The sequence below is a fragment of the Citrus sinensis genome, chromosome 3, assembly GCF_022201045.2.
Source record: "Citrus sinensis cultivar Valencia sweet orange chromosome 3, DVS_A1.0, whole genome shotgun sequence".
NCBI lineage: Eukaryota > Viridiplantae > Streptophyta > Magnoliopsida > Sapindales > Rutaceae > Citrus > Citrus sinensis.
The window spans coordinates 51,289,234-51,358,730 of record NC_068558.1 but is presented as its reverse complement, the minus strand read 5'-3'; the positions used below and the strand labels follow the sequence as shown (position 1 = coordinate 51,358,730).

Here is a 69,497-nt window from a genome sequence, read left to right as displayed (position 1 = left end):
ACACCCTTTAATTATCTAACAAAATAAATATAAAAAATCTTTTAAAAAATATTAATATGTTATAAAACCACGCGCATTCAACATTTTTATTTATTTTATCGACAAAAAAAAACCATTTTAAGGGAGGGCAGTTTAGGAAGCATGGGGAGGGGGAATAAATACAGAAACGGGCAAGACTCGCATGTTACATGTCGTTCTTTCTCCCTTCATGCATACGCTTTAATTAAACTTAATATTTATTATTATTTTTCCGTTTTAAAAAGAAAATAAATAAGAAAAATTCATTTCTGATTTTTGATTTTTGATTTTTTTTTTCTGGTATCTTTGTATATATCTCTTGGTGGAGGAATGCTTGTCACCTACTCTTTTTTTAGTTCCCAATTCTCTCACATAGAAAAGAGAAACCACCAGAGCTCACAACTTTTAAGCTTCTGTTTATTATATATGTATATGTTTTTTTCAAGAAAAGAAAATCACTTTTTGTAATGGAGAAGCACAAGTGTAGGCTTTGCTTCAAGAACTTTTCAAACGGAAGAGCTTTGGGTGGTCACATGAGGTCTCATATGCTGAATCTTCCAATTCCTCAGAAAATTCAAGAAGAAGAAGAAGAAAGGGAACATCGTCCTCATCATCAACAACTCAGTTTTGAAATTGAAACTGAGTCAGCTTCGTCACCATCATCATCAACTTCTCCTTCAGAGGAGGATGATGAAGAAAAAAGTTTGTTTTATGGTTTAAGAGAGAACCCAAAAAGGAGCATTCGCTTGGTAGATCCTGAATTCTCTTTTGGTGTTGTTGATGCCTCTGCTGCTGCCGCTGCCGCTGCCTCTGCCTCTGTTGTTCTGCAAGACAGAGAAAGTGAGACTGAGTCATCCAAGAACCCAACTCGGAGACGATCCAAACGGACTCGGAAACTGGAGCAACAACATAGACAGGAACTTGATATAATAAAGAAGCTTAAATTGAACAAGAGCAAGAATACCATTGAGTCGTCGTTGTGGGGTCATGAGCCAGAACCGGTTAGTTCCATCTCCGACACTACAACAGAAGAAGATGTCGCTTACTGTCTTATGATGCTTTCGAGGGATAAATGGAAAAGAAAAGAAAAGCAACAACAACATCATCATGACTTAATAATGTTTCGACAACAAGATGATGATGAATATGAAGATGAAGAAGCTGAAAAGTCAATGGATGAAACTGATGAATCAGAGGAGTTCAAGTCTTTTAACAATAAGAATCGAAGTAGGGGAAAATACAAGTGCGAAACATGCAAGAAAGTGTTTAAATCTTATCAAGCTTTAGGCGGGCATCGAGCGAGTCATAAAAAGATCAAATTTTACACACCGGTTCAAGAAACTGAGCTTGACCAAGAAAATGCAGGTGCTTCAATCAATCTTGCTTCACCACCATTGTCAGTTAAAAAAGTTCATGAATGTCCAGTTTGTTTCCGAGTTTTTTCATCTGGGCAAGCACTTGGTGGGCATAAGAGAACTCATGTAACTGGTTTAGTGGCAAGCACCTCTGCTAGAAGTGCTTCTGCTTCCACGAAGTTAGGAGAAAATCTGATAGATCTTAATCTCCCAGCACCAATTGACGACGACGATATTAGCCAGATTGAGCTGTCTGCCGTTTCTGATGCTGAATTTGTAAACCACATCAAACGGTGAATTACAGAACAAAATATTTGATCTAAAGGTAAAGAATTTTGTCCTTTATTTTTTTCTCTTCCTTTTGGATCTAAAATTATGCCATTACTTACGGTCAACTGGTTTTTGTTTGGCTTCTTTTAATTATATATTTTTAGAACTGTTTGTTCTAAATGTTCTAACTGTAACTCGTCATCTCTTTCAAATTTTGTCATGTTCTGTTTCTGTAACAACTGATGATTCAGAAACCAAAATGATTTTCATTGTTCATCACCAATATTGGAGCATTGTAGTTGATGGGTTCAGGTCAAGTTCTTTTAGCTTGATTGTTTCACCAATCTTTTTCTTAATGTAAAAAAAAGGTCCATCTCAAAGTAAGTTGACATATTTGAAAAAAAAAAAAAGAAGCATATTTTTACTAATAGAAATAATACCTTCTACCTGTCGGTTACTGGCATTGTTTACAGTTCATGAGAAGAAGCTCATTCATTCTGCTACCTGACCGTTCACTGTTACCTCATCTGCCTCTGTTCCATATCAGTTCTTGTTTTTATCAAATACTCCATAATTTTATTTATTTATACATCTCTTTGCTCTGCTTCTCCCTCTGTCTCTCTCCGAAACTGTTTCATTCAAACTTTACTTACAGATCTGCTAACCAGTAACCAGTAAAAATTAAGTTTAGTAGACATGGAGCCTTATGTTATTTACATTAACTTTATTACCTCATTTGGGAATTCTGAAAAAGGGTGTAAATTTATCGTTTTAATGAGACCAAAAAAATCAAGAGTGTTTTGGATTGGCGTGACTAAAGTGTCAGCCGAGTCAGGTTCAGAGGGAAATATGTATGGAAGTTTCGGTCACAATTCATTTGCTTTTGAAATAAATGAATGTGTTGTGTGCGCAGTGTAAATGGGTGACTTTATTTCTTGCTTTTTCAACTTTTGCCCAGTCTTGAATTTTCCAGCAAATCTTTGTCCATATTTATGCTACAATTTTATTTATTTGTTAAATATTAATTGTTAAACCAGGTTGCTTAAATGGCTAAACAAATATAAGTAACTGCTTTGAAAGAAGGTAACATAACAGGTGGTTGTCTTTCTGACGCATGACGGTTCAATCAGAGTCATTAGTTTTGTCAGAAAGGATGTATCCTATTGTGATCACTTCGTCGTACACCAAACCAAAAAAACTGAAAAATCAATGCTTTTTTTTTTTTTTTTGCGGAATATCTTAAAAAATAAAATTTCTTGCATTATTTGAGGAGAATTGTTATAGTTTTCTCTAATAAAAGTTTGCTAATCAAATTTATTATTTATAGAAACACCCTTTTTAAAAAGAAAATTGTAGAAACACCGAGGCTCTGAAGCAATGGTCAATAAGATTATGCCCACTCCACTTGTGTAAAAGAAGGGTTGCGTGGAACGAATTAACCACTGGGTCAGATTACCCAACTGCATACATTAGAATTATTTAATTTCTTATGCCGGCATCACTTTGCATAGATGTTGTCCTTAGCTCGAAGGACCTACAAGAATTAAAAAAAAAAAAAAAAACCAAATAATGAGTAAGATTGATTGTGCATATTGATATGTATCACACTAACATTCTAGAAAAAATAGAGTTAGAAATACCTATTGTATTCTACTCAATTTGGCCGTGAATGAATGGGGTGCTAAGTCAAATTAACACACTATTATTCTTTGGAACGATGCTAAATTATATTCCCATCAAGAATCCATCTTTTTAAAATCCAAACAAAAATGCGCGTTACAAAACTGTAAAAGTGTCATATACAACAATCGTAGTTAATTTTTATAATGACTGTTTAGATTAGGCGGCTCGGCTGATATTTCTTTTATATTTGATGCAAAATTAGGCGTGTGTAAGAATTTTTCATAATTTTGATTGGATAATATTTTTAGAAGACCTTATTGAAACCAAAAGCATCAATAAATAATATAAGTCCAAGATATTGACAGATCCTTGATATTTACTTGGTGAATTTAAGCTTGTGATTGAGAACCACCACCTTGACATTTTTGCCCAATTAAAAAGGAATATATATGTCCAATTTGAAGGAGCTTGATATCTTCAAAACTAATAATGGAAACATGCTTACCTTATAAAGATGTTATAAAATCACTAATTAATGCTTTCACTATTAGATGACGCTTAACTTTGAAGCCGACCTAATTATCCATGAAAGCAAATTTATATTTTATAGCAACAGCAATGTGAAGAGAAGACAGCTTGCGCGTTTGGTTAGCTGCTACTTCAATTTCTACTTATAGTTGAGAAAATTGAGATGGGCATAATTCACATGAATCGGTGAATCGGTTCCTGTTTCCTTCAAATAAAAAAGATTAATAATAGTCAATAAAAAAAATGAAACAAGAACAAGAAAAAGAACAGCAAAAAGTGGCAGTAAATTAAAAAAAAAAAAGGGATAAAGATTAAAGTTAAGTGGAGAAAATTTAAAATACTAATGAGGTACTATGTTTATTATCTAATAAGTAAATAATATTATACTATTTATTTTTTTAAAAAAAACTAATATATAAGTACAATAGTAGTCATATAAAATTAAGTTATATTTATCGTACATACGTACATAAATTAATTATATTTCCTTTAATTTATTCTAAAATTTCTGAAACGGTACTTAATTTGTGACTTTGTGAGAGTGAGTGCTGGCTACTTCATAATCTCACGACTCGGTAGTGGTGGAGAGATGTGTGCAAGTTTGAATTAAGAAGAGACGCAATTAATACAATACAGTAGAAAACAAAACAAAAAGCACTCGCCTTAATTTGCCGGCTCATCTCATATATGACTTCAAAAAGAGAAAAAAGGATCCCACAAAGAACGAGTCAACAGTGGGATCACTTTTCGCCTCATCTTTTTTCCTCTTCAAAGTTCTAACAGACACTACATCATCGTCATCATTGAAAAAAATAACTTTTTGTTCACCATGAGTTTCTTCAGAGCGATTCCTGCTTCTTTTTTTTTTTTTTTTTTTTTTTGTGGATGAATTAATCCATTGGTAGTTTGTTTAAAAACTGTGAGCTTCGGATTGACTGAGAACCTGTTGGACTTAAGTGACGAGCATTTTGGTTGCATGATTAGCGCAAAAAGCACATTGTTGGTCTTGCATTTTAGGTCTGTGGCTGCTTCTAGCCTTGATGTACCCCATCGATTGAAATATTCGCTACCTGATAAGCGATAACTATTAAATGGACTACTTTTAATTAATGCTTCAGTTTGATATAATTTTACGGATTAAAAGCGACAACGCTTCATTGTCTAAAAGGGTGGCAGTAAAAGGAAATTGATGACTCTAATCTAAACTGAAATTGCGAGTTTTGATTTTCATTGTGTTGAAAAAAAATAATAAAATCTATCGTTCATTGTTGTTTGTTTTACTTTGTTGCTTACTTGTGATAATAATGTGTTTGGTCAATGATAAGAACAAAGTGAAAGAAATATGGGTAGCTATGAGAAAATATCAGAGAAATTTATTCATTCCATTAATAGTCTAATTACAACTATAAATGAATGATCCCAAATCCAATGACTATGTGTCTTATCCGTGGATATATGTTTAACTGATTTCATCAACATTCATTTACTATTATTAGTAAATTATATCAACACTCTCCATGAGTTATTTCAAGTTTCAACTATTACCTTTTGGTCTAGGCATTGTTAAAAGAGCCTATTCAACCTTGGTTCTTCCGCTCCCGCATTCGCACTCTACAGGTACGTATTCATGTAATTGTTTTTTAATTCATGGAGCATGCCGTATATTACGACGCAAAATCTTAAAAGACAACGTGGAGAATGCCATTGATAGTTACCCCCTATTGTTTCTTTGGCTCAAACCACATGTTAAATGACCCCTTCAATTTTTTGCTCCTGCGCGCATCACTCATATATATATATATATATATATGAATGGACCTATGCTAAACTATAATGATTCAGAAGCTTTACAAATGATACTTTATTATTAGTTCAGATTAAGTTTCTAGGAGAGATATCACCATTGCAGAGCTGAGAATCTCCGTTGGCATGATGGTTTTGAGGGAAATCAATGTAAGCTAAGGAACACTCATTAACGATTACATGTACCTAGCTTCAAGTTCACTGTCTTATCTTACGGCTTTTCCGTGAAGATTTCTCATTCGTTTCTCTGCTAGCAAAAGCAACCACGAAGCTTTAATTGACTCGCCCTGTCATGTGAACGGTTAGGAATTGGTGTTGTTGACGCAAAAAACTAAAAGAAATTTAATGGCAATACCCACAACAACTTGTGAAAGAAATTTTGAACATGGCAGTGACATATAGAACTCATTATTAGCGTTTGGCTGGTAAGATGGCCACTGTGTGCAAAATTCTATATGTTATCATGTTGTCTTATTTTTGACCACTAACATCGATCGTGCAGCGAGCAAAGTGAGAAAAAAAGTCAAATCGGCTTCATTTGCTAACTTTTGTGGTAGTGTATTTTTTTTTATCACGGCCTAACTACCATTAAATGAAGATCTTGATTTCCTGTGTGTTCTTAAAATCTAAATAATGAATAGGGTTAATAACATTTGGATCCCTGGAACTTTCATTGTTTTTCCAAATAAGAATATAGTTGGCATGCTTGTGCATAATCGTGGCTAATTCGTTCACAATATTCCTCACCATCCCTCATCATCATTGTTGATTCTTCCGATTGATAGGAATTACGATGACACATCATCCGATAGGGAAAAAATGAGGCCAAACGTTTTTGACAAAAAACTTTAAAAAAAAAAAAGTTTTGAGAGGCATAAGAAGAGAGATAGATGAAGTGAGAAACCTACTTGTATAAATAAATCAAATTTTACGTTCTTAGTCGCGTTGAAAAGATTAAAATAAGTATTTATATCTCAAAACTACAAGGATAATTTGGTCATTCAATAGAAAAGCATTGCAGCGACTTATTTGATACAAATGTACAAAGTATATCATTGTTTGAGGAAAAAAAAATTAATAAAAATGTTTGGATTGGATATTATATCCTAATCTTCGGTGAATCACGGTTAATGTGTGTGTGTGTGTGTGTAAATTGCTAAACTTGAATGATCGTTTAGAGAGATGCGTTGAATTCTGGATCATGGGTGTGTCCGAGTTGACATCATGGCTAATGACATTATCAATTCTGGCTTTAAACCATGTGGTCGCATCATGCGTGATCATAAAAACGCAAAAGAAACAAGGGCGGTGAAATAAAAGAGGCAAGCCCTCCTCCTATGCCGTAAATTCTTTTAGTAATTTTGCGTAATTGTTCTAAGCTCTCCCTAATTCTCCTTTTGTTTTTTTGGTCCATTGACTATTATGATTGCTAAAATTGACTTCAATTGAGGCTTTATCATGTGGTATGACCATTTTTGTTTTGAGAATTGGGACAAACAGACTAATTAGACAGGATTTTTTTTTTATTTCAACTCACAGGAGAAATTGAAATTAAAAGCAATAGTTTTTAAGGAATAGAGTAATTTTGGCATTCAGAAAAAGGGTCTGATGAGAGAAAACAACAAGATCGAATAATATTGGTCTATAATTCATGTCATTTGAGTTTAGGAGTGGGCATTCAATTCAGTTTTTGTCGAATCGAATTAAAATTTCTCAATTTGGTTCGGTTTGGTTCAGAAAGTAAAAACTAAATGATTTATAAATAGAAGACTCATTAGTTTATGTTCGGTTCGGCTCAAAATTAAATCGAACTAGCATCTCTGTGGGTTTGGTAAATTGAATTAAAAGATATCTCTTAATTAAAAAATATAAATAAATAAAATCAATTATTCAGTTTGTTTCTAAATTTGGAAAAAAATTCCCCTTCCTCAGTCCCTCATTGTCTGTCTCACACTCTCACTTCACTCAGCCACCATCCTTACTGGCACCACCGTCCCTCACTCAAGATTCAAATACCCATTACTCATCACTCATGATTCAAGCATCCACCACTGTCACTCATGATTGAACCAACAAGCCACCATCGTCCATCACTCACAATGCAAGTATCCACCACTGCTTATCTCCTGTCGTCATCTGTTGTTGCTGTCGTGCCGGTGAAGGTGAGTACTACTGAGTTGTGTTCAATTTTTTTTCTTTGCTATTGCTTTTTTTTTCCTTAATTTTTTTTTATTTGGGATCACAAGATTAGGATTAGTTGATCAAAACTTTGATTTTTAGAACTGATTCTGGGAATTTTTTTCCCCGAAGGGTTTCATTATTTGTTTTATGGGAATTTGGTAATCTCTTTAATTATTTAGTTGAAAAGTGTTGGCCTGCTGGGTTTTTGATGATTTGTGGCTTGTGATTACGTGTTAATGAAAGCAACGAATTTGCTGTGGGGTTAATGGAACCGAATTTTAAAAGTGAACCAAACCGAACCGAATTTCAAGATCGAATAGAACTAAATTATTTCGGTCCAGTTTTGAAGGTTTTGTTTGATTTCGGTTTTATTTCTTGAGAACTAAACTAGATATTGCCCGTCTCTATGTGGGCTGTCACACATAGGTGCATAATTTTGAGTAATAATATTTAAACCCCTCAGTCTATATCAACAGTCCACACTCCTCAATTATCTCTATTTATTTTCAAAACTACCCTAATTCATTTTTTATTCTTTCCTAAAACTCAACAGCTCCCAACCTCTAGTCACTGAAGCCCTAATCGCCAAAATTGATCGTGAGTAATTTTCACGAAACTAAAACTTAGATTTTCCCATCATTTTATTTTTCAACATCCCAGTAAAACTAAATAAAGATGAAGGAAAGTAGGGAGAATGAGGGAGAGGAGAGAGAGAAAACAGAAAAAGGATAAACTTATAAAATTTAAAATTCTCTATAGATTTATTGAACTGCTGCTTCTTAAGTTTGTATCTCTTGTGCTCATCAAGTAAAATTGGTCTTCAAAGGGAAGCCAACAAGTCAATCAACGAACTTCAAAGAAAGTGCTGAAGTGAACAAACCAAGTTACTGTTTGATTACAAGGTAAATGGCCCTTTACATTTAAGCATTTCAGTTTTATTGTTTGTTGGTGGTATTGACCCACTGAGAGATGTCTGTATCCGAATTTAAAATGCATTAATCCATCCTTTTGAACTCTTTCCTCTTTTACCAAAATAAAAAAGGGAAAAACCAAATGGAGCTGTTAAGGAAAAAGTGTTCAGAATCAAAACTCGAGCAAAATATAAGAGATTTGGCTCTTTGTGCAAAATGTACTCCTTCCTGTTTATCTGCTTTTTGCTTCAGTCTGCTTAGATATGAAATTTCTCGTATGGTTCTGACATCTTATTAAATCTGCAATTTCCTAGGTGTACTTCATTGACCCGGATCTGAAACATTTCAGAAAATGGTATAACCACGAATACTGACAAAAATACACATTAGTTATTGGCAATTTCCATTTCTTGTTCCCTCTCCTTCTCTGGGGCACTAGAAAAATTTGAAACATGAATCAGAGCTAAAAAAATGTTCCTAATTTTAGTTTGTTCGCTCTTAATATATCAGAGGTACCATGTCAGTTATATAATAAGTAAATAATATTATGATATGTATACGTTTATTTTGAAAAATCACTATACAAGTGGCGATTATATTAAATTTAATTATACATATTATGTACGTATCAATTGATTGTGTTACTTGTGATATATTGTAGAATTCCTCTTCCTTGCGGGGTTTGCATTGATTCTTGTTTTCAAGCATGATGCACGTTTATTTTCTTCCTTTGGTGCATACTTTGCAGACCGGGTTACTGTTTGAAGTAACTCTCTTTGTGCAAAATGAAGACGTTCACGCCACAATCGCCATGATTCATTCCATGCCATGCGCCCAGTCATACACGCACACTTAAATCAAAAAGCCTCCAACTAGTAAAATATATATGCTGTGTTTGCAGTGTGTCTCACTCGTGATCTTTAACGCGGGCACGGCAATACAGCAGCCCTTTTATTCATTGCACTTGAAAAAGAGTCATAAACCGCAAAATGCAATGCAAATAAAATCTTTATAATTGAATGAGCCATAGCATAGCATGTGTAGGCTGTTAGTCGTTACTGATATGGTATGACTGCGAAAGCCGAAAAGACTCGGGAGTTGGGCTTTGATTTTAATTGCCTATTCACGTTTTCTCACGGAGAAAAGGATATTAAAACCCATCAAAAACAAATTAATAATTAAAGCCTTCACTTGCCAGAAATTGGGCTACATCACATATAGGATATTTGGTTTGGGTTCAATATCTCATGGATTAGTCATTAGTTATGCAACAGCTCTATCTAGCATTCTTTGACGCGTAATTCAATTGAGAATTTTCCACTGATCTACAATTAATTTCAAATTTAACTAATTGCCTCCAATTTTCACTTTGTGGGGAATGAATCCAAGTGAAAGAGCTCATTATTTGGAGGTGAGTAAGACTCGTAAATTAAACTCTTAAAAAAGAGGGAATTATTGTGGGAAACTGACCAAGGTTCACTCTTCTATCTTCGAATGTATAATAAAATTAATTTGGGCACTTTTGCAAGAGCCAGAGCCGTAGTGTCTTCTCGAATATGGAAGAAGGCAGGCGGGCATTCAATAAGTCACAACTAAAAGAAAATATGGTCCCATTTGTACTCCAATAAAATAATAGTATACCGGGACCTCATTTGACATTTTCACTTTTTCAGGCATTTATATTATAGAGGAGATATGAAAGAAAAATCATAATGCAATCGGACATGGACTGGATCCTTTGCTTACTTATTAAGATAAGACTTTTCTATGCTTTATAGCCGTAGATCTATACAAGTAATCAGTTTATTTTATTCAATAAAACTTGTTTTGACATCTTATTCATAAATTAAAAAAAAATTAATTTGAGGAGTTTCTCTACAATCCTGTAATTTTTTTTGGGTATCAATAATATATAAGAAGTATGTACCGTTGAACTTAATTAATGGCATGCGTTGTTTTTATTAAATTATGTTTAATATAATATAACCTGTTAATAAACTGTTAAAAGGGTGGTTTTAATTTAGAAAAAATAAAAAGGCAGAAAGAGATATAAAATACAATATTTCATGTAACAAGAACAATAATAAAATAATTTATAAATATGTAAATTCTCTGATGTCTTATTTGCACAAAAAATAATATAAAAGATACAGATGGAAAACAAAATTATTCATTTACTAACCATGCCAGGTCATTGTGCTATCAAACACCATAATTAGTTATTCAGTCCTTTTGGTACTTGTACATCATCATTATAATTAATTAAACCGTATATCAAGTGTAACGCATTATAATTAATCAAACCATATTTCACGATGGTGTATTTAGTGTCAGCCTGAAAATCATTTGAAATAAAAGGATACAACAATTTGTAGTTGGAAAATTCTACCTTACAGATGTTGAAGGAACACCCCCCCCCCCCCCCCTCTCACACAGTGAATGAAAAGTTGGCCCAAGTGAGGTCTACAGTTTCGTTTCATTATTGGCAATAACATAGCTTTGGCCTGAGCCTAAAAAAAAATTCTATCGCCACTTCGGCCTTGGTCGAAGTGGTGGGCTGCTGCCCTCACAAGCATTGTGAGGGCAGCGGTTCTAGCCCCCACAAAAGCATTGTGGGGGCTAAATGTTCTTTATATCCTTCTCCCTTGCGAAATGCAAGTGGAGTATGGACATCCTCTCTTGTGAGGGGTTATTTGTATTGGGCATATACTTCATAGAATTCATTGTAATAATGTAAGTCCCAATCATGTTTATCTGATTGTAAATATCAGTGTAATACCTCTGCTACAATAAGCAGTTGTTGTAAATATCTGTGTAATGCAGTAATCTGATGATTAATCAGTTTAAAAAAAAAAATCTATCTTTTATGTGCGTTTATATAATTTGGAAAATGAGAAGAAGATTCTAATAAAAATATATTTTGGCTAAAAATATAAATGGTTCGTATCATTTCAAAATTAAGGGCTTTGTACAGAATGTTTGCATTGTCTATAGTTTTGGCTAGAGAATAATCAAAAGAAATAGTAGGAAAATTATGTTTAAGTGCAATAATATTGTTTAATTCTGACTAGCTGGGTCCAAATTCTAGTAAGAAGTTTAACTGGCTATCAAACAATTGGTTGGCTAAAGAAACAAAATTGGTTTTCTCTTTCCTTCTCTTTGGAATTAGAACACCTCTTTTGTCCTTATTTTAAATATTTTTTATATGAGTAGTTACAAGACAGACTTCATTTGTTATACAATATTTTTCCACGATTGCTAAATTAGACCAAACTCTTGAAAATTATTAAAAAAATCCATTTGCTGTTTTAGAAAAAGATTCTTATAGTCGGATAGAAAATAACCATTACATAGAAGTTTTAGAATGTACTTTAGAAATTGTAGAAACTGAATTAAATAGAATTAATATTGAACAAGTATATTTAGACACTTTAATAGAAGAAAGGCTTGGCAATTTAAAACTTCCCGTAGATTACACATCTCCTTTACCTTCTGAAATAGAAAGAAAAATAAATATTAAACATTACGCTTTTACAAATTTACCAATATTTAATTTTAGAAGACATAATTTGTAATATTATAATATTAGTAAAAAAAATAAATTATTAGACAAATACGAGAATTTAGTATTAAAAATTAAGAATAAATTAGAAGATCTAGCAAATTAGTTTATGAATTTTCAGCGATTAGATTATTTAGACTTAGAAATTAGCCATCATAAAAAGTAAAAATTAAATTTGACAAAAAGAATAAAAATTAGTTGTAATATTGAGCACTTAGAAAACCAATATAAACATATTCCACACACTAGCAATAGTCAACAAAACTTTATAGTAGATTTATTAATTAATTTAGAACAACATCTAGAAGTCAATATAGAAAGGCTAAAAGAGCTAGTACTAGGACTAGGCAAATTCTTCGAAACAAGTAATATTAATACATTAAGAAGAAATTTAGATTGTATTAAAGAATTATTAAAAGATTTTAATAGTCATGTTAAAAAATTTCATAGCAAGAAATAAATAATTGAATTAATCAATTATTAGACATAAAAACACCTAATCCAGTAGAATTATAAATTAAACATATTGTAGCAAGTTTAAAATTTGAAAGATAAAATATTAATTTTACCCAACGAGACTTACAAATTCAATTAGACACCATAAAAATAATTGTTAGTGAAAGAGTTCAGATAAAATATTAATAGAATCATTAGCAGAATTAAAACGAGAAATTCCACATTTAAATCTAGTAGGTTATAGTTATAAAGAATTTAGTCGAGTAATAATATTCAACAAGCACAAGCTAACCCTATAGTCAAATTATTAGTCAAAATCAATAATAGGCTATAAGACTTAAACAATAGACTTAATAGACTAGAGAACAATTTTCAAACCTTTAGAAAAAAATAAAGAATCCGTATCTCACCTATAACTTAGCAATTGTTTAGATAACTTAGACAAATTAATAAACCGAGTACAAAAATTAAATTTAAGTGGACTAGTCTTAACACATAGGATACTAGACATTAAAGATATTTGAGGACCAAAAGTAATATTAAAAAGTAATGGATCTAGTAAGAAATAATAGAGTAGATGTAAAGCAGAAAGAATCAAGAAGGCGGAATTCCCTTGGGGCTTGGTCCCAAGTCCATCAAGGATAAAGGGTAGATGGACATTTGATTTGGCATTGCAATTTCCGTCTAAATGGTAATACTTGATCACTTATTATATTTTCTCAGTCCCCATTTTTCAGTTAACCTCATTAAAAATTTTAAACTAATCTTTGTTTCTTAACACATTTGACCTAATCTTGAATTTATAGTTATTATGATTTTTTATCATTTCTCCAAGCACCCCCTATAACTTATAAATATTTAAAAAATCAAAATCACTATAATATCTCTCTTTCTTTTTAAATGTTTTATCCATAGCTGGCATAATCATTGAAAAATATTTGATACTTCTTCATCATTCTATATTAAGGACTGTAGATTAATTCTTTCATGATTAAAAGTACAATATATAATATTTGCAAAGAAGTAATAATTTAAAAGAAATTAAAGTTTAAAAAATTAGATCAATTAAATTAAATATTAATAGAAATTATTATCTGATACACTTAAAATTATTTACTCTTTTAAATTATTTTATATTATCTCTTTTAAACTATTTTATATAAAAATAATTAACGGAGAGTAAAGGAAAATAACGTGGGGTCAAATTTCCCAACTCATTTCCTTCGCGCAGGACAGTGGACATCGTATTGATCATAATATTATATTTATAAGTAACAATGGGGAATGCTAACCCATGACGATTGACGAAGACGATCTGAACTTTGAGTAGAAATTTTAGAAAACAGGCAATGGATTATTCGACGGAATATCAACAATACTATCAGCAGCAATATCAACAACAACAACCACCGCCAGCGGCAGCAGCTGAAATGCAGTCCTATTACGCATATGATCATCAACAGCAGCAATACCAATATTACCCTTCTCAAGATTACCCCACAGCGTCTTATCCACAACAATTTCACCAAGAATCCACCTCCACTCATCCTCCCGGTGTCCCAATCCCCCCCCACCCCACCCCCTTTCCTTATCCCCCTAATGCCCCTTTCCCCCCTGGAATTGGAATTGGAATTGAACAGCCATCCAATCTGACGCTGTTTTCTGGGACTGCCGCCGCGGCACAGAGGAGCGTGCGACCGCAGGTGAAGTATTCGAGTTTTGCAAGCAAAAGCAATGTTTGATTTATTTTTTCCATTTTGTTTTCTTATTTTTCCCTTTTCAATTGTTATTGCTTTCAAAGGAATTTGTAATCAAGTGCTCTTGATTTGTTCTTTCAAAATATAAAAAATAAATAAAATAACGAACTGCGGAGCAATTTCCCCCCCCCCCCCTGATTTCGTCATGATCTTCATCCGAGGCAGCCGTTATTCATAAACTACTAGTTTTTGGTATGATTACGTATTTGAGTATATTTTGTGTTTTTTTAAGTGGAGAAACAACTTTTGCTTGTGTTCCCGTGAGGGCTTTATGTGAAGGCTATAAAAGGGGAGCTGTTATAAATGAGCTCCTCATTTAAGGCCTTTATTTGATAGAAAAGAGAAGCGCTTGTTCTCCAATGTTCTAAGCTCAACTGAGCCCAGTTGAGGAAGCTCTAACTAGTCACTTGCTCTTCAAAGTGATCTTGAAGATGTCGATAAACAAGATGATGGACTTTAGAATTTGGCTTCTCAGCTTGGCTCGGCTTAGCTTTTTTGCTTCCTGGCTCGATATGTTATTTCCTTTCCTGGTCCCAAACTTTATACTGGGTTGAAGATTTTGCAATTGACATCTATTATTATGTTGAAGTAGATACTTCGCGTGCTCACTCAGGCATGTATGGGAATATCATCAGGAAAGCAAGCTGATAGGTATTGAATTCTTGGCACTTAAAATCCCATTTCTGGCTTAGCCACAAACCTCTAGAGTGACCAGGTGTGATTTACGCAGCAATTATGGCTAGGTCTTTTGTTCCTTTTTAGGCAGCAATGGATCTTTGCTTTTGAGCTCCCATGGGCATCTTGGCAACCTCTCTAGATGTGCCTAGTGTCTATTATTGCTAACTTGGCCACGATCCCTAGAGCGACCAGACATAGTTTATGCGGCAATTGTGGCCCTAAAGCTTAGGTTTATAGATGATGGATCTTTACTGGTTGCTTTAGAGCTCCTGTGGACATGTTGGCTTCCTTGCCAGAAGTGATCTCTCAGATCAAGTGCGTTACTGCTGCTTAAATGTCTGGCACTGTAGTTGTTTTATGTGGTGCATCATACAGTTAGATGCGGCAGAACTTTTGACAACCAGTGATCTAGGTTGTTAGATGACTAAATTTCAGCACATTGCTCTTTTCGGCTTTGTGGTCAGTTATGGTCTTATGAATCTCTTCTTTTTCTTGCAGGATAAGTCCACTACATTATGTGTTCCCACAAGCACATGTTTGTAGTATTCATGAAGAATACTGAACAACGTTTTCTGCCTTGTATGATATGATATGTAAACATGTTTTTATTATTATTATTATTATTATAATATTATCACATCTTTAGAGAAAAGAAGTTTGTAATTCATCTAATGCATGTCATTGGATCATACCTTTCGTTCCTGGTTCACTTTTGCTGGTTTGTAAATTATTGTAACAGTTTCATGATTTATTTATTGTAGCTCTATCATATGGTAGATTCTTATGCAGTAGTTGTTTGTTTTCCAAAAATGCAGTAGTTATTGGTGTTTGTAATTCAAGTTCTTGGTATCCCATATCACCACTACTTAAATAATTAACTTTTCATTCTCAATTTTGTTGAGAGTAAAAATGAATGTAAATAAATAATTAATCATCTCTTGTGTTGCTATCTTGTTAAACTTGTATCTTTTTGACTTAGCAGTTATATTATTGAATGTTGCACTTTATCTTGGAATGCTATGTTGCAGTTTGGCCAATCTGCATGTAGGGGTGGAGGTAGAAAGGGTGGCAAACCCTTTCGAAGAGGTGGCCGATTAGTTGGCCGGGGACGTGGCCATGGTGCAATATCAAATTCTACACCTTCAGCTGCTGTTCCTGGGCAGACATCATCATCTATACCAGGACAAGTGCCTGGTGCTCCAACCCGCCCACCTCCACCTATGGCATGGTGCGAACTTTGTAGGGTTGACTGCAACACACTGGAAATCTTGGAGCAGCACAAAAATGGAAAGAGACATAAAAGAAATTTGCGAACACATGCAGACTTGCAGAATCTCAATAAATGCATAGCTGGACAGCAGAATATTCAAATGCCTAATTCTGGAAGCCAGCCAGAAGTTAGTCAGCCTGAGAAAGTTGAGGAATGCAGGGAAAAACAACCCCTTGAGAGTTTACCCTCCCAAACTCTTCTTGGTAATGCTAGTAATGAGACTGAGATGCAGAAAAATACAGTGGATTCAGTTAAAGAGCCTCAAAGGAAGTCAAGGGATCAACCTGATTCTCGGGGCTGTGGCTCCAAGCGTAAGATGAGAGGGGGCCGAGGTGGTAAATACATGAGAACTAACGAAGGGGGCCCCAGGCGGCCTATCGAGCCACCCAAACCTAAAGGAGTGATTCCTTTAATATGTGAGTTGTGCAATGTTAAGTGTGAGTCACAGGTTGTTTTTGACAGTCATTTGGTCGGTAAAAAGCATCTAGCCAATGTTAAGCGGTTTCATGGCCACCGGGCTTTATATGGAGAAGCAGCGCTCCAATCACTTTACCCTGCAAGCTTTAACAGTCTCTCATCTTCTGTTATTACTCAAGTTCAGCAAGGTGTTAATGACCCTCAGGTTGTTCTGGCTCAGCTGCTGACATATGTACTTTCCCAAGCCCAAGCCCAAGCACAAGCACCTGGATTACTAGCTGAACAGTTACGTGGACTAGCTGCACAAATACCAGGATTAGTAGGTATGGTGGCTCCAGCTCCTGCTCCTGGGTCAAGTCAGGAAACTCAGTATCAGCATGACTTTCGGACTCAAAGATCAATGGCCACAACAGAAGAGGGGAGTAAAAATACTGTTATGGTCGAAGCTGAAGATCAGCAGCAATCTATTGCCACAGATTTAGAATCCCCAGAAACAGTAGGTATTGAAACCAAAGAGAAGAATGCAAGTCTTCCTCAGGATAAGAAGATCATATCATCATTGGAAAATCCAGATAATACTGCCTCTGCATCAAAATGTGAAGTTGCATCTGGAGGTGAAGCTGTCCAGCAACAACATGGTGATGATCTGGTTGATTCGGAGAATGAACAGGATCTGGAGCTGCATAATGAAGAGGATGCCAAAGAGGATACGGTTGAGGCTCTGCAGTTGCAGAACAATGAGTAAAGCGAGTAGAATATTGTTTGGATAGCTTATCCAATTACATAGATCTGTCTTTCATTTTGGATGGCTTAGCTGTTTTTTGGTAATACATATTTATGCTCAGATTTCCCAAATGTTGGTGAAAAATTGCAGCAGTGCTGAGATGTTAGATTCTTTAACATGTGACAGATGAGGAAGAGGAACTTAACAACACCCAATAAATTATAAATTATTGCATTGATGCTAAATTTGTCAATTTCATTCTTTTAAAAGACTTTTCAGAAAAAGAAAAAGGGAAAGAGAGAATGGCTATTACTGCTTGTTGTTTAATTGCTGGGACATTCTTTTTACGGTTGGACAATGGACACACAAATTGAAGTTAATAACCATTTTTCAACCGTTGGGCACAAGTATAAAAACAGAATAAATTCAGCTGCGACTTATAAAAAAGTTGGCTTAAATTTTATGAGTGTTGTTAAGTTATATTGTAATCTAATTTACAGCTATGAGTGAACAACGGGAATCTGCGCATGGTGGATTCATAATCTACTGCTTTGATTTTTTTACACAATTTTAATACAAAGATCTCAAATTTAAATATTGATCTATCAACCATCAAATTATAATTTTTATTTAAACCATTCTTAAATTTTAATGGTAACTTTAGGATTAATATATAAGTTACATCTTAGCGTAATTTTTTTTTTAAGTCTATTATACATCTTAGCGTAATTTTTTTTTTAAGTCTATTATACAGAGATGTTAACGACATTACATCAGATATTAAATCAGACATTACAATTAATATTTATATTTTAAACCCTTTCTAATATTGGAGAGGTACGTGCCTACTCCACTCACATTTCGTAAGGGAGAGACTGTCCCCACTCAATTATATTATTAATTGAAGGAGTACTGAAATTAACCCTCATAAAACTCTTATAGAGTCTCAAATCCTTGCATAAGTGTAAGGTTCTCCTATTAGACTAAATACCCATTGGTATCTTACAGTAACTTAATATTGTTTTTTTTTTATTTTTTTATTTTTAGAAGGTAACTTAACATAGTCCTAATTTGTATCAAAAGAAAAAAAAAAAAAGTCCTAAATTGGCGGGGGTGTTTTCGATATCCAATTCTTCCACCAACTCATCGATTCACTCACTTCCCACTTTCCCAGACCCCAATGGCCAAACCCTATCGCTAACGCTAACAAGCGAACTTCAATTTTAATTTGAAATGACTGTCATCTCTCACTGTTAATCAAGTCCCAGATTGTCTCACCACGTTCGATTCAAAACAGTTCACTTAAATTCCCTTGCCCAGTTGCCCTGTGCCTCTGAATTCTGGCACTTACTATCCGTCGTCTATCAAATGTGTTCACTGCAATCGCAACATTTTCTGAATTCACCACTTCTTATCTTTCCAAAGTTCAATGATAACCGTAAATTTCACCTAAACAGAACCCGTAATTTTGGGCAAAGAATAGGGGCGTTATCGTCCGTAGAAGAATTTCTGCCGAATGCCACTAGGCGGAAGAAAGACTCACTGTGGAGAGGAGGATTCAGTCTAGGGGTAGATTTGGGATTATCCCGCACTGGCCTTGCCCTTAGCAAAGGCTTCTGTGTCCGTCCACTGACGGTAATAAACAACATAATCATTTTTTAATTATCAATTAATTTGCAGTTAAATTCCTCTCATTTTCAATTTGAAATAATGTTGGTTTGTTTTTCTAGGTTTTAAAATTGAGAGGAGAGAAACTTGAGTTACAGCTTCTAGAGATTGCTCAACGAGAGGTAATTCTTGGTTCTTATGAGCCTCAATTGAATTTGCTTTCAAAAAAAAAATTACGTTGGTTTTATTATTGTGATGGAGGGATGTAGGAAACTGACGAATTTATAATTGGGCTACCGAAATCCTGGGATGGAAGTGAGACGCCTCAGTCCAACAAAGTTCGAAGTGTTGCTGGAAGACTTGCTGTTCGAGCTGCTGAGAGGTCATTCTCTGATATCCTAATCACAGCGATCTTTTCGTTCAGTTGCCATTTTGCAATCTTTTTCACAGTCTTAAACTCCACAAGTGTTGGAATTTGAAAGGTCATAGCTTGAGACAAATAAGAATTTAAGATATTCTGGTTGCTATTCTCTAGTATTATTATTTTGCCTTTAATTTGGTCCTGTGAAGTATCACTACATGTATGTAAATGTAACTTTGCTTTAGTGGTAATTTTTGTACATTTTTTTTTCAAAGAATGTAATTTTTTCCCCCAAAAAATTAACTAAAATTTTCTTTTGCTGGAGGCTAGAACTTTCACTTCTTCCTTTCGGATATGGATTATTGATGTCAGATTTTAAATTTTAGGGGTTGGAGAGTGTACCTGCTGGATGAGCACAGGACATCAGCAGAAGCCGTAGACCGTATGATTAACATGTAATTATTTTCTCAAAAGCTTTCCTTTTGTTGGATATATTATTAATCCTTGCTTATATGGAAAATGTAAAACGATTGTGGTGATTATTGCTTGTGGAATAGCTCTTTTCCTTGTTTTCTTTGTTTGGATAAACCAAAAGAAACTATATGTTGTTCGGAAACAGTTTGAATCATGAAGGGGCAATGTAGAGTGACATGGCTGTTTAATCAGGTCAAATATGCTTTGTATTTGACTGCACTTTGTTAATTCTAATAAGGAGACATCACAATTTCACTGATGCATATTAACTATATTTAATCGTTTGATGGAGAAAGTGGATTTGGTGAATGTGGGAGACTCTTGATTCCTGTTGCAGTTAAGTTGGGTTTAAATTTTTGGTTGGAGATAATTCACTATATACTCTTTCAGGGGCCTAAGCAAGTCTGCTCGGCAAACAAAAACTGATGCCTATGCTGCTGTGGTACGCCAGGAATCCATCACATTTGGTCACCTTATGAATATAATTTTTTGGTAGCATTCCTGAAATACAGGATAAAGTGGTCTTTATTTCTTGTATTTATTTATATTCTGACTGCAGATATTACTAGAGAGATACTTTTCCATGTCAGGCCAGGGCACGGAAATTGTACTGCCCAAGCGGGTGGATTTGCAAGAAAAACTTAGAAAGGGGGCGCTGGACAATGATTTTTTCCCAGATAAACCTGAGGGGTGATTATTGTGCAGTGTCCTCTTCCAGTATTATTCTAGTCTTGTTTTAAGACATACATAGGTCGGATGGCCTGAAACCAGCATTGATGGGAATGGTCGAATGGTCCGTGATTCCTGATGCACAAGCATTGACAGGAGAAAGAAAGCAGAAGAATCGACATGAAAATGACTTATCATATTGGCATATTGTGATCCTTGAATGCAAGTGTTTATATATTCCCATTCAAGAGCATGTTTTATTTTTCTAAGTTATATGTTTTGTTGCATTCTTTATCTTGTTTTTGGTTAAGGCTTGTTTCATATATTTACACAATTTAACAAGTGAAATGGAGAAACGTCATAAGGTTTCAGAAGTATTATCTCTTACTGTAATAGAAGGACTCTGCAATGATTTATTCCTCTTATGTTGACTCGGAAATTCTATTAGGAATAGCATCACTACAAGTCTACAATGATAAAACAAATTTAATATTTTTGGTTTTATTTGGATGACATCCTTCTTCACGGTTTGATTCAATTGCTAAAAACGGTGTTAAGAATATTATTGAAGCCGTGAACATTTGAATCTTGAGCAAGTAATGGGCAAGGATCTCGTCAAAGATCAATCAGGATCCAAACTGAAGTGTATCTGAATAAGAGTAATGAATTGACTTGAACAATCTGACAAGAAAATTAATAAAGATTCAAACGAAAGGTAAAACAGATCAGAGAATGAACAGAGACACAACAGATTAAATGGTTCAGCCACTTAGTGACCTACATACACAGGGAAGAGGAACTCAATGAGCCTCTTTGATTATTTCAATAGAGATCACAAGAAATTATAGAACTGTTTTCAGGGAATTGAATACCAGTGTAACCGCCAGCTTTATAACAGAATGCAGCTGCAACTTGCATTTCCAGATTGCTTAAGCTGCTCGTGTGCTGTCCAAGCTGCTCATGTGCTGTCCACATGCCTCACTTAATTAACCACCAAAGCACTAAAATGCTATGCCGTTTTGATGCTTATGGAAATTCCACAATGGAATCAATTAGAAGGTCACACGAGAAGCACATGACTAACTTAAACATCAATAAGGCTGATATGCTGCCGTTTCAGTATTATGGTTTTGATTCATATAGAACGCAACATTGTCAAAGGTGAGTTGAGAGGTCAATCGGTTCTCTTTTGATAGCATGACCACAGTGACAGGTCACAGGTGGTGGTTTTTACCTCGTTAACGAGCGCAATCAAATTTCTAGTGGTCTTATTGTTTTACATATTACATATCACATTATTTTAAATGAAATTTAGGATAAAAGTTTTAGATGTATATTATTACTCTTTATAAAATAAAAAAGATCATTCTTTATACTAAAAAGATGAACAAGGTTACTTCACTTTTATTTAATAATGTGGTGTGATAATACGATCAAAATCATCGTTTGAGTGTAAATATGGGAAAACTCAGGAGAAATATCTAAAAATTGCCTTAAATTTGGATTAACTGAACGTTTGAAAATAGTCGTGCTGTATTAAAGGATTTGGAGCAAAACCTTTAATTTGAATTTCTAAGAAGGTAAATCTTGAGTTTTTGAGGCATAAAGAGATTTAGTGAAAGAGTGGGATAAAAAAACGTGAGTCATCATTCAAACCTTTCAAGAGCCGGCACATGGTTACTCATAGATACTGTAGCACATTCAACGAACCTCTACAAAATTCTTTAAATAAAATTTTATTATTTATTTAAAGAGTCACATCAATATTTAAAATTTTAAAAAATATAATAATTAAAATTTTTTAAATAAAAATAATTCTCTTTTTAATTTTATAAAATTATTTTTTCCTCTTTAATTTATATTTTATTATTTTTTATTAGAGAGAATAAAAAAATTCTTTAATTATCATTTATTTTTTCTTTAAAAAAATATTTATTTAATTAAAATAACATTAAATTATTTTTATTTAAAATTTTTTTAGACAATAACATATTTTTTTTAAATTTTTTATCACATAAAAAATAAATAGATATTTAAAAAATTAAATTAAACTATAATTATGTTAGAACAAATTTATAAACTAATATGAATCTCAACTACATATATAAAATAATAAATAATAAAAAACTCACTTTCGAAGGCACATCAATATGGCCAAAACCCATCAAATTAACGATTCTTTTTTGGAGATGCTCTCACTTTTCATTAACCGCCCGCAAGTCCCTCTCTGACATTTTTTCACATTCGTCTCCGATTGTAATGCTCTCATAAACTGTCTCCTCTGCGCTTTTTGAATAAAAATTCATCAAACAAAAAAAAAAAAATGTCGAAATCGAACCCTAGGCCTAATTTATCGCAAAATCCATTAGCCGAATATTTCACCAACTCGCTAATGGCTCAGAACCAACTCATTGATTCACTCACCTCTCACATCTCTCTTTATCACTCGCATTCCCTTTCCTCAAACCCTAACCCAAGTTCTAACCCACGATCCTCAATTTTAAAATGGTTCGCGTCACTCACTGTACATCAGCGCCAAGCTCACCTCACGATTGTCGATTCGAAATTCGCTCAACTCTTGATTCAAATGCTCGGCAAACTCCGTGCGAACGGTCACGGATTCTTCATTATTCTTCCCGACCTCCCCTCACGTGATCCGCCGTATCTTCCTGGTTTGTGTTACAAAAAGTCACGTGGTCTGTTATCTAGGGTTGCCGAGTCAAACGAGTCGGGACGGTGGGTTTTTGAATCCACTCGGTTGTTTAGCTCACGGGAAGGTGAAAAGATTGAAGAGTGGTCTTGTCCTGTAAATTGTCTTGATACATTTACAGTAAGTGTAGAATTTGTTGAAAACGTGGATCGGTTTATTGATATAATGGATGAAATATCTAATGGCGGGTTCTTGAGAGGTGAAGAGAGTGAGTTGGCAGGTGATTGGGTTGAATTTGATTGGTTAAAAGCAAAGGGTTATTACAGTATTGAAGCTTTTATTGTAAATAGGTTAGAGGTGGGTTTGAGATTGGCGTGGCTGAATTGTAATAATGGGAAGAAACGAGGTGTGAAGTTGAAAGAGAAACTAAATGCGGCAGGCATGGCTGCTAATGTGTACTGGAGGAAGAAGGGATGTGTTGACTGGTGGATGAATTTGGATGATGCAATGAGAAGGAAAGTTTTGACTGTGATACTCGGAAAAGCTGCAAAATCTCTGGTGTTGTCTCGGAACCCTGTTATTTTAACGTGATTTAGTGATTTAATGCAGTATCATCTCAAATTAAACTTTTTTTCGTGTGGGTGGGAGATGGTTTTAGGTAGGGCCTTTTAGATGAATGTATCAAATGAGTACTTGAGGATATAAGAATGAATTTTTTTCCTAGCTCAGACCTTAATAAATTATTTGCCTGAACTCTCAAATTATTCAATGTGAGATTTGTAAAACAATTTATAAAACATTAAGTTTCTACATACGTTAACTGGAGAAAATTTCCTAACAAGGTTGTTGGTCTAACAAATATGTGAGGTGTGGTGCTGTTACCCGTTACAGGCTCTGCTTTGAATAAATTTAACTAAAAATTGTGTATTCGATCGATCAGAGGTCACCTTGATGGCTGCAATGGCTTTATTGTTTGAAATTTTCTGACTTGGGCGTCAAGATAATAGAGTGATTATAGTTGTATTCACTTTATCTATGGTTGGCTTCTTCTAGATATACTTTGAAAATTATGAAAGCAATATCTGACCTGACATCTTTTTGTTATAAGTTTTCAGACTCATGAGGTTCTAAAGGAGGCAAGTAATGCCTTAGAGGATGGAATGTGGCTCTTCAATGCAGGAATGAAACAATCATCGCGGTTCTACCATTCCAAATCATTGCAAAGGACTATCTCAACACTTTCAGTTGACGTGGAATGTGGATTAGCCATTTCACCAGCTTCGCTTTCTGGGATACCTGCTTCATTAGCTACTGTTTTTTCTGGTTTGTTTGTGCTTCAGGATATTACTACCATGGTATTATCTAGTCAGCATAATGAATATGATATAGAAAAGATATTTTTCAGCTCTCTGAGGTTTGTCAGTACTACTACTGATTGTCTACTGAGAAAACTGCGAGGACTTCTTATGGTTGTTTCACTTGATTGCACAAAACTTGAACTTTTTGGAGAAGGAAACTTCAAGTCTTCACCTAATAAATCGAAGGAAAAGCCAAGCACAATTGGCCGTAGAAAAAAGTGCAGGGCCTGTAGTACGAAAAGACAGAACCCCTTGCCTAAGTCAGCCTTGGATGAGCTTTCATTAGATAAACTTCCTAAGGTACTAGTTCTTTGTTGAAATCTACTTCAAATATGTATTTTGGAACTTCTAAAGCTTTTTATTTTCTAAATTTTATCTCAGGATCCTGAAGGTGCCTTGACTGATACTGAGAAGGTGGATTTGATGGGGTCTGATAAGGTGCCTGGCATATCTAATGGGAAGGATATTAACAGGGAGACGTCAACCTCAGAAATGGAGATGGTAGTCTGTCACCAGGAACATGCTCGGGCACTGGTTGCTGGAAAAGGACGAACTAATGCAAGGAAGACTAAGACAGTGAAGAATAAAAATAAAAATTGTACTTATAACAATCCAGTTCCTGTGAAAGATCCTAAAGTATCAGTCTTAGAAACTTCTTCCTCTATTAGTTTGCAAGATGAGGTGGAAAAGTATGATAAGTTGTCCGCTCAGAATGTTTCTGTTGATAATTCAACCTGTAGCAATGTCCTTGCATCAAATCAGAGTTCTTGTACTTCTGCTAGTGTACCTGCAAGAGAAGGTATTGCTACTCAGAGTACTCAAGAAGATTGTGTAGTTAATTCTGTAAATTCAGAATGTCGCCGGTTCTCAAATGGTAGGATAGATAACCAAACTCAACATTTCTTACAAGAAACTACAGACAGTAAGGTAGAATGTAATATAATATCTCCTGATATGCCTGCAAGGGATCTTGATAATGCTTTTGGCAATAGTATTAGTGGGATCAACTTTCAGAATTCCTTTCATGAAAGTGAAACTGGGGCAATATCAGTTCTTCCTGACAAGGGAATAGAAGCCCTTGAAATCAAAAAGGAATCTGCTGTGACTCAAGATCAAAGAAATGAAAGTTTCTTCGGTACAGCCCTGAAAAGCTCTTTAGAATGCCCTTCGTATGAGTGGCCTACTATTGCACCTGTTTATTTTCCCTCCATTAGTTCACATCTCCTACCTGCCACTGATAGATTGCATCTTGATGTTGGTCACAACTGGCATAATCACGTCCGTCAACCTTTTGTTCCCACATTGCATCAGGCCAGAAATCACCCTTTTGATGGTGGGTGCAACCAAATTTTGTCTCAGCCTTTGCCGATGAGTTTAGATTGGCCCCCAATGGTTCAAAATGTTTCTGGAATTGCACCATCAGTTACGTGTAATTACGATTCTGGATTTATATCATCTCGGCAGTCTGGTTTTCAGCAGAATTTTGCTACGAAGGGTATGCAGTTTAATGCGAAGACCTCTGATGATGAGGGAAAGTGTTCGGGTGATTTCATGGACTTGCCTGAACCAACAACTACACAGGAACAAGGTGACGAATGCGACAGTCATTGGCTATCTGAGGAAGAATTAGAGGTTCACACAGTTTCTGGGATAGATTATAATCAGTACTTTGGTGGTGGTGTGATGTATTGGAATACTTCTGATCATCCAGGGACAGGTTTCTCTCGGCCTCCTTCACTTAGTTCTGATGATAGCTCATGGGCTTGGCATGAAGCTGACATTAAAAGAGCTGTCGATGACATGGTTGCTTTCTCTTCTTCTTATAGTACAAATGGTTTGACTTCACCAACTGCTGCTTCATTTTGTTCTCCTTTCGATCCTCTGGGCCCTGGACATCAGGCATTTAGTTATGTTGTTCCTGGAAATGAAGTACCTGGCAAGGTGTTGCATTCGTCATCAACAACTACAGATGTAGCAACAGAGGAGGAAATCTCTGGGTCTTTTGCCAGTTTATCTGGTGATGTTGATTCTAAGGCTTTAGATACACTGCCTTGCCCCATTTTGCGGCCTATCATCATCCCTAATTTATCACGGGAAAGATCAAGATCTGATTTTAAGCGTAGTCATGAGCATAAAAGCCCATGTGTCCCTCCTTCTAGGCGGGAGCAGCCTCGGATAAAGCGACCACCATCACCTGTAGTACTTTGTGTCCCTCGGGCTCCACGTCCACCTCCACCCTCTCCTGTGAGTGACTCCAGAAAAACCAGGGGCTTTCCAACTGTTAGATCTGGTAGCTCAAGCCCTAGACATTGGGGTGTGAGAGGTTGGTACCATGAAGGAACAACATCAGAGGAAGGTTGTGTGCGTATGGATGGTTCTGAAGTTGTTTGGCCTTCATGGAGAAATAAAAATCTTTCAGCCCATCCAATGATTCAGCCCCTCTCTGGTGCTTTGTTGCAAGATCATTTGATTGCAATTTCCCAGCTAGCTCGTGACCAAGAACATGTAAGTGTAGCTTCTGGTCGCTACATTCTTATCTAAGTGGGTTCTGCATTCCAATAATGGATTTATGATATTTTTATCCAGCCAGATGTGGCATTTCCGTTGCAGCCACTGGAGGTACAGAACTGCCCAACCAGAAAGGCGTCACTCTCTTTGATGCACAGCCTTCTTCATGAGGAAATCGACTCTTTCTGCAAGCAGGTACAACCCTTTTTTTTTCAAAAGAAAAAAATTTCATTGCCTCAATTGAAATTGATTCTAGATTTATGTAGCTTTAAGCCATTACTTTAATCATTACTTGATTCTTCATGATCGTTGATTACATCATATGATGATGTTGAAGGTTGCTGCAGAGAATACAGCTCGAAAGCCTTATATTAATTGGGCTGTCAAGCGGGTTACACGTTCTCTCCAAGTCTTGTGGCCCAGGTCTAGGACAAACATCTTTGGTTCAAATGCGACTGGTTTGTCCCTTCCTTCCAGTGATGTAGACCTTGTGGTTTGTCTCCCTCCAGTGAGGAATTTGGTAGGCACTTTCTTTATGCAGTTTGCCTTTTGATTACTTCTATCTTGTGTGCTAGTGCTTTCCCTGGAACAACTCATCTGCTGAATTTTTCTCATTAGGAACCTATCAAAGAAGCTGGGATTTTGGAGGGTCGTAATGGAATTAAAGAAACTTGCCTTCAGGTATACTATTAGCATCATTAATCCTTACAATACTAATGGTATGGCTTTTGCTGATTTTTTGTTGTCATGTGGTTTACATCCCTACATTTGCCTCTTTAGGTTCAAACTTTTTAGAGTTGCTGGTACACTATTGCATGTATTTTATCTAATTGACTTGTAGAAATTCATCAAACTATTAATTTTATCTTTTCTGTGTATTGCTTGTCTGCTTCTATCCTAATCAAGAGCCTTATGCCAAATTAGCAGTAAAGTGTTCAAAAGTTTGAATTTGGCGCTTAGGCAATTTTCTATGATCAATTGTGAATTTTGCAGATTTTTTTTTTCCAATTCTCCTCTTGCTTGTTGTACTAGACCTTATAAGTTTAGCATTCTCATCTCCATTTAGTGATTAGTAAATTAATTGAATTTTGTTTTTCCAAATTTCCTTTTATACGTATTGAAGATTTGTTATCACTGTAGTATTTTTATTTCATCATGGCTGCACTGTACTCCTTTCGCTTGAATCTCACTTACTTGAATTTGATTTCCCTCCAGCCATTCACTCTATTTAGTTTGGCTGTTACATTGACAGTTGGGCAGAAAATATGTTCGTGATGTCTCCTAATTGAAGCTTTCAGAAATTGCTTTAACTCTATCCTGTTGGAAAACTGACACTTGATATTTGTCTCCCAGCATGCAGCTAGATATCTTGCTAACCAGGAGTGGGTAAAAAGTGATTCTTTGAAGACCGTGGAAAATACAGCTGTAATGGTTCATCTTCTTTGATATCTGTCAGTTTCTTTTTTGTTGTAGCTGTTATTCATCTTCTTTGATATCTTGCAGTTGCTTTCTTTTTGTAGCAGTTATCTCATAATTTTTCTTCTCATGCCGGTATTTTTCTGCTCTTAGATACCAATTATTATGCTTGTGGTGGAAGTTCCCCACGATTTGATTGCTTCTGCTGCTTCTAGTGTACAATCCCCAAAAGAAGATGCAGCTCATACAACATTAAAACATGACAACCATGTTCATTCTGATATGGTTGCCTTAGATGACTCTGCCTCACCAAAGTGCTCACATACAAGTTCCGATAATATTAAGGCAGCGACATCAGTTCGTCTTGACATTAGTTTCAAATCTCCATCTCATACTGGACTCCAAACTACAGACCTGGTAAATTCTTGTCCTGAAAGCATTCATAATTTAGCTTTTGAATATCACGTTCTGATGATTTTAGGTTTCATTTGAAATTCTCTATTTGTTGCTTGCAGGTCAAAGAGCTGACGGAGCAGTTTCCAGCTTCAACACCCCTTGCTTTGGTGCTAAAACAGTTCTTGGCAGATCGTAGCCTTGACCAGTCCTATTCTGGTGGCTTAAGTTCCTATTGCCTGGTCAGTCATTCTGCAGTACCCATATCTACACCATATGTGGCATGTTAATGTTATGTTATTGCCCTGTCTATTTAAGTGTTGATACAAGTACTGAACTAGACAATGATACATGTATATAAGCTGTACAAACTAGGGATGGCAATGGGGAGGGGAGGGGAGGGGACCAATCTCCCCATACCCATCCCCGATGTTTTGCATATGTCCCCGTCCCCTCCCCGTCCCCGTCAAAATTGCTTGAGAGAATCCCCATCCCCTCCCCGAATAATAACAGGGGATCCCCGAGGGTCCCCGGTCCCCGAATAATTAATAGTCTAATACATTTTTTATTTTCGATTTTAAATTAATCATATTAAAATAAACTCATACCGCTATTGTAAGCTCGTAACCAACTTTGACAGCACATTAAGGCCTCCAATGTGCTTGGATGAAGTTTGTTATGGTATGAGCTCACAACTCTACCACTAGTGTTAAAAGCTGATTCAGAAGCAACTGTTGTAATTGGAATTGCCAAAATATCTCTAGCAATTCGAGCTAATGTAGGATACCTATTAGCATTTGTCTTCCACCAACTCAAAATATTAAAATCTTCCATCCGAGATATAACTTTCTCATCCAAATATGAATCTAATTCATCTGCAACAACTGCACAATCTCCATTGTTTACATAATCATTAAAACCTGTCATCCATTTGGTTGCTTTCTTATAAGAATCCCCTGTAGATCTAGTAGAAGAACTACTACCAGTATAATCAAAGCAATAAACAGTTGGTGAAAACTTCAATTAATACTCTTCAACTAATTCCCGGCAAAGGGTGACCACTTTCCCAACATACAACTATTTTGATATTTATTATTTTTAACAATATTTATAATTTTGTTATTTATTTATTAGTAATTTTAAAAATAAAAATAAAATTAAAAATTAAAATGGGGAAATGGGTAGGGGATGGGGATTCCACCTCATCCCCGTCCCCTCCCCGAATAAAAAGTTGGGTAAAAAATTTTCCCCGTCCCCTCCCCGAAAAAAAAATTGGGTATAAAATTATCCCCGTACCCTCCCCGAATGGGGAAAATCCCCGAGGGTACCCATCCCCGTGGGGATTTTTGCCATCCCTAGTACAAACATAGGCGGGCCATCTATTCTTTTGCCGAAAGAATCCACTACCTACAAACTTTTATAAATGACCCTAGAGAAATAATTGAGAAGATATGAATGAAAGGTATATATGTATCTCAGCTGAATTGGTTTTGGAAATAATTGTGTACCAAACAATAATAGTATTCCTATAGTTGCGCAAATTGATTCACTTAATGCCCCATGACACTTCTTAAGATGTTTTTTTATCAAAGTGGACAAGTAGGTTAGAATGAAATGATACAAGGAATATTTACATGTGCATTAGTATCCTGCTTAAATATACTGAATCTGAAGCTTCTTCTCTCCACTATCAGATGAGCTCCACAAGAGTTGTACTAAATTTTCCTTAACAAATCCTGTTTGACCTAATTCGAGTGGTCCATATAAGTTCGTTTGCAGCATCCATTCCTATCTTGGCCATATCTTCAACAGTTAGAGCTGCTAGAAAATTGTTTGCATCATAGATTTGGGTGTTTAGAGGCTGATAATGTGCGAATGGATGCATGCCCACGTGTGTTATTCTTATTTCTTATTAAAAAACACAGATGTGTTTTTCTTATGAAGTAGTTCACATCCTATGAATCCTGATATAGGTTATGTGGCCTAGTTGTTGTACTTTTTGCCAGATCATTTGAGTGTTGAAAGTTCCAGCTCTTAACTTGCGTATCAGGTTCTGGTTTCTGACTATTTACGTTGCTTATAGCCTATGCAGCTCACTTGATCACCTTTATATGTAGTTTAAATTTCTGACTTTATCAGGAGTGGAAGAACCAGCTGTTCAAATTAGTTTGTTTACTCTTGGACATGCATTTTGTGATTTTGATGAGACCAGCCACACTTTTTTTAGTATTTTGATTTATTTTTTATTTAAAAAGAACACTTATGTCATTGGAGCTTGGATTTTAACCCTATATTCCAATCTTTTTGCAGATGTTACTAATTACACGTTTTTTACAACATGAGCATCATTTGGGCCGGCCTATTAATCAGGTATAATTGTTCTTTCAATTCTTTTTCTTTTGTTTTCAATAATCTCTTCACATATAGTTTAATATGATTTGTTTCTCTCTCTTTCTTGTTATTTTCTTTGGATCATATGCAACTTCATTGTTCTTGCAGAACTACGGAAGACTTTTGATGGATTTTTTGTATTTCTTTGGGTGAGTCAAATGCTCATGCTATAGTTTTCACTTTTTATGGTTCGACATGGTAATCCACTGGATTTATACTTACTCGACAATCCTGAATAATTTATCATTAACTGATGATAATCTTATTACTTTAATTTTAAATTATACAGGAATGTATTTGATCCTCGCCAAATGCGTATCTCAGTGCAAGGAAGTGGTGTGTATATTAAAAGGGAAAGAGGTTATAGGTAATAGTTCTTTGTTTTTTATTAACATGTCTAAAATGACCCACCGTGAGCTAGTAGGGTGAGTCTTTTCTAATTTTATCTAACAAAACTAAATCCAATCAATTAGTAAATATTTTGCCGGAAATCTAGTTCAAATTGTTTTGTTGTTACCCTTTTGTTCTAAAAATAATTCACAAAATATAAATTAGACTTAAATCTAACTTTACTAAATTTTAGGAACTTTAGCTAATGAACATTGGAATTTTCTCTTGATTCCTATGCATTATAACCCCAAGTAGTGCAACAGTGAAAGAAAGTCTAAACTTTCTCTTCACACTTCCTACACCTCAATCTCTGTTCAAAGGGTGCTTCTATAAGGATATTGGGTTTAAAACACCTTAAAATTCCTTCCAAAATCAAAATTTTCCGTACTCTTCCCCAAATTTTAAACCTGAAGCACCCACATTTTCTTCTCTTTTATTTTTATGTAAAGGGTGTTTTTCTAATATGGAAATCTTGAATTGGCAAAGCGTCCTGGATGCTTTTATTGCTTTTGGATGTGAATCCAAAGGCCACGATCTGGTGCACGTGATGGAGCTCACGATGTGCAATAAATAAATTAAAAAGACAAAAAAGGGCCTAAGGGGGATGCTTTTGTCACCTTTGGTTTCACAATCTGCTGTAAATAGGGCCCTAGACCGAGTCCTGGATTATATTATATGTAGGAATTGTTGGACTGAGACCTTTACCTTTTTCTTTTAATTTATCTGTTGCACATGATGGGCCCCACAATGTGTAGCAGATTGTGGCCTTTGGTTCACATCCAAACGCTACACAAGCATCTCGGGTGCTTTTCCAATCCGAGATTCCTGGATTGGAAAAGCACCCAATATATATAGACATTTGAATGACTTTGAAATGCATTTAAAATGCAGATGGAGCTAAAAGACCATAAAACATGGACTCCAATTTGCTTTTTTCTAATGTCTTTCATTGTATCGCAATTTGTGTTATTTTTCCCCTTTTAGCTCCATCCGAATGAATTTTTCTTGCAAACATCAACCCTTTGGTACGACTCTGTACATATTTATATATGAGTCCTCTTCTGATGAAGGATTCCTCATCTTAATAAAAGGAGGACTAAGTTAAAAGCAGAGAAACACATACAATTAACTAAAGGACACAAAACACACTACATTAGAGTGTGTTTTTCTTATCTTTTAGTTTGGTCCTCATTTTATTAAAAAGAGGGACCCTTATTGGAAAGTTATTCTATATATGACTCTTCTTTAGCAAGGATATCAAGAAAATTATGACTGGGCTTAGTTGAGCCATTCGTTTGATGACAAAAGAAAACTTTTCTGCTCTCATTCCATTGTCTTTTGTGTAATAAATTGAGAGGAAAACTTTTCACTGACATAAATAGACCTTAGCCATACAAATACATTCCAATGTAAGCCATTGGATATATCTAACACTCACATCAATCCATCCTTACTTTAGAATGATTGTGTATAGAGCCTGGGTACCTTACATTACCTTACATTTGTTGTAAGGTATGGTTAGGCAGAAATCAGTAATTGGAGGTGGAGCCAGGTGGGTCAGTTATTGATTTTTTTGTCTGCTTGTACCTTACAGCAAATGTAAGGTAGCAATATATATATGGCTGGCGCTAAGTTAGGTGCACGTAACTTGCGTCCCCCTCACGGCTACAGTACCCGACCCCACCATGGGTACTGTAGCTGTGAGGGGGACGTAAGTTACGTGCACGTAACTTAGCCCCTCCCTATATATATATATATATAGAGAGAGAGAGAGAGAGAGAGAGAGAGAGAGAGAGAGAGATGGATTTGTGGCCCCTTAACTTTACATAAGTTTTTACACAATTTTTCAACCTTAGTCTATCAATGATTAAGATTAAAGGTAGAGGATAACTGGAAAAACAAATATGGTGTAATTTTCCAATGAGGGATCCTTCACTTAATGAAAGTAAGGGATCACCTTAAAGAGAAGAAAAACACACTATCTAATGCAGTGTGTTTTGTTATGTAGTATATTGAAATTTGTGTTTTTCTAATGTAAGGGAACCCTTATTAGATAATGACTATGTATATATACACACAAAAGTGAAGGCATGAGAAAGTGAATAAAATAGTGAAATATTGTGTGCTTGGGGTTTTGCCAAATTTGGGAATGGGCTTGGAAAGCTTGTAGTCTTGGACGGGATTTTGATGTGCTTTCCTAAATTCCTAAGGAAGCACCCATTTAAGAGAGATTGAAGTGTGGGAAGTGTAGAGAGAGTTTAGATTGAGAAATCTAAAAAATTTTCAATTTAATTTTTTGCACCAAGCATTTCTCCCATTTTAGCACTACTTGGGATAATGCATCGAAATCAAGAAAAAATAATACTTAAGGTTTCCAAAATTTGTTAAAGTTGGCTTTGAGTCTATGTTTATGGTTTATTTATTATTTTGGATCACAAAGGTAACAACAGCACAATTTAGAGCTGGATTCTTGGCTTTACTTGTTGATTGGTTCAATTTTCTTTCATATAGTTAGTAAAAAATTGCTCTTTCAGATTGAGGTGGGTCGTTTCATTGTCTTGGTTTCCCGTATTATTACCTCTCTATCATAACATGCTGGTCTACTGAATTTTGTAGCATTGATCCAATACACATTGATGATCCTCGTTTTCCAACAAATAATGTGGGGAGAAATTGCTTTCGGATACATCAGTGTATTAAGGTTAGCCTTGGTCCTTGTTGGATTTATTATGATCTGATGGGAAACTGTTCATAGCATGAATCTGCTAGTCTTTTCTTTGATGTAAATATTTGTCTGATTGTTGCTATATGTCTGATCTTTCTCTTAAGAAATATAAAATACTGTGTGGTGCAGGCATTCTCAGATGCTTATTCAATCTTGGAGAGTGAGCTTACTAGCCTTACCCCTGCTGATGATCAATGTTCAAGGCCCCCATACAGATTGCTCCCAAAGATCATACCAAGTATCAGTTTATTCATATCATAGGAAGGTCTGAAGATTTTTTCTCATGGGAAGGTATTCTTTTGGCCATTTATATTGTTATTGCTTAGAGTTGGCTGCAACATAATACTAGCATCATGAATGCTTATAATTCTGAAGTTGGTGACTCAGGAATAGCAGATAATAAGATCCTTCAGGCATTATTTATTCTTTTATTTCATTTTTTTCTCAAAGGTAATGGGGTGGACGAAGGAAAATTTCATTTTTTTTTATGCTAATCCTATTCCCATTTTATTTGAGAATTCCTTAACACTTGCATTGTATTTCTTTTTGGGTGTGAGAACTCATTACGCAAGGAATAAGGGTGTTTGTAATTCCCCCCAATAACACCCCCCCCCCCCCCCCCCATTTTTTGGGGGGGGGTTGTTTTTGTTTTGGTTGGGCTAGGGGTTGCAGCAAAACATGTAATCAAAGATTTGTTACATGACAGTCATTGATTGTTTGGGGAATTTATGCAACTATAATCAGCTTTTCCAAGTCATAATTTCTTGTTTGTAGGTTTACTAATCCCCAAATGGAAAATGAAAATTCCATAATCTTTTAACATTTTGCATGTTTAATGCAGAAAATGCTGCACATGGAGATTGATGAAACAGGGACTTTTGGGGCATGGTGAAAACCAGTTATAAGCTTAAGAAAGGAATTCTTTAGAATGTTAGTGTGTCCTGTCTTTCTATTTTTCCTTTTTCTGGCCTCGCCAGTTACTCATTCTAAGAATTCAATAATGTCATAATCCTCAACTTCAAATAATTTTTTTTGCTGTTTCCCAGTGTTAGTGTGAAGTTTAGTGTAACTATATTTGTATTTATTGTTTCTTACCTTTAGGCGCCTTTCTTTCCCCCAAGCTCTCCTCCCTCCCCCCCTGCTTATAGCACGCGCAGACAGACAGACACAAAATAATGAGAAAGTCAAGTTTTCATAAATCACGTGAGCCTATGAAATAACCTTCGTTATATATCCTTCTTACTTGTTAGTTTTACCCCAGATTAATCCCTTACATGTCTGTTTTGATTTTGCTTTTACGATTTTTATATTTTAGTGAAGATGGGGATAAAGCTGGCAGAAAACCACTACCATATCTGGGGATTTTACCTGTCAGCTTTTTGGTGGACTTCTATCTTCCTGAAGGTACTACATTTTATTGTTTATGGGGAGAATCTATTTTGGATATTTTATCTGCATTGCTATTTTATAATATTTGGATATAATTAGTTAATTTGGTTAGGTAGATTCTGGACATATTTATTTGTGAGTTATACATTTACAATTCTGGTTTTTAGTTCATTGTTTATCGTACTTATTAGACGATTTTTATATCAGCCTATGTTGCAGCAGTGTCTTGTGCGCATGAACAGGAGTTCATTCAGTAAAGCTGCCATACTGTGTCAGTTCATTTTACATACAGACAAGCACAAGGAAGACAAGTTTCTTGGGTGCGGCTTACAGCATTGTTGCATCTTGTCTGTGTTTCGGTGAAGGTATTTTGCTGCAGACTGTCGTTAAAGTTCCAGCTTGTCTTCCTGTTTTTGCATTGCTTCTTGTTTCTTGTCTGCAGCTAAGGTGCTGGAAGATAAGCCGGACTGTTTGGATATATCAGGATTGGACTCTATTAATATGCATATGCACATATTCTTGACTGATGTTGAAAACCATTTCGGATGGGGCATTTGCTACACTGAATTGGGAGGGCTGGACCTGTTCCATTGATACAAAGAAGATGCACCAAATTTTTCCTTCATTTATCCGTTTACCTACATCTCTGTTCTGTTTATTTGTATATATGAATATTATCGTGTGTAAATTGAGTGATAGTACTTTTCTTTATGTTCAAAATGTTTTGAAGGTTCTAATTGTTTTTTGCCTTAACGTTCAAAATGTTTTGGAGGTTCTGAACTGGGAGACAATGTACATTATCATGGTTTACTTGTGATCATTGACATTGATCAGGTTCCTTGGCTATCTGAGTGAAATGATTGTGATGATTTATCTGAAATTAAGAGCGAGAGTGATTGGATGCTATTAAAGTTAAGTGATCTTGATGATTTGTCAGATGTCATGTCATCAACCAGAATTTCATATACTTAAACTATAGGATTTGGATAAGGCTATGACTATGTTGGAGTTCACCTACAATGGAACACATATCTCAACCACATAAGTAAAGTGATAAATAGTAAAAAGTTCATTATAACTCATTATTTATTATTTATCACTTTACGTGTGTAGCTGAGATTGTGATGATTTATTTGAAATTAAGAGCGAGAGTGATTGGATGCTATCAAAGTTCAGTGATCTTGATGATTTGTTAGATGTCATGTCATCAACCAGAACTTCATATACTTAAACTGTAGGATTTGAATAAGGTTATGACTATGTTGGAGTTCACCTACAATGGAACACAGATTTCAACCACATATGTAAAGTGATAAATAATAAAAAGTTCGTTATAACTCATTATTTATTATTTATCATTTTACGCGTGTAGCTGAGATTCGTGCTCTACCGTAGGTGAACTCTAACATAGCCGAACCCTTTGAATAATCATGTAAATTTGTTAAATTATGGTAATGACTTGATAGAAATTACGTCATTTTGAAGAGCCTATATATATATGTAATGCATATTAGCTTGTAGCACAAATTTATGTATTACAATTGTGTCTCTGTATTTGCAACAGCAATAATAGGCTTCTAAGAGATAAAATAACTGTGTACAATTGTCTGATAGCTTTCTCTTATGCTAGGAGTTTTTACTTCACAATTGTAAGTTTTGATTTTCCTCACCTTAATTTGACGGCTCTCTCCCTCCCTCCCTCTGTATATGTGTGTGTGTAGTACCTCGTTCGTGGACTTGATAAATTAAGGAAACTTAATATTCTCTCTGCCTGTAATTGTGATTCTTGTGTGAAGTTTTTATGTCTAATTTAACCGCTTCACATGATCATATGTATCAGTCATCCGCATATTGTTACCTTGCTTGGACTGGCTTGATTTCAGTTTTCTCTTATCGTGTAATTTGTTTTCTTTATCAATTCGTGCATAGAGTTTCTGTTGTCAGCACGTGAACTTCTACCGTTGAAAAGAGGATTGCACTTGTAGCTGCATTTGTATCTTCCAACTTTTGGAACGTACGAATTAGTCCTAGATGTTGTGTTCAAACCAACCTGAGGCTAATTTTGCTTGAATTTGAATTCCGTCAAGCAACTTTTTAATTTTTTAATTTTTTTGATGGGATCCTCATTAAATTTCTCTTATTTTGCTTTTTCCCATCCGCACAATATAATGAAAAGAGCAAATATGGGTAGGGAGAGAGACATATTTTGGGAATATGTAGATTTTTTATTTTATTATTATTACATGAGATTACTGCTCAAATTACAATTCATATTACATGAGAATATAATTGATATTTACAAATCAGATTATTACTGGGATTAACTTACATCAATGCTTATGGGACCAACTTACATCAATGCTCACTAATATTTGAGGAATGTCTACTCCACTCACATTTTGGTAAGGGAGAAGATTAATTTCGCACAATTATACGATATAATTAAGGAAGAAAATACCCCACATTGCGCTTGAGAGGGTTCGAACTGCTGCCCTCCAAGTTGGACTTAAATGACCGGTTTTTGTGCAAGTTTTACGACAGGCGTTTTGCTGGAGGCATTCCTAGGATTAAATCACATTTATCTTGAGTGAGTTTGAGGCCCTGACATTCCTGAAGATGTTTGAATTGCAGCATTTCACGCAATTCATACTCACTAAAGAGAAAGCTAGGTGTTCGATCTCTTCAAATAATAATGATCTAGAATCTGAAATCATTTCAACTTCAGCTCCAAATAGGAAAGCCAAGAGTTCTCTTCAACCTACCGTTCTAAGGGTATGTGAGAAGGATAAAAGAAGAGCTGATAAATTGCTGGCTAACTTCATAATCTCAAACAATTTGATAACCTGAAGTTCCCAATCCACCATTTCTGGGTGACCGGCTGAAGAGCATAGCAGCAATTGGGCCTTGTTGCAAATTACCTAGCTGTTCATCACAATTGATCCTAGGTGTCAACAAGGAAATTGAGTAGTACATTACAAATGTCAAGAATTTTTTCACTACAACATGCTGATCACTGTACAGGACTTGTGCGCATGCTTGCAGCAACTTCTGCAAATGTTGAATACCATTACTTGCATTAATTTTCTTGGTCAGTTAATTTAAATGAATCTTTATTGTGTTTCTACGCATGCAGGAAAATGGCGGGAGTGTTGTGGTGATCCTTAACCTATATTGCAGAAGATTTCCATAAGCCTTTTCAGCCAAATTCACATGCTGTACTTCATTATGTGACCATATTAACATTCAGCAGAATGCAGAGGTTACTGATGAATTAAGCGTGAACATTATTATGATGGAGAGAAATTTAGGGTGCTCAAACTCAAATCACAGAAATTGGAGCTGATTGACGTTGACAGGATAACTGGGATTCCTGTCTATGCTCACGAGCATGTTCAGAAGACATTGGAGGATCTCAACTGGCCGATTTGTATAGATTATCGTGATTTATTGGCGAGGACCAACGACGCTAGTGACCGGGTTCCAGCTTTACTTTTTTGACATTAGCGACGAGAGTGATTCAATGCTATCAGAATTCAATAATCGTGATGATTTGTCAGATTTCATCAAACCAGAATTGGGTATTTAAACCATAGAATTTGAATGATCGTGTAAATATATTTATTTCATAAATATAGTGCCTTGTTAGATTTTCAACTGATAACTAACCTCAAGCAATGTTGAGCTTGAATTAATTAGTATTTCGTTGTTATCAATCGGCCAAAATAACCGTGAGCAGCTACGATATTATAAGTTTCTTCCTCTTGACCGAATCTGTAACCTGCATTAGCAGATTCATTTTCTGTGGTTTCCCTGATCAAACTAGAGGTTACCAAGGAACCATGCATAGCACTGAATAGGGAGCCGCCGAATACACCAGCTACGCCTAACATGTGGAATGGGTGCATAAGGATGTTGTGCTCAGCCTGGAATACAATCATGAAATTGAAAGTACCAGAGATTCCTAGAGGCATACCATCAGAAAAACTTCCTTGACCGATTGGGTAGATCAAGAAAACAGCAGTCGCTTCTGGCTTGATTTATATATTTTCTAAATTAACAACATTCAATTGCAAATATCTGCATCTGTTAATTGTTTGATGACGAAGTAACATTTGTATCGCGCTTATCTTCTACGCCACTTCAGCCAAAATTAACTTGAACGTGTAGTTAATTTGATGGATGGGTCTAGTGCTTTTGAGTTTGTGGTAACTAAATATGGAAAGGGGGCATTTCCAATCAAGAAATGGGATCCATCTGAGAAGCCATTTAAAGGTATTATTTTATGGCAATGTTAATAAATATTATTCGGATTTCATTTTTTTTCAGAATTACTAATGATCATCTGGCACATAGCATTGCAGAGTTTAGCTTTTTTTCTTGTCAGTTCACTGCAGAAGATGCCTTTGGAGTTTAATATTTTTGTTAGATATCACCAATGAGAATAGAATGCAAGAATATTTGGCCCATCAGATTTGAACGATCATCTTATCGACAATTTTATTACAATTAAATTCTTGTGATGTTCTATTAGATATTAATCATGAGCTCTCTTGGGAATGATCATCATGATGTGATGAAGTAGCTATGATATGAGCTAACAACTATTTGACCCGTTTGTTAATAATCTCTTAGAGCAAATATCTGCATAACAGTGTTTGTTCTTGTAGATCAATTTTGCTTTGTTTTGAAAACCAATTATAATCTTCCGACCCAAAATCCGGACAATCAAGCTAAAAAATTGTTTTATTTTTTCCCCCCCTGTTTCCTCTGCGTGTAAGCAATGTAGCGGGCCACCATGGGCGTTGGAACTTGGGGGGAGCATTTTCGGGTTCAAAATCCACACATTCCCATATTTGTTTTCTTGCGTCAGATTTTAAGTAACACCATTTTACATATCCACAGGAGATTCTTGGGAGATTCCTCAGTATCTTCCTCTCCCCTATTTCCATTCCATTTCTTTTTCTTAACTTCACTAAATTCACCAGCATTCACTCACCTACAAGTAGGTCCTACTTCACTGGAGAATAACGTCTGAATCCTCCGGTTTTTCATATTTTTCCAACTACGGGAATGGTTTCTATCATTTGTGTCAAATAGGTCCTTACCCCCTATTGACTTATTGCATGATGATGACCAAAGAAACCTTATGGTATTAAAAATTTTAACGTTCATAATTAATGTAAGACTAAGTATTTTATTGGTTGGGGAAAAAAAATTACTTGAACTCGTCCCCCGAGATTTTCTCTAATAGATAATTAAACTTTTATTATTTCAAAAATGGATTGCTAAATGCCAATTATTTTTATAAATGGACATTAGACTCCATTTTACTAGCGAATTGTGTACATTTAATATAAGTAGATTAACAAATAAGTTAAATTTTGAATGGAACTGTTGTTATTCACTAATTTTGGTGGGCATTTTAGTGCACTAATGCCTTTATATAGGTACAAGTTAAGTAGAAGAAATTAATTCATAAACGAAATTGGGGTACCGGGTATGGATGACAATTTCTTGTAAACGATGGAGGTTTAGCAATTCATTTGTAAAATGATAGTGGGTGTAATTTGCAATAAAAGGTGGGTTTTGAAACATAGAGGCAGAGAGAGAGAGTCTTTGGTCTTAAGCATGACTTGCGAGTATACATTCAAGGCGAATATGCTTTTGTTAATTCTCTTATTTCAACAAAACTTTCCTTAACGCCACTTCATCACGCCAAGCATATGCCCTCTAATATTCTACCAATCTTTTTGCTGAATAATAAAACCCGTCGGGGCCCCACACACCCCCGTATATTTACATATATATGTGTGTCAGTGTGTGTGTGTGTGTGTGTGTGTGTGTGTGTGTGAAATATGATATGATGATGACGACGATGATGTCCTTGATTCGTCCCAATTGATCTTGCCTTTGATTTTGAATCTTGAGAGACCGAGAGATCATGAAGTTCGGCAAGAGATTGCAGCAACAGATTGAAGAAACGCTGCCCGGTTGGCGTGACAAATTTTTATCCTATAAAAGGTTGAAGAAGCTTGTCAATTTGATCTCTTCTTCGCCTCCTCCATCGCATCGGCACTGTGTCGAAGCTGAGGCTGACTTCGTTTACTTGCTGAACCACGAGATCGACAAGTTCAATGCTTTTTTCATGGAGAAAGAAGAGGATTTCATCATCAAGCGAAAGGTAAACAAACATTATTATTCTTTCTTTCTTCCTTCTTTACACCACTCATCCGATTTTTTGTTACATTTTTACTTGTTTCATATGTAATGCACTAGTAATTAGGAAATCTAATCAAACTTTTAGTTGTACGGACGGACGGTTCACTAAACACAACTTTTAATTTGCTAAGTTATAATCAATGTAACTTACAGTCAATGCAGAACATGCAAAAAATTGTAACATGGTAGTGGAGTTCATTGCCATATTATAACTGCTGTAAGTTATATTAATTGTAACTTAACAAGTTCCTTTTCTTATTTTTAAAGGTAAATTTATTTATTTAAAATTTTTCATAATACAAAGATTCTTTTTACTCTTTTTTTTTTTTCTCTATCTCTTTCTCTCCCCTATTTTTCTTAGTGAAACAAGTGGTTTAGATTAAATTTTTAATTTTAATGTTAACAATCAAAATAATTTGTTTTACTTTTACTTTATGTACAATTAAGTCGAATTTTTTTTCATTAAATTTAGAACTCTAAAATAGACTTACAGGAGGAGTAAAAGCCCAGGAGAGAGAGCGAAGGTAAACTGCGTTCCGTTAAATGCTAGCTTTACTTACAAGCGAGAACGGGGCCCCACTTGATGGACTCCGTTTCTTCTGGGTCACCGCTCTTTTAACTTATTATTTCTTGCGCTAAATGCATGACAGAATAAATTCGTCGTTTGAAAAATTAATCAATTTTCGGGCAGCTTTAAATTAACCTAAAAGTCGTTTTTCATGATCCCTAATTATTTGACAAGTAATAACTGAGTCATTTTAACAAAATTAAATTTAAATTAATGTAAATTATGGATGGTATGTAAATATTCTGAAAGTATGATGTCAATCAATCATTAAATTTATCGACAAGAATGAAATGTGGAAACCAACATATGGTTATATGAAGCATAATTTTGTTGCCACTGCTGCAAATACTTTTGTAATTTTAAATTGCGAGCATCAGAATTTGCGCACACAATTCCTATTTCCCTAAACCTCCCACCTTTGAAAATTCCAACATTTAGCATTTCGGATCAATGCTAGATAGCTAAGAGATTCTTTGTTTGAGATAACAAAAGGGTTCTAGGAAAGAGAAAGGAGAAAATAACGTAGATGTTATTTTTCTTAATGAGAAGGTTTTTATTGTTCCTTAAATATTAAATCATTCATTCACTATTTGTTTTAAATTACTGGTTTGAATTTTAAATATTCACCAGCCATCCATCCAGTGGACTATTATTTCTTGAATACACAGAGTGTTATTTCAAAGTATTATTGTAATTCTAACAAAAAGTAAATTGATAGATGAACTCAAAACAAATTATTTCAAAAACTTTTTTTTAAAAAAAATGCAGGAATTACAACAGAGGCTGCAGAGGGTGATTGATACATGGGGACCAAACGGAGCTCGACCTTCAGAGACAAATTGTAAAGAGGATATGGCAGAGATTAGGAAAGATATTGTCAATTTCCATGGCGAAATGGTGTTGTTAGTCAATTACAGCAATATCAATTACACAGGTAACCCATTTAATCGAAGAGTTTTATTATTATTATTATTATTATTGTTAATCATAACGTCAGTATCTTGATCTTGAATCGAAATAGCTAATGTCATTAATATGATCGAGGTTTCTGTAGGTTTGGCTAAGATATTGAAGAAGTATGATAAGAGAACAGGCGGATTACTGCGCTTGTTATTCATTCAAAAGGTGTTGAAGCAACCCTTTTTCACCACTGAGGTTGTTTCGAAACTGATCAAGGAATGCGAAAGCACAATAGCCCAAGTGTTTCCGGTTGACGAAAAGGAAATAGGAAGAAGAGAACCAACAATAAGAGTTACAGGAGAAGGAGTTTTCAGAAACACGGTTGCAGCTCTATTGACAATGCAAGAAATCAGAAGTGGAAGCTCTACACGAAGTCAGTTTTCGCTGCCTCCTCTCGACTTGACGGATTCTGAGTTTATTCGGACACTTCAGATGAATTCTCCTCCTATTCCCATACCAATTCTCTGATAATTGAAATGGAATTTATCAAACAGATGGTTATAGCAAGCAAGAGTATAAAATTGGAGTATTAATTATGGGTGAAATTAGACAGTTTGATTTATACTTTTTATGCTTTTGGAATACATGTAACAGCTGTTATATATATTACTGTGTAGAGGGTAAGCGGACTTACATAAGGGTGTTTTATTGTATACATGGGCATTTTGTCATATTAAAACGACCAAATGATTTGTAATATTTAGGTGGTTCTGTTGCAAAACTATATAACTTCTGTATGTTTTTCACGGCTTATGGTTTTTTTCTTTTTTTGGGGGAAAAAATTCTTATTTATTTATTTTTGAATATAAATCTCAAAGATAATAAGATAGTTGAGGAAGAATAACTTTCATTCATACATTAAAATCAAAGCAAAAAAAAAAAAAAAATGGCGCTAATGCATCTGCTACTTGGTTAAAAATGCTTGAGATATGACAAATCCGAAAATCCTACTTTGTGTATGGTCAGGCTACAGTGCAACTGTGGTACCGTGCCACAGTTGCACCAGCCGTTGGATCCACTCAAATGAGTGGGGTCCATTTGAATAAGTGAGAATCTAACAGTTGGGTGCAACTGTGGTACGGTACCACAGTTGCACCACAGTTTTATCCCTTTGTGCATAAATAAACGTTTGAAACAACTCAAAATAGCTCAATATGACCCTACAAACTAATAGAATAGTGTGTATAGAATCTGACTCAACCACTGAAGGAGACAAATCAACCTCTAGAGTGAGTCAAATGCCAAAGCCCAAGGCTTCAATCTCGGCTGTCAATATCATATTAAAAAAAAAAAAAATGATCAACTCCAACCACCATCACCAGCCTCTCACGGTTACGAATCAGAGCACCAAAACCCACCAGCCCTGTCCACAGCAGCATCAGTATTTAACTTATACCAACCCTCACTTGGCCTTTCCCAAAGAACACACAAACGAACACTACGACATACATCAGAAGCAGAGCGCATAAGATCAACACTATCCCAACAAACCCAAATTAGAAGGCATAGGCACAAAGGCAAAAGAAGCCAAAACCCCTTGAGCATGAGTAAGCACACTAGAGGCTGGGAATACATTATGCTCGTATAAACAATTATCACGCACCCACCATATACCCTACATAACCATTGTCACCAACACCAAGTGAAAATCAGTGCCAGGCGACACAGAGGATGCATACTCAATAAAATCCCGCAACATAAACCAGGAACGATACTGAATAACTTCAAGAAAAAGAGTCAACTCCCACACTTCCCGTGCATTCTTGCAAAATAATAAGGCGTACATTACAGTTTCACCATAAAAACCACACAATCCACATTCCACATTCCACATTCACTGAAGCTTTCTTTTTAAATAAATTAAGCATAGAGGGGAGAACATCACACAGAGCCCGCCAAAGAAAAATTGTAACGTTTGTTGGGACTTTGAGATTCAGGACGTTATGCCATGGCTGGGAGGCTACACCCTCTGAAGATCCAGCATCACAAGATTCTCGAAGCTGAACAGCTAAATGATAGCCAGATTTTACTGAGAAATCCCCATGCCTATCAAAATGTCAGATGATAGAATCAGGTAAGGCATGAAAAGGCAAATTAATCTTTGAGGATCTACTGAACATCGGGCTCCAAGAAATATTCCTGTAGTAGCACAACATTCCACGAGTCATCATCTGCAATCAAAGAATCTGCAGTCTCCTGAGGATCCAACAAAATCGGCGAGACAGGTTTAAAGCTAAAAGGCCTCGGGATCCATTAACTATGATAAACACGAATTTTATCACCAGAACCCACGCGCCATCTAATACCCCGCTGAAGAAGCTCCCTACCCCAAAGGATACTACGCCAGTTATAAGAGCGGTTAATATCGAAAGCACCATCTAACAAATTAACACGGCGATAACAGCGAGCCCGTAACACCCTCGAAACAAGCAAATCATCACATAATAAAAGTCGCCACCCCTGCTTAGCCAACATGGACTGATGAAGCAAGAGACATCCCGGAAACCCAGCCCACTTGATTTCTTTGACTTACTCAACCGCCACCAACCCATCCAATGAATACATGGCTCCTGCTCAGTTGAATGCCACCAAAAGACTGAATTTCCATGGAAGACCATCACAAATACTCGATGGTAATCGGAAAATACTCATCGTGTATGCCGGAAATGCCAGAGCAGCCGTCTTAATCAGAACCTCTTTACTCCTACATGAAAATGTTTGTTCCCGCAAGCCAATAGTTTCTTTTCCACCCGGAACTGGAGCTCGTGGAGAAAACAAAAGCCTTTCGTTGCCTTCCAACCATTGCAGCTAAACCCAAATAATGATCTAAAGTGGAGAGACTTCATGAAAACCAAATATTCTTTTAATCACCAATCAAGCATAAGAATTCACACACGGACTAAACAAGATAGAAGATTTATCATAATTAAAAATATGGGCCGAGGCCAGAGAATATGCCTGAAAAAATTCTCCCAAGAAAGTCCAGCAAAAAATAAAACTGTCATCCGCATAGAGTAACCCAAAGATTAGGGGCAGAACGGACCCCCCGCCGCGCAAATCATACAAGAAAAAAGCCTCAGCACAGACAATAAATAAATACGGCTACAGCGGACAACCCTGTCACATGCCACGTGTAGGCCGTACAGAATCCGGAATTTAACACAAGCCATAGTGAGATGCACCCATTGATCAGCAAAACCCAATCGGACCCATCATCTAAACCCCATTCAACACAATCATAAGCCATCATAAGTCTTACTGATGTCTAATTTCATTGCCACCAACCCAGACTTACCAGATTTCTGGGACCGTAACTTATGGAGGCGTTCATAACCCACAATAACACTATTAGTGTCTTAGTGATCAGTCTGTTCGGAATAAAAGCCATTTGGTTTGTCGAAATCACCTCATCTATCACTCTCTTGAGTCAATTCGCAAGAAACTTAGCAATATTGTGGTAAATAACGTTATCGAGACTTGTGGGATGAAAGCCAATCACCTACGTGAAAATTATAGTCATAACCAATGTTTGTTTCTCACCATAAGCATAGACAGAGTCGATGCATAATTAACCAGAAAATAAAATGAGGTACATAACGTGGATTTTCAATTTATCAGTTAGGTCATTTAATTACTTTTTAAAAAATAGTGACAGTGTGTGGCCATTTATCTCATAAAAGCTACGAACCCCATTGGCCACTTCTTTCTCTTTTAAGATATTATATTACAACCAAGGGTTTAGTTTGTTTTGAAGGATTGTCGAACATTGCTAAAAAACCTTTTTAAAAAAAACAAAAAACAAAAGTGACATCTATTCACCCCTAGAAATAAATATTTACGATCGAAGAACAAATCTCCAATAAGAATTTGACATTGCTAACCCATCATGACTATTCACACTGCCATTGACATGAGTACATGATTCAAATACTGCCAGCTAATTCGTTTTAATATATTCCGCCCCACTAACTGTAAAGATTTTGACATCAGGCAATAAATCATGCGCTGGAATATAATTCGTGGTTACGTGATAGTGAAGTTCGATCTTCCACTGGTCCGTAATCTGATGTGAACTTTTTAATTTCCTTGGATAAATAAGACATAAATCGGAGTTAAAAAGCCTTAAAATTAAATTCCATGGCTAATCAATTTTGTTAGCATTCCATTTGAAGCCTGTGAACTTTTTAATTTTAGGCTTTCATAGCTACTTGTTTTAGTTAAACTGAAATTAATATTTCATTTTGGGTTTTCTGATGGTAGAGCTTGAGATTATGGTGAAGTAACTAATTTTTAGCTGAAAGCGTCTCGGTTGTAATGGGATTAGAAGCGTGTTTAAAGATGGGTATAAGGAATATTAATTTAATTTTATAATCTTGTAATTGTTGTTTAAGTAATAAAAATAAGTGTGAAGAGTATTTTGATGAGTTTAAATATCCTCATTCTTTATCTATTAAAATGACCTGTTACTCTCACCATCTAACACTTTGTTTTATTTATTTTTTTATTTTATTTTATTTTAAAGGAAAGACTTTGTAAATTAACAAAACCAAAAAAAAAAAAAAAATGAACAAACTAATCATAAACCTTAGGGCCTGTTCGGTATCATTTTCAGGGCCCTGTTTTCATTTTCGTTTTGAGAGTACATATGTAATTCTTGTTCGGTCGGCTGGATCCAAAAATGAATTATAAAACAAATAATTTATATTATTTTTTATTGTTATAAAACTGAGAACGTGTTTAACAAGTTCTCATATGAATCACAAATTATATCACAAAAGAAATTGCAAAACAAAACCCAAGCCTAATCTCCTTATCCCGATCGAAATTCACATCTATCTCTCTGTCAGAGTTCTTCGACCACGATTCGTCATAGCTGTCTCCCTCTCCATCACGGTTCTTCAACCAGAATCGACTGCTGCCGTGTCCCAGCTTCTCTCAATTGGTGGTAGTGGTGCTGCTACGGCTTCTCTTTTAAGGATCGACTAGTGCTGCTGCTGCTATTGCGTCTCTCTTGAGGAATAACTGGTGATGCTGCTACTGATGCGTCTATGCTTCGTCTCGGCTGGTGGTGGTGGTGGTGCTGCGTCTCTGCTCTGTCTCAACTGGTGCTGCTGCTGCTCCACAGTGGATGCTTCTGGGTTTAACGGAATCACGAATTTACAATTGCCCTTTTTTATTTGGTGGTTGTTAAATTAAATAAAGTTTAAAACAAGTAGGTGGAGTGAGAGATTCGACAGGGGACTGATCCAACAACATTGCCTTATTTTTATTTAACCTTGTGCTTTTAGTGGGGGGTAAAAGAAGACCAATCAAAACTTCAATTCTCAGAAGCCTTGTTTGATTGAGATGTTAGCATACAACGTGCTGCGTGCGTCTATTTCGTTGGCTTGGAGATTGGTTTATTAAAAATCATAAATAATATATATATATATATATATATATATATATATTGGGGGGGAAGAGCAAAAGTATTTTCTGTGGGGACTGGGGGGAGACCGGAGAAGGAAGGCGAAAGGAATCAAAATCAAAGACGTGTTGAGTTGTTACCATCCTTTTCATAAATTCATTTTTTTAATTAATGATGATACTCAAAATTTATTATCATGTAATTTTTTATAATTATTTTGTTTAAACTATTTCTGGAATGGTTGTGTATGTATTAGTTAAACAATTAGTTTTTATTCATAAATGTGACTTAAATATTTAGTAAAAACTGTTTTTTAAAATGATATTACCGAACACATATTCATTGTTTTTATCATTTCAATTGTGTCTATCAAACACATATTATTATGTTCAGTTTTAAAATACAGGATACAAAAAATTATAGCAGACACATACTTAAATTCAAAATACAACAACTGTAAAACACTATTTTTATTTTTATTTTTATTTTTAAAAAATACACATTTAAAAATAATACCAAACGGACCCTTAAGGGTCCTATGTTGGTTTTGTTTGATGGTGGGTATCAGTGAATAATAAGGCCCAATTTGAATAAGCAACGTACATATCAAGCCCGTTTAGCTAATTTAAGAAATCTTCTCTCTATTTCCTCCCGATTTCGTTTTCATTTTCTCGTTCCTCCTCTGCGTTTCATCAGACTTAACTTACAAGCTCATTTGACACCAAGATTTCATAAGGAGTTTTCTCGACGAGGTAAGCTTTGTGTTTCATTGGATTTTCATTCTTTATATCAGTTAATCTTTTACGAAATAGCCTCGAATTAATATTTTCTGGCCCTTTGATTTGACCTCGCTGCTTTTATACTGTCGTTTCTGAAGACAAATCGAACTTTGAAATGAAAAAATTTCTAGGCTTCTCCTGGAGACCCTGCTGTCAAAATGCTTTTTAATTTTTTCTAAATTCCGTGTTCTTTAGTATTCTTTTGATTTGTGAAGTTGTTGTTGTGAAAATTGTTCTTGGGTCGGTAGCCCTTCTCAGCTTGCAGCCAGGGGATTTTTCATTTTTCTATAAAGATAATTCAGTTATTATTGGCCTGTGACCGAGTGCTATAGTTTGTTTCATTTTTGTCGGGATATTTTTTTGCCAAAGGAACCAAACTTTAGTACAGCTAATGGGGCAATATTTATCTTGTAATAGGTTATTTGAGTATATTAACTGTTAGTTTGATATAATCTATAGTGGAGCTTGTATATGAACTAAATGTCTTTGTGGTTTCTTAGCATGAGGAATGCCATTCTTCTTCATTTTTTCTGTTATCTAATGCTTTTTATTTACTTATCTCATGAAGTTCATATGCTTTTGTGACTCAAGACTCCAGAGCATAGCTTTCACTCTGAGCTGCTAACATTTCTGCAAGTAATGGCGTCATTGGCTCAAGCTCCATCTGCTATGTCGACCGTTGGGGTTCTGTGGACGCTACCCAGAAGCATGAGATTGGTAAACTTCAAAAGTGTGATCCCTGTAGTCACCTCACCTTGTACTCATGTTAAACATTCCCCTCTCTGCTGCACAAAATTGACTCCATGGGAACCATCACCAGCTTCCCATGCTCCCACTGATGATGCTGACTACAAGATCTTGAACAAAAATAGCAACATATTTGAAACTTTGAGCTCTGACAATACAGCTGAAGCTCCAGCAACGAAAACTGAAGAGGTCACGGATGCAAATAATCAGCCATTGGTCCAGCTTCAGTTTCTCAAATGGCCAATGTGGCTTCTTGGCCCCTGTATTCTCCTAGGCACAGGTATGGTACCAACTTTGTGGCTACCGATATCATCCATATTTCTTGGCCCCAATATTGCCAGCCTGCTTTCCTTGATTGGACTAGATTGCATCTTCAATATCGGTGCAACCCTTTTCCTCCTCATGGCAGATTCATGCGCTCGGTCTAAAAACACAACACGGGCCTGCAATAGCAAGCCTCCTTTCAGTTACAAGTTTTGGAATATGGTTGCAAACACAACTGGATTCATCATCCCCTTGTTGATGCTGTTTGGCTCACAAAAGGGCTTTCTCCAACCCCAGCTGCCTTTCATCCCATTTGCAGTTCTTTTAGGTCCCTACCTACTGCTTTTGTCAATACAGATTTTGACTGAGATGTTAACATGGCATTGGCAGTCACCCGTGTGGTTGGTGACCCCAGTTGTGTACGAGTCTTACCGCGTGTTGCAACTAATGAGAGGGTTGAAGCTAGGGGCTGAGCTCAGTGCACCTGCCTGGATTGTGCATACAGTTAGGGGCCTAGTTTGCTGGTGGATATTGATCCTTGGTGTGCAACTCATGAGGGTCGCCTGGTTTGCTGGTTTCACAAGTCAAGCTCGCCGGCAACAATCTCCTGCTTCTGCTGATGGTTAATCTTGTTTTTCTGCTATCAAAGAATTACCTGAAACATTGTGGTCTCAATCAAATACAGATTTGTGAGCAAACAATAAAGTAAAATGTAGAATTAATATATATTAGCTGATTGAAAACTTGGTTATTGGTCTCAATCAACTCATCGATACCGTATGTTGTATGGAGGTAGAAATTTAACGTCATAGAATTTTGGTATTGGAAACTTTTTATTTATTTATTTATGCTTGAAAACTTGTATATAAGAATATATATATTTCAAGTAAGCACTGTCATTCAGTTAGGGTCCGTTTGAGATTGCTTTTGGGAGGCTTAAAAGTAATTTTTAAAATTTAAAAGATAATTTTAGTGTTTGGTATAAAAAAATTAAAATTATTTTTGTCAAAATCAGTTCCTCCTACAGCTGATTTTGAAAAGTAGGGAATGTGTAACTTTTAAATTCTGATTTTGAAAATGAATTTTATCCTTTAATGCAATTCTATAAATATCTTTAAAATTATTACCTAATCCCAAAATTATTCTTATTCAAATTGAAAACAAAATCAATGTTTTAATAAAAATTTATTATAATTCATCAATATAAATTTATTAATGTTAATTTGTCGGTCGAATTATAATTAAATTTGTTTCACCATATTATAAATTTAATTATCAATTGTTTTAAGATAAAGATAAAAATAAAATCAATATATTATTTTTTTAGCAAAAATTGTTATAATACACTATTAAAAATAGTAGATGTACCTACTTTTATGTGTATAAGTAAATTTTATCTTTCTTTATATATATTTTAGTCATTTATTTTCTCTTAGCAGTTTAACACTAAAGTTTATTAAACATGTAAAATTACTTTTAAAACTCACAATACTTTTAAAAATAAAATTTATTAAATACTTAACTAATTCTCTTTACAACTAATTAGTTATACAATATAACCAATATCAATTAATTTAAAAGTTGCAGCATTCTCGAACTCACTCTTTTGGTTAGTATAGACTTATAGTTCTTCTTTCAACCAAATTTTGCTTTGACTAGATTCTAGGGTCTAATCTTAAAATGAATAAAAGCTGCATTTCATTGGTTGCGTATTTTCTGGAGTTGACATGTTAGCTCCAATAGGACCGATACCAATTGCACTAGTAATTGATTAAAAACATCACTGAGACGGACTAATCTACGTTACAGAATCTGTAACGTACACACCCAATGGGAAGCAGCACACGTGTCCCGAGGAGAGAGAAAAACCGTGCAAATGCAGGCAATATGAGTTGGCTACAGTTAGATCCGTAACTTAGCCAGCTCCCACTGAGACTAGCGCTTCTATGTTTAACGCAATCATAACACACGGTCAACATAGGAGATACCAGTCAAATGGTCATCAATGAAAAGACGATTGTGCCCTTACTTAGAACCGAAGAAGCTGCAAAGTTTGGTATGCAAAGAAAAGTATGTCTTCAGCTGTGAAAAAAAAAAAAAATATATATATATATATATATAAATTAATAATATATAATAAATATAAATTTTAATAACATTATTAAAGATATCATAAATTTTTATTATATAAATAAAAAATTATATTAAAATAACTTTTAAATTATATTATATCTTAAAAATTATGGCAACCTTAATTTTAAAGACACCCAAAATAAAAAATAAGACAATATCTTTATCTTACATCATTTGAAAAATTTTAAAATATATATGAGATATTATATCAGCTATACAATAAATAAATAATATTATAATATATATTTATTTATTTTAAAAAATATTATATAAATAATTATTATATTAAATTTAATTATATATATTACATCAATTAATTATAATAGATTTGAGATATTCTACAACTTCTCCACGTCACCCTCGTAAGACAAACATCACTGTCCCACGTTTGTTAACTTTGCTCTTTGCAGCTCTCTCTCTCTCTCTCTCTCTCTGTCATTTAATTCGGCGTCGTTTCTTTGAATCTCTCTTTCTATCTTGTCTTTCGCCTGCCCACTCGTGGCTAGCTAGAATTTTCCTTTCCGCCGGCACCGGAACTACTTTCCCTTGCCGGAAACTGCCAGTTACTTTCTATCTCCAGCCCCAACCTAAATCGTTTGCGTCATGATGAGTACTGGCGAGCTTCTCAACATCGAACCTCAGGAGCTTCAATTTCCTTGTAAGCTTCTCTTCTTTTTGTTTTGTGATCTTTATTTTGCTTCTCACACTTTTTATGTTTCTGATTTAAGTGTTTTCATTTTCGAAAAAAAAAAGTTGAATTGAGGAAGCAGATCTCGTGCTCTCTACAGTTATCAAATAAGACAGATAATTATGTGGCTTTCAAGGTACTTATTTCAATTTTAAGGAAAATTCACCCGTATTTTCTGTGCTGCACATTTAGATCTTTGAGATCAATTTAGAACTTCTCGTGCCCTAGATATTTGTAATTTTGATTTGCGTGTTTATGAATGTGAATTTGGTGCGTTTTAGGTTAAAACGACAAATCCAAAGAAGTATTGTGTTAGGCCCAACACTGGCGTGGTCTTGCCGAGGTCTACATGTGATGTTATAGGTAATTTCTCACCTTTTCTTTTTAATAATTATTGTTGTTAATTGTCACTTTTTTTCCCAAATTACTTACTGATTTTATCAATTACATGTTATGATTTAGTTACAATGCAATCGCAAAAGGAGGCCCCACCAGACATGCAATGCAAAGACAAGTTCTTACTTCAGGGTGTGGTTGCCAGTCCTGGAGCCACAGCTAAAGATATTACTCCAGAGATGGTATTGACATAGTGACTATATAATCTTGTTTTGAATATATATTCTGGTTAATTGGTACGGTTTGCGGCTAACATGGGTTTTTGTGTTTTTGTTCTTTTTTTTTTTTGGGATTCTAGTTCAATAAGGAGGCGGGTCATCATGTTGAAGAGTGCAAACTGAGGGTTCTTTATGTGGCTCCACCTCGGCCTCCATCTCCAGTTCACGAAGGATCAGAAGAAGGTTCTTCACCGAGGGCATCAGTTTCGGATAATGGGAATTTCAGTGCTTCCGAATTTTCAGCCGCTGTGAGTATTGATGCTTTTGGTAATTGAATTTTTGAAGCATCTTACATTATTTTTATTTCAGTTTAATTGATCATTTACAGTTTTTTTTCTTTTTCCTTTAGGCTTCAAGAGCTTTTGTTGAGCAATATGAGCCGCAAGATAAGTCAACAGAGGTACACTTTTTATTTCTCAGGCCTTCTGCATTTGATATTTTTATTTGCTTTTGAAGACGACTATCAAAATTTAGTGTAGATTCTGACAAAACATTATTTACTAGTCGGTAACTAAATATTTGTGGATTTAATTGCTTCTTTCTTTTTCTCATCAATTAAAGGCATTCTTTTTTATGTGTTGGTGCGACTGCACTTTTGTTTTTCTCTGTCTCTTGAATGTCCTCTAGGGGCAACACGATTAATCAGGCAGCATGTGAAGTCATAAATTTTGCTACTTTTTGTGCTATATCAAAGTAGTCACTTAGCATTTCCAGTGATCCTTTTGTCTTTAGAGTTGGTTTGGTTCTGAGACACATCATTTTTACATTTTCACATCAGAATACCTTGGTTGATGGGAATCCTTTTCAAATCTCCGTGTGAAGCATCTCTGCAGCCATTTGTATCCCATTATTATGCTTGGTAGGAGGCAAGAGACATGCTTACCCATTATTGTTTTAATGCTTATGTTCAGTGGTATCCAGTGAGGTTGACCATTAGTTAAAATGACATAGGAGCTATTTATATATGCTACTTACTGCAAATTACTCATTATAGTCTGTCATTTTTTTCCATCACAGTATTTTTATTTCCAAGTCATTACATTACTTACCTTTGATTGTTTGTATTAAATGTGTGGATTAAACTCAAAGCATATTATTGCTCAAATATCTCTAGAATTTCTTGACTCTCGAATCTGATTAATGCTTGTGATTCAGGCAAGGGCTCTCATTTCAAAGCTAACTGAGGAGAAAAACTCTGTTATTCAGAAAAATAACAAACTTCAACAGGAACTGGTGAGAACATATTTATGTCATTCATCGTTTAAGAGGCCTTTTTCCCCTGAGGTGTGCATGATGTCTCTTTGGTTTAGGAATCAATTGAGCTACACTGATATTTGCATACTCTGAGATTCCTAATAGAGCCTATAAATTATAGTTGGTGCTCATCCCCTAGTTTTACCAGGAAATTGCAGAAAGCACAATTAGTAGACAGCCCACATGCCAGAAGGATGTTTAGGAGAGTGAACATTCCTTATGGCTGACATATGATGTTTGGAATATTATAATACCTGTCATTTTCTCTTGATCTTGGAGTCATGTTGGGGCCTCATAACTTGTGGTTCCAGCAGCTAGTTGCATCTGAGTTCTGACTAGGGGTGTTCAAAAACCCGTGTTTGGGTTGGAAACATACTTTCAACCCAATGGGTTGAAATTTCTTAACCTGCATTGTTTGCGGGTTGGGTCGGGTTGAAAATTTTCAACCCCTTCCTAACCTGCGAACTCGGAGAGTGAACATATCGTATGGCTTTGACATATGATGCTTGGTATGTTATAAAACCTGTCATTTTCTGTTGATACTGAAATTGTGTTGGGGCCTCATAGCTTGTGGTTCCAGCAGCTGGTTGCATCTCTCTGACTAGGAGTGTTCAGAAACCTGTGTTTGAGTTAGTAAAATAATTTCAGCCCAATGGATTGAATTTTCTTAACCTGCCTTGTTTGCAGGTGGGGTTGGGTTGGGTTGGAAATTTTCCACCCCGACCTGACCCGCCAACCTGCCTTCTATAATTTTTTTAAAAGAATATAAATATTATTTAGATATAAATACAAAATCTGAAAACCGTAGTTTCACTCATTCTAACTTTTGAACCCTAGTTTCTATTTCATTTTCTTTCTCTTGCGCTGCACGCCTCCCACAGAATCTATTTAAGTTTTCAACTTTTGACAATTTGAACAACTTTAATCCAACCACTGCTTTACCAAGATCTTCATCATCATTTACATCACCAACATCACACTGACCCACTATCTCACGAACCGTTCGTTGCTGCTGCCTGCTACTGTCACCACCACTTGTTCGCTGCCATTGCTGCCAGCTGTGCATTGTACACTTTTCCCCCTTGCTGTCCAATTGCATTATTGAATGAAACATGTCCTTGATTTCAGATTTGGGTTTACTATCTTCTTCATTTTTAGTAATTTCTGAATTTGTATGATTTGTAATAAAATTAAAATAAGAATTATATATATATAAATTGGAATGAATTTTTCTTTTAAACGAATCTGTAATAAATACAGTCTGCAATTTTTTTTTTTTGAATTTATTTTCTTTATTCCAACCCTCAAACCAACCCGACCCGTGATTATGGGTGCGTTTGGAATTGAGGTTGGACAGCTGTAGCTTAAAAGTTACAGCACTAAAGTGTTTGGTAAACACTAGTTGCTATAGCTTCTAAGGTATGTTGATAAGATTTTTCACTTGTATAATGAAAAATTTATTATATCTTTAATAATTTTGTCAAAATTATTATTTAAAATTTATATTTACTACATATTATAAATTTTTATTTGATAGTTATAGTTTTTTTTCTACAGCAGCTATAACTAAAAAGTTACAGCACCTCAATCTCAAACGGGACCTATGTGGGTTGAGTTGGGTTGCGTTGGGTTGACAATTTAAATGGTCCTGTTTGGATTGGTTTTTCCCCTACCCACATTGTCGGAAGGTTGGGCGGGTTGGGTGCCAACCTGATCCAAGCAGACCCATGTACACAAGAAGTTCTGACCTAGTAATGTTGTTTTAGGTGCTGTCACTTAAAATATTGCCACAATTTGTGTGTTTTTTTTTTTTTTTTTCTGTTTCCTTAATCTGAGGAGGGGCAAGCCTTGATCGCTAACGGTCAACATCACTAGTCTAATAGTCACATTTCCTTATCCATAGAAAAGTCACTTTGAGTGGGAACCGAACCCAAATTTACTAGTCCAGCGCATATTTGATCTCTACTCATTCATTCAAATGCCAATTTATGAATGACTTACGCAACTGGAAATCCTTTTAATAATTGTGCTTAGATGTAAGTTTTTCCAATTAGCTTGTGCTTAAGTATTCCTAATTATTGTATCATAGTGATATGATTACAATCAGTGGCATTATGGCAGCCTGCTTACATGAGATTATATTGTGCAGGAGCTCTTAAGGCGTCAAGCCAACAGAAGTAGCAGTGGACTCCCCTTCATATATGTTGTTATTGTTGGCTTCATTGGTATCATTTTGGGGTACCTTATGAAGAAGATTTGACCAACAAAGCATATTTGATTTCATCAGTACCCTAGCCAAAAAATGAATTGTAGAAAATTGATAAAACAGATGTGTGACTGATCAGCAGCATCTTCAATGTGTTATTGGTCTGTATCAAAACTAGTATAAGTCAAGTGTGAGTTATGAGGCTCGACCTTTGAAATTAAGTAACCAGGTCAAAAGTTCTTGTTTTCCATTTAGCAAAGTTAATGACTTTTTCATTGAGCTAGTGCAATGTTTACTAAATTCAGATGTTGTGAGGCAAAAGCATTAGCGTGTGTGACTGATCCTGTGAATAGCCCATGCACTACTGCTTTAACGATCCAATATTCTCATTGCGTGCCTACAGAAGAATAATCAAAATTTCAAGACGTTGCACTATTATCAGCAAGCAATAGTTGCAGGTCCCAAACAAAATCCGAGTGTGGAACTCCTGTGCTTACACGCCATTTAATTGCCCAACTACTTTCCCATTTGTTTTGTATTGTGGAAAAGAAAATTGCCCAACAATATCATCATGTGTACATATGGAGATAAATATTTAAGAGCTCTTCAGGTGCCCTACTACCTCAGAATACCCAGAGAAAACACAACTGAATTATGGACTATACAAACCCATCAAGAATGTTCAGATGCTCATATCATATTGCATCGACTGACAATCTTCTGAAAATCCTCAAGATTAAGCTGCGAAGGAATCAATGGGATTGATAATTAGAAATTCGTTAAAAGAGTTCAAACCTTCTAATGCTGTGTGAAAAAATGAAAATTGTCTCAAACACCATATTAGTCTTATAAGGAAGAGTATCACCTATTTTAGGTAAATGTGTTCCAAGCAACAAGAAATAAACTACTATTTCATTAGTTGGATTCAGGTTTTGGTTTGTATGGGTGGCAACAGAGAAAGGAACTTGAGAGGGGGGAAAAAGTTTGAAAAAGAAATCCAAGCAGCAAATACTAACCTTCCCATCTCCATCACTATCAAAGCAATGGATCATATCAAACAACTCATCGTCTGTCCAAATGAAATCATGTGCAACCGATACTCTTCGTAAATCTCTCAGACTTATGCTACCTTTTTCTGCATCTGCATGCCAGTAATATCACTCGTCAGCTACCAAAATGTCGTCAAAGACAATATTCAATGACATAGGAGAAATATGGCAAATTTACCCTAGATCAGCATTGGTTGGTTTCAATTAGAAAAATTAAAATGACAGCAAAATTCAAAAGATAATGATAATTTTCTTTCTATCCCAGAGTTTCTGATGCTATAACAAAGAAACTAAAAGCATTCATTTCTTCATATCTCCGAGTGCCCAATATAGGCCTACTGCTTCACACAAACATACATGAGGAAAAGGGGGGGATAATATAGCAAAAGATAAAGAATAAAATACAGTAGCATCATTATATTACCATTAAACTGAAAGAAGTGTAAGATCACTTCATCTTCTGTCATTTTCACCCGAGCTGTGAACTGCAGACCAAGGAAATACACATTAAGAGAAGACTAATGCAAACATATCCACATGCTAATAACATTAACCCTGGGCCAATAACAAACCGATTTTTTCCTCTTGCCCATTCCTGTATTTTCCCGACCACAAGCAATTCCCTTTTTCCCATTCTGAGTAGGAGCTGAAAGTTCTTCAGAAGGTTGCAGTGATAGAGCTATTGCCTGTAAATGAATGCTAAGTATCAGTGGAGTAACATTTACAAGATTTTGTACAACCCAAGTACTGAAAAGAAATTGCAATCACCTGCATTAACTCATCATCATCAGCAGCGGCAGCAACACAATCTGAGCTACTCAATTGCTTTTGAATAGTGGCTTTCTTCTTACGTGTGGAGCTTTTCTTCTTCTGTATTGAGCTTTTATTCTTCCCCTGAAGTACGACATCAGCAAAGCCAGTGTTCTTAGAATCAAACCAGATGTTCAATGGGTTAAGAAACAAAATTGCCTTCCAAGTTACAACCAGATAGAAGAAAGTATTAAACAGCATTCAAGCCTCACATATATATACCATAAAAAGACAAAACTTCATCCAGTTATGCATAAATTCTTTTTCACTGACATTCCAACCAAGATATGTAACATCTTACCGTCTGAAACTTGCAAACTCTGCGAGAAATTTCTAGTTTTCTTACTTCTTTACTTCAAAAATTGAAGTTTGCAATGGGCAACAAAAATCAATAAAAAATTGAACCAAAAATACCACTTTTTGGAGTCCATTAGTGGGGAAACACAAAGTTTTTTGGATTCCTATAAACAAAATTTCTCCAAATTCAATATTACCTTCATTTTGTAAGACCTGGAAGCTTTATTGCCCAAAAACTCCGCATCGTCATCGTCACCACCACCATCTTCATCTTCATCTTCGCCTTCGTCTTCATCATTAGGCCTGTAATCCTCATCGTCCTCGAGGACCTTGCGTTTCCCTTTACACTTACTCAAATTCTGAGGCGAACCCATTAAAGAAGAAGCAAGTTTGGAAAGACCCATAGCCTCCATCCTGGCTTTGTTCTCTGCAATTCTTGACAGCCTCTGCTTCTCGTACGCCGATATCTCATGTTCCTTTTCCCCATTGCTATTAATATTAGGCGCCTCGCTTTCTTCTTCTTCTGAACTCAGATTCTCACTCTCTTCGGGCTCTGAATCTGATGAATCGAGTCTCGCCATTTTGTTTATTTAGAAGATTGAGTTTTGGTCTTAGCTAAAAACCCAAAAATTATTATTGTAATAATTTTTTTAATGCAATGTACAGACAGTAGGGATGCCATAATTTTCTACGGTTTGGAACCCTCATCCTTAATGGATGAATTTTAAATAAATTTTAAAAAATAAGTGAGAAATAGAGAAAAAAAAATCTCAAATTCTTAATGAAGTAGGGATTGATTTTATATTCTCAATTCACCCAACTCAAATTCCCAGTATTTATGAATTTTTTTTTTATTTTATCAATTATAATGTTAGTTAATAAACTTTTACTCTATGTTTACAAGAAAACCTTACATTGCAACATTTATTCAACTCTAAAATATTATTATATTTTTTTCTCTCTTAAGGTGCTACTTTCTTCATATATTTTTTTTAGTTTTGATATAATTTTAAGATATTGTTTCAGCCTTTAGAGATTTTTTTAATAAATTAAATACTTTTTATTATGGTTGCGATTTTATTTAAATTTTAAAATTTTAATTCATTAAAATCATTTGTGGATACCTACTATAAAATAAATAAATTAGAAATGAAGTGCGGATGGGGATGGGAAAATCATTCTCATATCGCACATGGGGATTTCTCATTCCCACACCACTAGATTTTATTAAGGCATGGGGTGAAGAACAAAGATGAAAATTTTAATGGGATGAGGGATGAGGTACGCTTATTTAAATACACAAGCACCGGTGAATCAGTAAACAATAATGATATTTGACACAAAACCATCTCATCAATGTTTATTTTTTTAATTTTATCTTATTATTTTTAAAATTATCCCTGGTAAGAAACTAAAAAATTATATTTAGCCAATATATTTTAACTTAAGAGTTAGACAATGGGCACCACTCTAATCTCCCTATGAAGTCCCCTTTTACTTATTTTATTTTTAAAATCTCTTTTTAAAAAAAAAACTCTAATTTTTAATTTAATTTTTTATTGTTAAAACTCAAAGTAATATTCTTTTTCTTTTTTTTTTGCAATCTTATTGTTACTCTATACATAAATTAAAAAATATTACGGGTGATAAAATTTTTAATATTAATGATTGACTTAAATTACATATATTTTAAGTTAAAATTTGAAAGTAATATCAAGTACAAAAATGTTTGATCAACAAGAAATAAGAAAATACCAATATATTACTCAATAATTTGTGTAATTCCTTTTGGTTATAGAGGAAGTGACATATGGGGTAAAAAGGGGAAAGAGACTACTTACAAATGCAAGTAATTTAAAAAAAAAAAAAACTGTGTGGTGAATTCTTATTTATCCTTGACTATCACTTTATTTAAAGTGGAATTGTACGAGGAAAGTGAAGGTCTGCCAATAAATTTATTCATCATAATAAGCCCAAAATAAAAGTTCAATGCAGATAATCATGTTATTCAACCACTGAGTAAAAAGGACAATTGCATTCAATTACTAGAGGAGTCATTGGACAAATAAGATAGATCTATTTCTATCTGTGTTTGTACATGTGTTTGAGTATGTATACATATAGTGGGTTTTCAATCAGGGGCGCTGATCATTTTAAAATTAAAGATAAATTAAAAAATAAAAAATTTTAATTTTAATATAATAAATTTTATCCTGACTCAATTCCCGCTACTTGAGAGATTTGCATACAATTAGATACACTATAAGAAAACTATTTATATAAGAAAAGAAGACATTAACTCTAATGCAGTGAAGTTTATGGCGTAGTGCATTAACTCAGTTCCCAATATTTAGAATACTCTCATACAATCAACTATATTATAAGAAGGCCAATGTTATGTTACGTTTAACGTAATATACACACACACTCACAACAACAGTATTAATAGTAAGACCCACTATTATTATTGTGAATATATGTATGTTACGTTAAACGTATTAATGTAATATATGGTGACCCTTATAAAAAATCTATCCATGCATGAAAAGAAGATATTGACCCTATAAAAAAAAAAAAAAAAACCCCCTTTCTTCTTACCCAGTGTTGGAGTGTTGGCTTAGTCAAACCAAAGAAAGAGAACCCCGAAATCTTTCTCCTAGAGATTGGTCATACTATCGAGCTTGTATCATGTTTTTTTACCAACCCTTATATGTAAGTATATGCAGTAGACTTATCGTGGCTAATGGCCAATAGGAAAATGAGAATTTGGATTTACTTAAACTCCTACGTCTATTCGAGAAGACACAAACCCTCTATCTCAGGGTTAAGAGAAGGAGGTGGCAAGTGCCAACTAACCCCGACCAAATGGTTGTTAGCTCTAATAGAAATATTTAGTTAGAAATAGATTAAAAACTCTTTAATATTTTCAATGGCCAAAGCTTCCTCCTAAGTTTTTTGCGTCGGGCAGCATGGGATGTGGCGGTGCTTTGCTCAAGCGAGAAGCAGCGTGCCTTGAGATTCCATTGAGTTGAGACGTATATCATTTCTCTAAAAATATTGGACTGATGGTGGTGTTGGAGGTGCCTGCGTCCGTACGAGAGACTAAAAGTGCAAATGAGATGGGAGAGACACAGAAAAAAAAATAATAATAATAGGTGGTATTATTTAAAAGGAAAGGGATAGTGAAAAAATTTAAGGAGGCCTAGTATCAGTTGGGCCGTCGAGTGGGCATGACACCTAGCGAACTGCATGTAGCAAACCTCAGTCTGCCGGGCCCACCCTTAATTATTAGGGGAAAAAAAAAAGTAAGGAATTTCATTCCACGCGCATCCCAAAGGCGCGTAAAACCCAAGTCTCTGCTCATCTCCCAAAATCCGTTCAGTGTACAGATAGCAGAGTATGCAAAATTCTCCCCACCCCCGCGCAAACAACAATACCCAATCAACAACTATTAACTGAAACCGCAGTCACACCTCAACTTTCACCGAATTCAAAACGCACAATCAAAACTCTAAAAACGACACTATAATGAGTTTGATTCATTTTAATTAAATACGCCAATTTATTTCTCACTTAAATTTGATGGCCTCCTTTGTGGAAATCGATCGATGCAGTCATCTGATTTCACTCCCTTTAACTTCACTTAATGCTTGCCCGTGCCGTCCCTCGTCGAACAAAATCCTAATTTTTACTCAAAAACAGCCTCCGAAACTCAATGTTCGGATAGTGTTTAATCGACCCAAATTTACACTTCGCGTTCGCCAAACCGGCATTGACACGAACCGGCGCATGATTTCGGCTGTAGCAAGAGCCGAGCCGGACCACCTCGATGACGGCAATTTGAAAGAGGTAATAAATTCGATTGCTTATTTGTTTTCCCCGTAAATTACGCACTTGCATTCATATTTACGCATGTAAAATGTTTTTTTTGTGATCTAGGCAGTTTAGAAGATTCAATTTTCAGTGGGATATTGATTTCTAACGATAGGTCTCATGATTTAATTTTTTTGTATATTCAGAGATTCATTAGCTTGCTTTATTAATATTGCGTTGGAATTATTGAAATGAGTGTGTTATAGGGAATTGACAATGGCCATAAATTAGTGGTAAGTGAGAAGTCGGTTTCCGATTCTGGGAGTCAACAGAAAGCGAGCCAGTTGAGGAAAAGAATTGGTTTTGGACTTGGCATTGGAATCTTCGTTGGAGGAGTTGTACTGGCTGGAGGTTGGGTTTTCACAGTTTGCTTTGCAGCTGCTGTTTTTGTTGGCGCACGTGAGTATTTTGAGTTGGTTAGAAGTCGCGGAATTGCTGCCGGAATGACTCCGCCTCCTCGATATGTGTCACGAGTTTGCTCTGTTATATGTGCTTTCATGCCTATACTTACCTTGTAAGATTTTTAATAAGTCGCACATATTTAGAGTTTCCGATAATACATTTGAAGGTTTTTAAATAACTCGCAGATATTTAGAGTTTTCTAAAATACCTTGTAAGATTTTTAAATAACTAGAATATATTTAGAGTTCCCGATAATACATTTGAAGATAGTTGTATCAGTTGTTTGAAGCTTCTATACGGAGTACATATGCTTTTGTTCAAAATCTTGAATCCTCCTCAGTTCACAAAATAGATTTTTAAATGCTCTATGGGTGGGTTCAAGGTCAATGTAGATGACTTCTGGGTTTGATCTTTTCATGAGTGCTTAGTATGCTATGCTTTCTGGTTCAAATAAATACACTTCGTGTTTCTGCTTTGTATCTGGTACATGAATGTAGGGTGAGTGTATAGTTTCATAAAGGATGCAAAAGATAAGTCCTAGATGAACTAATCCTTTCAATACCTTTTTAATTGTTCTTAAAAAATAATAATAATAATAATAAAATTAACTGTTAGAATTTCCTTATTAGTTAGAGTGCATTTTATTTTTATTCCTTGGAAATCAATTTCATTCTGAACATTGGCGAATTTTTGTCCTAAAGTTTTCAATTGTATTAAAATCCAAATCTTTTTGACATGTGAGTTCTTCTCAATTCCGCTTGATCTTTATTTAATATATTCTGTCAGCAAAATACTTTGTTTCATGCTGCTGGGATTGTTTCTGCAAAAGAGAATGCTTTTGCATGTGTGCAATGTCTTTGATCTGGAATAGTGTTCAATGTTGGTTGTTAGTTAAGATAGTGAATTTCGTTGCTGACTAGTATTTCTTACATGGTCAGGTATTTTGGTCAAATTGATGTTTCAGTGACATTTGCGGCTTTCGTTGTTGCTATGGCATTGCTTTTACAGAGAGGAAATCCCCGTTTTGCTCAACTCAGTAGTACCATCTTTGGTCTGTTTTACTGTGGTTATCTTCCTTGTTTCTGGGTTAAGCTCCGATGTGGTTTGTCTGCTCCAGCCTTAAATACAGGTAAGTTTTCTATGCACATCCAGTACATTAGATATTAGAAAATTTCATGATAGAACCAATTTTGCCCATTTTGTCTGAATACAAGCATATATTAAACATTGATTCTACTTGAATGTAAAAGATCTTGAAACCATTAAGTTCGTTTCAATCCTCTTTATGATGAGTGTTCTGGCTTCTTTTGATGTTAATGATGGAAAATAGTGAAGTAGATGTTCCAACTCTCTTGTTGAAGGACCTCAGCATGCGGTGTTGTGCTTTATTCTTCTTCATACCCACTTTGGTCTCCTAATTCCTTCATGGCATTTTATTTTATTTTTTTCCTTTCATCAAACTACATGTTCTAAGAACTTCACATTTGGCAGGAATAGGAGTCTCATGGCCAATTCTTCTTGGTGGCCTACCTCACTGGACAGTAGGTCTTGTGGCTACCTTGATTTCTTTCAGCAGCATAATTGCAGCAGATACATTTGCTTTTATAGGTGGCAAGGTATTTAAGCCTCCGAATTGGTTGGCAGGACCTTGTTCTCTTATGATTTCTAATGTCATGAATAATACCTAGGGTCCAGCTATGTTGGTTGTGCTCTAACTTAGAGCATCCATTGCAGCCATTGGATCTAAAACAACTAATACTCATTTCAGCTTTAGATCCGATGGCTATAGGAGATGCTCTAAGTTAGAGCATCTCCAACATAGCAATTCCCATAATACCTATAATTTGTGGGGTCTGGAATAATTTACCTCCTCCTTTTTCTTCTTTTATTGTTTGTGAGGTAGAATGCCTCCTTTCTTACACCTCTTGAGGTTGTGTCATACGAGGATTTCTTTGGCTCTGGTTTAGTGGACTTAAGACCTGTGTCGGTTATTTAAAGTGGAAGTTTTCTTTTTCTTTTTGGGCATTATTATTGGGAGGCAGTGACATAGAATTTTTATTATGCCGCAGGCTTTTGGTAGGACGCAACTTACTAGTATTAGTCCAAAGAAAACATGGGAGGGAACTATTGTTGGTTTGGGCGGTTGTATAGCAACTACTGTTGTGTTATCAAAGATTTTTTGCTGGCCAAGATATTTGCCAAGGTATTCAAAATCTTCCTGTAGTTAAGTCCTTTGTAATAGAGAGTTGCATCCTATAACCTTTTATGTTTTCTCTGTCTGATTTTTTTTTTTTTTTTTGTCAGTGCAATAGTTTTTGGGTTTTTGAACTTTTTCGGGTCGGTGTTTGGTGATCTTACGGAGTCCATGATCAAACGCGATGCGGGTGTCAAAGACTCGGGGTCTCTAATACCTGGACATGGTAACTACCTTTCTCCTTTGTTGAGTTTCCTTGCATGCCTTTTGAGTTTTTACTTACGCCCAATGAATCCCTCTACAATTCGCCCCAGAAGGACATGGTTTTTCAATCCCATATTTGAATATATACTATTTTGGAGGGATGAAAATTTTGAAATGTTGAATGTAGGTGGTATACTGGACAGAGTTGACAGTTATATTTTCACTGGCGCTCTTGCATACTCCTTTGTGAAAACCTTCTTACCCCTTTATGGAGTTTGACATTTTATGAGCAATGGCTAGAGAATACAAATTGAAGAATTGTGGGCCTTTTCCCCCCCTCTGTGCGCCAAAGATAGGAGAACATACATCCATTAACACGATCGAAAAGGCTCGTGAAAAGTGATAAATCCCTCACTAGACAAACTCATGGAAGGGAACTGAGAGTGCATTTGCAACTCTTACCGTCGCCAAATTATTTTACGAGTACTCAATATTCGAGTGAAGGTCACTTATGGTGGCAGGAGAGGGTACTTGAAGACTCAAGAATCAGCTTCTAGAATCTTTCCTTTTCTTTCTTTTTGCCCTTTATACAATTTGATGGAAATGACGCACGAACGTAACAATGTTAAATAATGCTAATGCTTCTTGGCACTGAGGTAAGTTTAAATGTGACTTTATATCTCATCAAAAGGTAATTGATCTTTGATTTCCAACGACAATCCGTCTCAAGAATTAGAAGGTAAATGACAAATTCATAATTTTTTGAAGGGCAAAATGAAACCAACTCAAACTTTTGTCTTTAATACCCAAAGCTGCAAAACCAAACGAATTGAAAATTCACGTCCCCATCAACCAAGAATCAACAAATAAGCGAAGAGCGCGTTTGGTTTCGTTTTTTAGGTGGGTGGGTGAGTTTCGACCTTCGACACTCTTGAGTTTTAGTTGGGCTCGTGAACGTCTAACATTCAAGGCCTAAACTACTGGCCCAAATAACAGGGCAGATATTTTGTTTTTGAAAAAATAATAATAAAGAAATGGTTGAGGATGTGAGACAATGAAATAATTATTCTTTGGACTAGCATGGCTTTTCAACCATAATTTTGTTTCCTAGAAGTTTGCTCAAGTTTCAAACTGTGGCCCCATCACAATTGTAACAATTTCAACATTACTCTCCTATCATAATAATCATGGTGGTTTATATAGATGGCGACCCGGGGTTAGCATTCATTCATTCAGAGACGACGATACAACCAAAAAAAAATATTATATGATTAATTTCATTGGTGGAACGACCAAACGCTTTCATACTCTTAATATCGTTTTGGCCATAACGCGTCTTCCATTTTCAAATGCATCATCATGTCCCTCCATGTAGGCTTGCTGTGCAAATTAATTCTCCAATAACAATAATAGTTCATTGAAAGTTGACCCAAAATCATTGAAAAAGCTATGCTCAATATGTCAACTTACATGACATAATGGACTTCAAAACCCACCAAATATGATACAACTTATTGCCTAGTGACAAATGAACTGAATAATATGATTGCTTGTGAACCGTATTAAGTTTTGATAAAATAATTAAGCATGCCCCATAATGGAGCTTACCAACCGTTGTTCCTTTTTAAAGTTTATGGTAGATTTTGTCTTCATAGCTTCTTGTGTTAAATTAACCTTTAAATGTATTTCTCACATATTCACATATTGGTCATTAACACCCGCGGCTGGCAATATTGGTACTCAGAAAATATGTTGCCTTCCCAAAATACGCATATGTGTTTTTCTTAAACCATTACATTTACCTAAGAAGGAAATGGAGGTAAAAATAAAATAACAGAAGAGCCTGAAAGTTCACACGCGTAATGTTGATATATATCTACATATCTAACGAGGCAAAGAGAACAAATTATAGTAACCAAAAGAATAGAAAGAAACCACGAAAGAGACATTTGAGGAGTTAATGTTAGGGTTGACTTGATGAGATGAGATGAGATAAGAGAAGAATGAAGATGAGATAAAAAAAGAAACACAATGAGGCTCTATTTGGAGGGTAGCTGTAGCTAAGCCACTGTGGAGCCGAACTTCCACCAAATGTATTTTGAGTGAAAGAAAAAGAAAAGAGTCTTGAGAGGGAAGAGTAAGGGAAGAGCCAATGAAAGTTTATATTGGACAGGGCCTACCACAAGTGGCTTTTGACAAGCATGAGTGCTCACTTTTGGGTTTTGAAACGTAAAAGAAAAAAGCAAAAAAAAAAAAAAAAAAAAAAAACAAATGTGTGGGATGCAAAGAATGCGTTGTTTTTAGGCTGACTAATAAATATTGGGAGAAAGAAAAAGATAACAAAGAGGGATAAAATAAAAACAATGACGGAAACTTAAAGAAGAGTTGGAAATTGAAGAAGAAGAAGAAGAAGATATGGTGGGCAATTAAAGCATCTCTAAAAGTGTATAAAGAGATAGAAGGAAGCAAAAGATTTGTATGAGGAAGGAAACCCTAATCAACTTTTTCAAGCAACACGCACACCCATGTGTCTCACTCAACCCCTCCACCTCATCACTATCTTTTGCTTTTCCTTTTTTTCTCTTTTCCCCCAAACTTTTCTTACCCATTTGCCTTGGATGCTCACTATATTTTTTTGGCTTTAGCCTTACATTTTAATCCCTCTTTTTCATCTGTACTTTTGTTTCTATGAGTTTTTATAGATACAGTATCACATGTACATTGTAACAAAGATTTAACTATTTTTATATAATAATCACTCATTTTTAAACTTTATTTATCTTAAGACAAAGCTCGGATTAGAAGAGAAAAAAGAAAAAGAAAAAAGCTTCAAATGGTCTTGTTTTAGTATCCCAAATGGCCAAATGCTAACCAAACGAGATTAAAAAGTCCTTGTGGCCAAAACTCTTTTTATCATTTTCTCAAAGCATATATTTGGGCAATA

The 69,497-nt window shown here is 35.3% G+C and overlaps 9 protein-coding genes across 18 annotated transcripts; 8 read left to right on the top strand and 1 right to left on the bottom strand.

The window, feature by feature from the left end:
* Window positions 1-242: 242 nt before the first annotated feature.
* LOC102607315 (zinc finger protein ZAT9-like) lies at window positions 243-2,562 on the top strand. The gene has a single exon (XM_006490787.4). It carries the CDS (start codon window positions 486-488, stop codon window positions 1,668-1,670), a length of 1,185 nt encoding a protein of 394 aa, XP_006490850.3. The 5' UTR covers window positions 243-485; the 3' UTR covers window positions 1,671-2,562.
* An 11,369-nt stretch (window positions 2,563-13,931) lies between these two features.
* Window positions 13,932-17,791, top strand: LOC102607609 (uncharacterized). The gene is made up of 2 exons (XM_006490788.4): window positions 13,932-14,410; window positions 16,171-17,791. Exons 1-2 carry the CDS (start codon window positions 14,057-14,059, stop codon window positions 17,572-17,574), a joined length of 1,758 nt encoding a protein of 585 aa, XP_006490851.2. The 5' UTR covers window positions 13,932-14,056; the 3' UTR covers window positions 17,575-17,791.
* Window positions 17,792-18,646: 855 nt separating this feature from the next.
* LOC102607908 (hypothetical protein) lies at window positions 18,647-21,039 on the top strand. Its single transcript, XM_006490789.4, has 6 exons — window positions 18,647-19,188; window positions 19,284-19,343; window positions 19,431-19,543; window positions 19,909-19,977; window positions 20,387-20,438; window positions 20,556-21,039. The coding sequence occupies exons 1-6, from the start codon at window positions 18,922-18,924 to the stop codon at window positions 20,688-20,690; spliced, it is 696 nt and encodes a 231-aa protein (XP_006490852.1). The 5' UTR covers window positions 18,647-18,921; the 3' UTR covers window positions 20,691-21,039.
* Window positions 21,040-22,815: 1,776 nt separating this feature from the next.
* LOC102608196 (uncharacterized) lies at window positions 22,816-36,765 on the top strand. 8 transcript variants are annotated; one of them, XM_006490791.4, is made up of 19 exons: window positions 22,819-23,873; window positions 24,431-24,973; window positions 25,055-27,178; window positions 27,260-27,376; window positions 27,519-27,701; window positions 27,800-27,862; window positions 28,535-28,606; window positions 28,751-29,014; window positions 29,113-29,232; window positions 31,301-31,360; window positions 31,490-31,530; window positions 31,671-31,748; window positions 34,388-34,472; window positions 34,626-34,787; window positions 35,338-35,426; window positions 35,598-35,699; window positions 35,812-35,900; window positions 36,093-36,250; window positions 36,328-36,765. In XM_006490791.4, exons 1-14 carry the CDS (start codon window positions 22,989-22,991, stop codon window positions 34,755-34,757), a joined length of 4,767 nt encoding a protein of 1,588 aa, XP_006490854.2. In that variant the 5' UTR covers window positions 22,819-22,988; the 3' UTR covers window positions 34,758-34,787; window positions 35,338-35,426; window positions 35,598-35,699; window positions 35,812-35,900; window positions 36,093-36,250; window positions 36,328-36,765. The 8 variants fall into 8 exon arrangements, with proteins under 8 accessions (XP_052292526.1, XP_024948286.2, XP_024948287.2 ...); XM_006490790.4 differs by having other exon boundaries at window positions 36,093-36,765; XM_006490793.4 differs by having other exon boundaries at window positions 23,725-23,873; window positions 24,424-24,973; window positions 36,093-36,765.
* A 4,868-nt stretch (window positions 36,766-41,633) lies between these two features.
* Window positions 41,634-44,378, top strand: LOC102609063 (SPX domain-containing protein 3). Its single transcript, XM_006490794.4, has 3 exons — window positions 41,634-42,066; window positions 43,441-43,606; window positions 43,727-44,378. Exons 1-3 carry the CDS (start codon window positions 41,827-41,829, stop codon window positions 44,098-44,100), a joined length of 780 nt encoding a protein of 259 aa, XP_006490857.2. The 5' UTR covers window positions 41,634-41,826; the 3' UTR covers window positions 44,101-44,378.
* A 5,246-nt stretch (window positions 44,379-49,624) lies between these two features.
* LOC102609356 (uncharacterized) lies at window positions 49,625-51,732 on the top strand. 3 transcript variants are annotated; one of them, XM_006490797.4, is made up of 3 exons: window positions 49,625-49,791; window positions 50,387-50,845; window positions 50,975-51,732. In XM_006490797.4, the coding sequence occupies exons 2-3, from the start codon at window positions 50,458-50,460 to the stop codon at window positions 51,454-51,456; spliced, it is 870 nt and encodes a 289-aa protein (XP_006490860.2). In that variant the 5' UTR covers window positions 49,625-49,791; window positions 50,387-50,457; the 3' UTR covers window positions 51,457-51,732. The 3 variants fall into 3 exon arrangements, with proteins under 3 accessions (XP_006490860.2, XP_006490858.2, XP_006490859.2); XM_006490795.3 differs by having other exon boundaries at window positions 50,387-51,732; XM_006490796.3 differs by having other exon boundaries at window positions 49,627-49,791; window positions 50,410-51,732.
* A 1,639-nt stretch (window positions 51,733-53,371) lies between these two features.
* Window positions 53,372-58,007, top strand: LOC102610348 (vesicle-associated protein 1-2). Its single transcript, XM_006490799.4, has 8 exons — window positions 53,372-53,620; window positions 53,716-53,786; window positions 53,932-54,013; window positions 54,113-54,228; window positions 54,345-54,512; window positions 54,614-54,664; window positions 55,420-55,497; window positions 57,668-58,007. Exons 1-8 carry the CDS (start codon window positions 53,566-53,568, stop codon window positions 57,776-57,778), a joined length of 732 nt encoding a protein of 243 aa, XP_006490862.2. The 5' UTR covers window positions 53,372-53,565; the 3' UTR covers window positions 57,779-58,007.
* A 125-nt stretch (window positions 58,008-58,132) lies between these two features.
* LOC102610030 (uncharacterized) lies at window positions 58,133-60,581 on the bottom strand. The gene is made up of 6 exons (XM_006490798.4): window positions 60,078-60,581; window positions 59,542-59,667; window positions 59,346-59,459; window positions 59,198-59,258; window positions 58,741-58,865; window positions 58,133-58,465 (listed from the first exon to the last, which is right to left on the bottom strand). Exons 1-6 carry the CDS (start codon window positions 60,459-60,461, stop codon window positions 58,415-58,417), a joined length of 861 nt encoding a protein of 286 aa, XP_006490861.1. The 5' UTR covers window positions 60,462-60,581; the 3' UTR covers window positions 58,133-58,414.
* Window positions 60,582-63,208: 2,627 nt separating this feature from the next.
* LOC102610652 (hypothetical protein) lies at window positions 63,209-67,225 on the top strand. Its single transcript, XM_006490800.4, has 7 exons — window positions 63,209-63,729; window positions 63,960-64,267; window positions 65,094-65,284; window positions 65,647-65,771; window positions 66,225-66,358; window positions 66,460-66,575; window positions 66,741-67,225. The coding sequence occupies exons 1-7, from the start codon at window positions 63,463-63,465 to the stop codon at window positions 66,830-66,832; spliced, it is 1,233 nt and encodes a 410-aa protein (XP_006490863.1). The 5' UTR covers window positions 63,209-63,462; the 3' UTR covers window positions 66,833-67,225.
* Window positions 67,226-69,497: the final 2,272 nt, after the last annotated feature.

Bases quoted from the DNA above. Each gene is read 5' to 3' on its own strand.
- LOC102607315 (XM_006490787.4), top strand. From the start codon at position 486: ATGGAGAAGCACAAGTGTAGGCTTTGCTTCAAGAACTTTTCAAACGGA.
- LOC102607609 (XM_006490788.4), top strand. From the start codon at position 14,057: ATGGATTATTCGACGGAATATCAACAATACTATCAGCAGCAATATCAA. The intron at 14,411-16,170 runs GTGAAGTATTCG...GCTATGTTGCAG, and splicing joins AGAGGAGCGTGCGACCGCAG to TTTGGCCAATCTGCATGTAG.
- LOC102607908 (XM_006490789.4), top strand. From the start codon at position 18,922: ATGTGTTCACTGCAATCGCAACATTTTCTGAATTCACCACTTCTTATC. The intron at 19,189-19,283 runs GTAATAAACAAC...TTGTTTTTCTAG, and splicing joins TCTGTGTCCGTCCACTGACG to GTTTTAAAATTGAGAGGAGA. The intron at 19,544-19,908 runs GTCATTCTCTGA...TTTAAATTTTAG, and splicing joins GCTGTTCGAGCTGCTGAGAG to GGGTTGGAGAGTGTACCTGC.
- LOC102608196 (XM_006490791.4), top strand. From the start codon at position 22,989: ATGTCGAAATCGAACCCTAGGCCTAATTTATCGCAAAATCCATTAGCC. The intron at 28,607-28,750 runs GTAATGGTTCAT...TTCTGCTCTTAG, and splicing joins AGACCGTGGAAAATACAGCT to ATACCAATTATTATGCTTGT. The intron at 29,015-29,112 runs GTAAATTCTTGT...TGTTGCTTGCAG, and splicing joins GACTCCAAACTACAGACCTG to GTCAAAGAGCTGACGGAGCA.
- LOC102609063 (XM_006490794.4), top strand. From the start codon at position 41,827: ATGAAGTTCGGCAAGAGATTGCAGCAACAGATTGAAGAAACGCTGCCC. The intron at 42,067-43,440 runs GTAAACAAACAT...AAAAAAATGCAG, and splicing joins ATTTCATCATCAAGCGAAAG to GAATTACAACAGAGGCTGCA. The intron at 43,607-43,726 runs GTAACCCATTTA...AGGTTTCTGTAG, and splicing joins CAGCAATATCAATTACACAG to GTTTGGCTAAGATATTGAAG.
- LOC102609356 (XM_006490795.3), top strand. From the start codon at position 50,458: ATGGCGTCATTGGCTCAAGCTCCATCTGCTATGTCGACCGTTGGGGTT.
- LOC102610348 (XM_006490799.4), top strand. From the start codon at position 53,566: ATGATGAGTACTGGCGAGCTTCTCAACATCGAACCTCAGGAGCTTCAA. The intron at 53,621-53,715 runs GTAAGCTTCTCT...GAAAAAAAAAAG, and splicing joins TCAGGAGCTTCAATTTCCTT to TTGAATTGAGGAAGCAGATC. The intron at 53,787-53,931 runs GTACTTATTTCA...GGTGCGTTTTAG, and splicing joins ATAATTATGTGGCTTTCAAG to GTTAAAACGACAAATCCAAA.
- LOC102610030 (XM_006490798.4), bottom strand. From the start codon at position 60,461: ATGGCGAGACTCGATTCATCAGATTCAGAGCCCGAAGAGAGTGAGAAT. The intron at 58,866-59,197 runs GTAATATAATGA...ACTGGCATGCAG, and splicing joins ACACTTCTTTCAGTTTAATG to ATGCAGAAAAAGGTAGCATA. The intron at 58,466-58,740 runs GTTAGTATTTGC...ATTCCTTCGCAG, and splicing joins ATAGTGATGGAGATGGGAAG to CTTAATCTTGAGGATTTTCA.
- LOC102610652 (XM_006490800.4), top strand. From the start codon at position 63,463: ATGGCCTCCTTTGTGGAAATCGATCGATGCAGTCATCTGATTTCACTC. The intron at 63,730-63,959 runs GTAATAAATTCG...AGTGTGTTATAG, and splicing joins ATGACGGCAATTTGAAAGAG to GGAATTGACAATGGCCATAA. The intron at 65,285-65,646 runs GTAAGTTTTCTA...CACATTTGGCAG, and splicing joins TGCTCCAGCCTTAAATACAG to GAATAGGAGTCTCATGGCCA.